Below are 54,808 nucleotides of genomic sequence, written 5' to 3'. Positions count from 1 at the left end.
CTCTCAGCGAGTGGGGTATTTTTTGTTTGATGAAAGACCTGTCCTCCACCACGCTCTCATGCATTTTCTGTGCTCACCTTTTAACATGTCATAAGTGATGATGAGTGGCTGAGGGTGGAATTTAGGAAACCTCATCCCTCGGTGGACTCCAGATTTGCGGCATCTGACTGCAGTCGACTGACAAATTTGTCAGCGTTTTTACGACCTTTGCTCTCGGTAAATGAAAACAAGAACAGATTTATGCCCCCCCCCCCATCCTCATCCCTCATCCCGTCTCATTTTCTGCACAGAAATTTAAAAAGAAAATCTGATCTCCCGCTCATCACACCACTCTACACTTTAATGTCTTAATTCACAGGTGTCTTAATGTTTTCATTTCAAATATTCCCTGTGCCAGCATACGAGGTCCTGCTTTTTATCAAGCCCTTCATGATCTGTGTCACTTGTGTTGAGGAGGGAATACTCTGCACTGTTTGGGATAGCAGTTCCTTAGGCCTTGAGTTGAGAAACCCACTCTTAATAGAACATCTCAGTGGTGCATTGCGACTGCTTGAGTCTCTAATTGCTGCTGCGATGGTGCAGTCAGAATACTCTATCATCTGTCTAGCAGATGATGCGCTTGATCAGTGTTAATTGCACCTGTAAGGTGTCACATAACAAGTAGGTCTCTTTTTTCAGCAGCTTTTAGCGGCTGGGTTTCATCAGGTTGCCTCAGATGCCTTAGCTGCCTGTGCTCTTGCAGAGACGCCAGTCTCCCATAGCCCTGCTGCCACTGGGGCGTGAACAGAGCTGAGTGACAGTTCTGCTGGAGCAAAGGCTGCTGGGAAGGTGTTACTGAGGACTATGATGATCCACTGACACGCTGCTTTTCATCTTCAGGGCCTGTGCTCTGTAAAGCAGCTGCTTACTCATTGAGGTGCCTTGCATACGCAGCTTCCTGAGCCAGATTTGGCAGTGTGTGATTGAAATGGCATGTTAACATTAGCAAAGTGTCAGTAGAACTGAAAATTATCGTAGTAGTTACTGACTGCTGAAGTTATCTATGAAACACTTTACTTGCAATCTGTGACTGTGCTGTACATACTTTTTAACATCATTTTCCAGCAATTCAAGACCTTGACCTATCATAACACAGACTTACATAAAGTCAAACGAACATGTCAAGCTCATGATAATATCTATAAAAAATGCATCCATGCTCCAGTAAATATTTATTATATATTAATTTCTAAAGTCTGCCCCATTAGCTTTTAAATCACATTGTAAATATTGAGCTTAACTGCTAACAGACAGTTTGATTTGAGCTGAAACTTGGCATAAGCACAACAAATTGTATAAAAATATAAACATATGAATGGGGGTCCCTGCTCTAAAGAAGAAAAAAAAACTTCAGTTCCTTAAACCTGGCTTAGATTCTCTAAACCGGTACCTAAATATATGCAGAAGTCCCTGCCACTGTCTCAACTGAGCCTCTTGCCAGTGTCTTAAAATCCCCGCCCCACAAGTTGGTCAACACCCCTCAACCATGGTGTTGACCAGTGTTCAATTTGTTAATGACAACAAAGAATATTTGCTGAAACTAAATATTTGCTAAAAACTAAATGACCATTGTAAAGACTGACCCATTATATCTGATGTGATGATGTGAATTTCTGCTGTCTTGTTTTACTTGTAAGTGGCTTGTAAGTTTAATTCAGGAGCAAGCAAATAAGTATATCAATCAATCTTTTGTTCTATCTGTCTAAAAATCACAAAGAAATATAAACAGGTAAAATGCTCTGTCTGTTTGCTGTTGTCATGACAACAGTGATCGAATAAATACATTTTTGTGAGTTGATTCCACTATCAACATTTACTTTGACTTAGCGGCAGAGACTGTGGCATGTTCTTAGCGCCGTGTGTAGAATGATTTTCAGAGTGTGGTTCAAAGTCATCTGAGCAGCAGCTTGAACTTGTGGATAAAGCTAGAAGTGCTTACTTCAGTCACGATTTGTGCTGCAAATATAGGGGTTTGGAGTATGGTTACGTTTACAGCAGTTGTATATATTTTTCATCTATATAAGAGCTTAATTATAGCTAAACATTGCTTCATACAGTACCCAGTTTTAGAGCACTGACTTTAGTATGGGGGAGGAGACACATTGTTTTACTGCATGGAAGTTTATATGTTCTCTAGTTGCAAAAGTAAAATATTGGGGGTAATCGTAAAGTTCAGGTCCATGGTCCATCCCTGGAACAAAATGGCAAGGCTCCTGTAGGAATGATGAGAGGAAGGGAGAATCTGCTTGTCTCCTTCACCTTTGGGATGGTCAGAGATGTGTTGCTACCTGCCCGCCGCACACCTGTCTGCTCTGTCTTCTCCTCAACAGCACCTTCGTCTTAGATCATCTCCTCTTCCTCCACGCATGAGTGGGTGCCTGGCTAGCGTGGAAAGGGGGAGGGGGGGAGTCGACTGACTCTCGCCTTCCTCTTTCCCTTAGCACTTTGAAGTGTAAAGTGTGATTGCTTTTGGATCGCGAGCGCTTTCCTTGAAGGTTTTGACATGAAAAGCGTCCAGGGCTCTTGAGCTGAGCCCAGTGCCAGTGATCCAGGACTAAACCAATCAGCCCGCTGACTGGGAAGATACAATTACCACAGAGAGAGAGAGAGTGAAGACACAGGGAATCCACCCACACTCGGCCAAGCCAAATCACAAGGCCCACATTGTGTCACAGTCCATTATATGTTGGAGGTAATTGACAAAATGAATCAAGTGCTGACGGACGACTTCGGTGTCATTATGATGTAGTTGGAGATCATTATCACCAGGACTGATGATCACAGACCTCAAAGAATGTTAATACAGAAAGTGATGATTAATATTTTTGTGGTAAACATTCTCATTCCAAATGTAATGCCTGCGAAATAAAATAAGAAATAGGGATAGGAGATTGTTTACCACAGTGTTGCATCACCTTTATTTTGTTACAGTACTGCATAATCATTTGGGGACTGAAGACACCAATGGGAAACTGTGGTAGAGAATAGGCCCAAATGCGTCTGCTATCTGGGTTGGCCTTTACACACAGTTTTTGTGTATCTTCTGATGATGTTATGCACAGAGGGTGAAATACCTCTGTTTTGACAGTCACTAATAATGCCTCAAATATGTTCATAAAAAACCCAGAGGGTTAGTAGTCTTTGCTGAAATTATTAACTATTGATGCAGGTATTATTTTCAGAATAATTTGGTTTTTACAGCTTTCATTAAATGGTAAATGTCATAGGGATTTTAGGAATAACTTATAAAGTATAGAAAAGCTTATATATCTTTTTAAATTGAGATATGTACAAGAATCTGCTTGCGTAAACAGAGAAAGACCAGGATTGTGGTTTAGTGTCTTAGTGCTGGCTCTCCTCTTGGACATACTGATGACAAATTATTACGTCTCACTTACACTTGCACTTCTGAGTTCATCTGAGCTCTCTCTTATCTTCCCCTGCAACATTCAGACACAGTTTCCCATGACTCAACCTATGGTTCGTCATTCCTTTTTTTTCTTCTTCTTCATTTTTGGTCTGGAGGTGTTGTGTTTGCTTAAATGTCACTAATGTGTGATGAGTATTAATGGTATTATGCATTACTAACGCGTTGTGTCATCCCTGTCCTATATGCAGGCGCAACTACCCTGGAATCTGATAGCTGCTTGGCTTGTGAGAGACAACAACTGAAATGCCATTTTAATATAATGCATGGAGTAGAAGGCTGTTGGGATAGTATTTTAAAAATAAAACATGTTTTGTTTGTTTTAGATTAGCCAGAGGAGAGCTGGTTTTCTAGGCTCTTTGGTGTCTGTCGTAGGGGGATTAGCCCTTTCCTTTTGAGTCTTAGCCTTGCTGTTTAAGCCTGCCTGTAACAGTCAGCCGATAATGCATGAATCATTTCCTAGTGCTGCAGAAAGCAATTAGCCCCTCTAAATTATGATCCGGCTTCACAAATAGATCAATCAAGAGAATCCATGCCACACTAAGACACAGCCGCAAGCTCATTCGAGACGGTTAATGGTGCCACGAATGAAAGAGCATAACAAATAGTGTGCTGCGTTTATTGTTTGCCGCTGTCGCCGACCCATTTAGGCAGCCTATTTACCATCTTATATTTCAATGATTTGCTTTAATTGTGATTTTGTATTAAAACAATTGAGATTAGTGTGTTAGCATGATGGGAATTTATATAAGCATGTCTTGTTTCTTCTTCTCTGTTTCAGCAGAACTTCAACCCTTGTTTAGAGCTCTGGGAAAAGAAGCTAAGGCCTTTGCAGAGCTTAAAACTCTCACAGAAAAGCAAAGGCCCTCATCTGTATCGTTTAGTTGTTGATGCTAAGACTTGTTGTAAAGCTCTCCCTTAGAATCTGGCTTTATCAATAAAGATTCATAGAACTCACTGTGAGTGTATAAGGCCACTCTTTCCTAATGTATGTAACATGTTTAGAAATGTATGTCAAGTGGCAGATGTTCTTTTCCAGAGCAACTTATTATTTTAAATATGTTACAGAAGTTAGCAATGTAGTACTAACAGTGTTAACTCTTATGGGTTTAGCATGCATTCCCATCTGAGCAAGGCATTGCACCCACTTCTGCCATTTTGAGGACTAAAGTTACCCACTAACTAGGTTTTCGAGGTGCAGTATGCACACATTTCCCATTATATTGTAGGAAACACTGAAATGTATTTGCACTCATTGCCAGAGAGAGGCAACAGTGGAAACCTTAAAGCATTGTGAGTACCCCAGTGCAACATTGATCCTTATATAATTGTCATAAAAAGGCCAAAGCTGGCATCTGATTGCTATCATAACAAAACTAGGCACTACAAAACTATTGTCCTCCATGCATTTTGAACTCTCCAGGAAGCTTGTACTTTCCTTCACACTATTAGCTTTGTAGCACTGATGGGGGAAAAGTACCAAGTGGGTAGAGTTATATAAATATCCCCCAAAAAGTGTTTTTTTGTGTGTGTGTTTTTATATGCTCTGTGTGATTATGTCAACTTTGATTAAAGGATACTGCTGCTCTGTTGCAAGTCTTAGCATTAGATAAAATGTTTTTTTTTAAGTAATCAGTGGAATTTCCCTCTGGGAAAAGCTGTGGAAGACCATTTGTCTTCTGGACTGCCCCTTCTCACACATTAATTTTGGTGTATTCCCTTATCCTACACTATCACACTCTGCATTCAGTATCTAAATAGCTGTATTTGGGTGGGTTACTGCAGGGTAAATATCAAATCCACAGACAGCAGTACTTAACAGCAAAGTCTGGGAACCACTGAGAGCATCAGTTCATACTCCACAAGAATTAAAATTGCTTGTGTATTAAAAGGATGAAAAAACAGGTTAAGAATTGTTTTCTGGATTTATATCACACTTCCAGAAAATGATATTGAAGAGTCACTGGGGCCTCACCACTTGCATCAATAGAAGGGTATCCTCAAAGACAGATCACTGTAGCTTATAGGAACAGTCAATCATTTATACCACCAAAAAGTTCACATTTTTATAAAAAACAGTATTTATCAGGTCTAAAACATCTAGTTTTTTAGGTGTCAGTGTAATGCTTGTTTCTTAATGTGAAGAAGAATATACACTCTTAGCTTTCTAATTTAAATTTTATATAAATAAACAATATGCAAATATACATTGTTTCTTACCACGACCCTGAACTGGATTAGCGCTTAGAGATAATGAATCAATGAACATTGTTTCTTTAGAAATATATTAGGTGTATGAATGAGTTTTAAAGTGTTTTTGTGGAACATAATTGTAATTCAACATTCTCAAGCTCTCGTCATTTTATGGCATCTTCTGCATAGTATTAAAAAACCACAAAAGTCATTTTATTCAACAAAAAATAAAAACCTTTTAACAATGGCATGTTAGAAGTATTTATTTGTCACTGTGTACATTGAGTTTCATCAAGGAACTCGCACTTCAAAACCATGTGCCCCCTCCAGGGTGTATTCCCACCTTGTGCCTAATGATTCCAGGTAGGCTATGGCCACCGCGAGCCTGAACTGGATATGCGCTTACAGATAATGAATGAATGAATGAACAAAATGCTTTATAACTTATTTGTACACAATAAATGCTGCATTGTGTGTTTAAGTATTGCTGAACTTCTGGTAGCAAAAATGCACCAGTACTGTACTTTTCTTTCTGACAGTGCCTAGTCTTTTGATGTGGGAATTAATGTGGATTCTTCAGTGTTGCAATCTGCATTCTTCAGCAGGGGAATTTGTTTCTCTGCACCACCTGCAATGAAGCTCGGGCTGCTGGGACGAGTGTGGACATTGTACGGAGGATACCTGGTGTTTGGACAGGTGTAGAGAGATTCTCTTGTCCTGGTTGCTGCTTGGTGACTCAGTGTGTTGGGCTGCCGTCTCTGGGGTTGATCAAAGCAGTGGTGTTTAGCAGCTCGGCTGGTGACAGCTCAGTGTGATCTGATCAGGCATCAGGGAGCAAGGAGGGGTGACTGAGAACTAATGCGCTTTCAGTGGATTAATTGACACACCTGGGTTCAGTTCCCAGACACTCGATCACGCCGCACTCATTGCCTGTCTGTCAACGCCTGCAATGCAGCTGCGGCAAATGGATTGCCGTCCTCTTTTGAATGGTGCCCAGATGTACATGCAGATGTGTGAGCAGGTTTCCTGTTTGCAAAGTTTGGCAAATTGTTATGATCCTTTGCAAAGGAATGTACAATCTTAGAAAGGAGGTGTCGTAAAGGTTTCATAGAGGGGGAAAAAAGGGTTTTGAACTTAACTTGTTGGAAATGGGGCCCTTTAGTAGGTCCTGGGGGACCAGCAGTTCTTATGAGGAACTTTACATTGGGAAGTTTCCATAAAATTCACATTCATGATTCCCTTTATTAGAAGAAACAGTTCCTCAAAGAGCCACAAATTCCAACGTTTGCTGAGTTACTTCCTCCATGACCAACACATTTTGGCACTTTCAGCTTTGAGAGTGTAGGACTGTGCTAATTGGATTCAGTCCATAGTTGGAAATCATGTCCTCTGAGCTAATTTTGGAAAATTAAGTCACTCTTTGACAGCAAGGAGGGGCTGAAACTTCCCATGGTCACTCCAGTGTTGGCTGTGAAAGTGATCATTTTTCAAAGGCCTGGGATTGATGACCCACAGCCAACGTTGGTGAACTGTGTCCTTAGCCAAGCCCAGGAACAATTCCTCATGTTTAGACAGGTGATCTTCTTCTCATTGTGAAGGCAGGCTTGTGCGAGATAAACCACTCCGACGCTTCCTGGATCAAAAGGAGTCAGCTTTAATCATTTTCATCTGGTGACAGAATTCCCAGCTGCTCTGACACATTCTGCATTTCAGCTGCAACCGGCTTTGTAAATTTCATTTTTGAGTCACATTTGATTATGGAAACCCATCAGCACCTTCCCAGAGGACAGTTTTTCTCCTCTGTCTGTCTAGCTCTCTCTTTTTTTCCAGACGTGTAGAGGAGCAAATGAGTGTGATGCAAACAGCCATATGCCGTAAATGGGCTAGTAAATGAATGTCAATTATGTGGGCCAATTAGTGGGATGTGTTTACTGTGTAAATAGAGGCTGTTTGTTTGCACTCTCGCCCGAAGATTTGATCTAAATCTCTGTGTGTATTGGGGGGTGGGGGGGTGTCCTTAGCGAAAGCTTCTCAGCTGTGAACCCCTGATCCTTTCCCTCTGATTTAATATCTTTGTGCTTGTTTTTTCGAGGTCTAAGCCTCACAAATGACTGCAGTAAGGACAGCGCATAGACGGACGACTGGGCCGTATCCAGCAACTTGCATACGTGTCTGTGTGAGTGTTCGCATCTCAGGAACAAGGCTTTTACTTTTGCTCCCCCTTCTTTTCTTGTTACACTCCAGTGCCTTGTGTCTGGTTTGTCACATTAATAGAGAGTACAGAAGCTTGAAGAGTGCCTGAACTTGCCTGAGGAACACAGCAGAGCAAACAAAGGCCTCCCCCAAATAGAAACGAAGCAGTACAATTCTGTGTTTGCCTATCAGTCCCACGTTGGGGATATGAAGGAATTAAATGTCACGGAGCGACACTGATGAAGAGTGATTTTCTCAGCGTCTGCCCTTAAATGAAGCGTGGAGTGAATTCCCGTCCCTGTGATTGAATGTGGGGTTTTTTTTGTTGTCAAACCTGGCCCTTCTTGTTGGGATTAGTGGACATGGGTGGGTCATGTGACCAGAAAAGAGGGTGGGGAAATCACACCTGACTCAGGTGAGCTGTTAATCCAGAGCAGAGCTCAGTGTTTTGATTCATTACAAGCCGGAGACATGAGTTTTTGGTGACTGGACTTTACGAATCTACCTATAGATACCTATTACTGAGAGTGATGTCTACAGACTCTGCATCCATTTAACCAAACATCTACAGCACTGGGTCTGCAAGCTTCCACTTCTCCTGGCCTTCTCTGGACGCTCATCAGAGGAGCTTCTTCCCAACTGGTTGATCATGTTTGGTCCAAGTCAACTGTTGTCTTCTCTGGGCCCTGGCATTCTCCACTCCTCTGCTGCTCACTTCTTTCCAGCTTTCCCCAGTAGACTGGGTCCACCTCAGCTCCTGATCCCATCGCCGCTGCTTAGCTATGAGCTCCTGCGTGCCTACCTCCAGCCTGAACCTTGCAAACAAACTCTACTGCTGACATCCCAGACCACTGGAATTGTCCACCTCTCTGACAGTATCGGTAAGAGCCACTTACATACGCATTGTGACAAAATTGTGTATCTTTACAGGTTGGGGGAAAAACACATTTTTTTGATGGAGATTTGATTGGCAAAGAGTTTTGGAGGATTTCTATTGGTCCATACATCATAAACTTTTTAACTCATTGTAAAGAGCAGCTAATGCTATCAGATAAGCAAAAGAAACCCTAGCATCTCCAAAAATACTTTACAGGAGAAGAAAATGAAAAAAAAGGATGAAAAAGAAAAGAATGGGAAAATGGAGATACCGCCAGTACCCCTGCATACACTTGTTATACCGTGTTGTTTCAAGAATAATGACATTTGTATATGTTCAGTACAGACGCAACCAACATAGGCCAAACTACAAAGTACATATGCAATACGCAAGACATAAGGTGAGTCCCCAAAAGTTCTAGAGAGAGAGAGAGAGAGAGAGAGAGAGAGACAGACAAGATTTAATTTAAATTCATGTGGATTCTGTGTAGAACATGGCAAACTGCAAATTAAAATTTACATTTTTGGAACTTATTTTTGAGTCGCAGTTGTTTGAATCCCTAAATGTGGATATGGAGTGCCGACTGTGGAAGGTTTTGTTCCACGAGCAGTGATGTACATTGACGCTTTGGTGTTTACTAATTTTTTGTTACATAAACAAAATTTTGTAATTTCTAACAAAATGTTGTAATTTATAACAAAATTTACGTATCTTGAATATTCAAGAACATCAGTTGCCTTTTACAATGTGAGCTCCACTGCCAAAATCTGAAATGATATCCTTGTTGTCCTCTACACTCATGCTTCATTAATAAGCTAAACTGACCATATCACTATGGATCATTCTAGGCACTGCAGTGAAACTGGGGTAGCGATGCCATGATAATGTGTTGCATGGGTATGAGGGGATCAGGCACTGCAGTGCTTTTAAACATTGTGTCCATTCACTGTCCTCTCAATTAGACACACCTATCCTTGTTGGTCCACCTTGCAAAGGTAAAGTCAGAGAGAGTAGCTCATATGTTGCTGCACAGATTTTGTTAGCCATTCTTTAGATGTGAAATTTGACTGACAATGTATGCAGAGCAACAGATGGACCCCTGTCTGTAACTGTAGAGGTACAAAATTCAACTGTATGGCTGGCTATTGGAGCTCATCAAAAAGACAATGAGTGTAGAAACAAGAATGTTGCTTTAATGTTATGGCTAATCTCTGCGTATATATGATATTTTTTTTCTAATTGACCTTAGGACAGTGCGGCCTATGGGAGAAGTTGATCTGCATGAAGGGAATGCCTTGCATGTGTTAGTGTTGTGCATTGTTTATTAAGGCAATCGATATTTAATAATGTACACTCTATTCGCAGTGTGAGGGTAATTTGAGGATGGTGGTCTGCTCTGTGATAATATCCAGCCTCTGTGTTTTTAATGGGACTCACAGTGTTTACACAGGATCGGCTAACAGCTCGTAACTAACAATCAATTATGCGCCTCTGCTGAAGAGAGTTTAATGAAGGCTGGCGCTAATTAGCCGATCTCGAGCCGCTTGTGTAATTGGCTCGTGATGCGCTTCCAGATGAACCGCGGCCAGTGAAACAGCGGCGAGCGAGGGCCAACTACAGCAGCTGGCAGCTCGAGGAGCTGGAGAAGGCGTTCGAGAGCACGCACTATCCGGATGTCTTCATGCGCGAGGCTCTGGCTCTCAGACTGGACCTGATTGAGGCCAGGGTGCAGGTATGGACTCCTATTCTTAATCTGTTCTTCTATATTCTCTAATTGAAATATTATTGGGTACTTTAAGGGTCACAAAACAATACTCGTACAGTCGAAAGAAAAGAAAGAATAATACAAATAGAAGATACAATTTTTATAAATTTGCTCTGTAACATTCAATGATTTGATCCCATTCAGATAGTAATGACGGTAAATAAATAAATACATTGCCTTTTTTAAAATTTGGCTTAATGTTTAATGATATTTCGTAATTCAGCGGGAAACCTGGGTAAACATTACATTAATATGTAGATATGTTTTCAATGTCCTGTACACATTTATTATCTAAGTATGCGTCTGTTTTTGTTTGACCACAGGTTTAAGCTGTATGAAACATATCTGATTGATCACACTCAATACCGAGGCCACTCTAGCATGCAGGTGTATAATATTTATACCATGCCCTTTGCTTTAGGTAGGGTGACCAGACGTCCTCTTTTTTAGACTTAAAAAATGTGCGGGTGGAATTTCACAAACGTCCGGGATTTTGTTTTTCTACAGTTTACATAGAATTTCGAGAACCGTTTTGTTCAGAAACTAGTCCCGCCCTCCCCTACTACGATTGGTTCACTTGAGTGAGAAGGGGGCGTGGTGAAGTAGCCTAAAATCTTCTGATTGGACGGTCTGACTGTAGAGCTACCGTTATTGGTCGATAACCTTCTCTGTAAACATTTAATTGGTTAGTCTGCACGTCAGTAGTCATTGTTTACGTCAGGCAAAGCTCATGTACCTACCCTCATCTCGAGCAGCTATGCCAAAACGTAAATGTAAGTTCTCGGATGAACTTACATCCGATCCTCCTTTTTTATCAATCATGTGCAAGACACGAGAAGTCTTGGGGTGGGGTGGGGTTAAGTAACAAGCTTTTTTAAATATCTGAGTAGCAGTTGGGAGCTAGGTGCCTTTCTCAGTGTTACCTCAGCTGTGGATGTTGAAGAAGAATATAGCACTATTCATTCCATCTCCCTGCCCTCAATTTCCTTTCAGGTCAAATGGACCGAGCTGGTGACCTTCCAGTCCTAAGCCCACTTTGTTATTCTATAGGCTAAGCTTTATTGTTTTAGGAATATATGCTCATCTATGAATGTACAACTCTTTTTAAAGGATGTGTGTGTGTGTGTGTGTTTGTTTGTGCCTGTGCAGGTGTGGTTCCAGAACCGCAGGGCTAAGATGCGCAGACAACTGAAGCTGCAGGGTCAAGCTGGAGAGCTGTGTGTGGGCAGAGAGCCTGAGCTCAGGCAAACGGTGATGTCCAGTAGGAGCACAAAGCTGGACAGTGTCCAGGGGCCGGTCTGGGAGAGGAAGCAGGAGAGAGGAAGCCCCTCATGGTCCAGACCCTCACCAGCAGCAGGAGTGAGAAGCCCAGGGTCTGGGTCAGAGCTGCCCAGTGCAGAGGATTTCCGCTCCTGTAGCATCGCCAAACTCAGGGCCAAGGCTAGAGATTACGAAGCTGAGATCCACAGCAGTGTGGCCAAGGTCAGCCGTCAGAGAGAGAGACCCCTAAACACACAGCTGTTCACCACAGACTCAGACTAACTGACCAAGACCCTGTCCACAGAGAATCAGCGGAAATATTTGAATTTCAATGAAATACATTTCTATTTATTATCAGGTTAGTCATGCACACCTTGGGGCTGCAAAATGACACCAGATATCTGTAAATCATGACCACTCCCTTCCATCATGGGGGTAAATTTAACTACTGTACTGTATAAATATAGACATTTTTCTTTTAATACATTCCATTTCAGTCATTTTTGTTTGTCATAGATTCTAGGTGTCTGTCTGTATGTCATATGGAGAGGGCACTTACTTACTTACTTACAGTACAGCTAATCACTATTGATTATATTAGTAATCTTATCAATTAAGCTATACAGATTTTGATAGGTAATCAAAAAGACAAAAACTAAAATGTATGATAGAAGAGTATCAAAACATGCACAGCTTTTTAAGATTGCAAATCCCTTCAATGCAAAAAAAAAAGACACATGAATATAGTAAAAAACATTTACATGGGAGAATCAAATGTTTTATTTTTATTATTATTAATATATATATATATATATATATATATTTTTTTTTTTTTTTTTTTTTTTAACTTCATCCTGTTCAGTCACTCTGGGACTGGAGCCTACACCGAATCACTGGGCACCGGACAGAAACACACTCTGGATATGCCACCAGCCCATCACAGGGCACCGCATCCTCACACATTCACTCGCACCTATCGACACTTCTCAATAACCAATCCACTTACCTATTAAACTGCGAGAGAAACCTGGAGCACCCAGACCCACACAGACACAGGAAAAACACACCAAACCCCTCACAGACCGTGAGCCGTAAAGCTCCAGGCCACAAGAGCTGTGTGACGGTGACATTACCTGTTGCACCACGATGCTGCCCAACGTCCATTCGGTGCTGTGGGGTTTGTTTGGATTTATTCAGCCATGGATGCGATAGTGAAGCATACGTCTCTAGCCAGTATTTGGCAGCTGGGCATATGGTGACATTTTACTCATTCCATTTCATACTTTTCTATTGTGATTAAACAAGCAAAGTGGTTGGTATAACTTGGTGAAACAATGTACTAGTCTAATTCTGTAATGTTTGTAGTGTAGACATAATGATAGGGTATGTCATTTGTAAAATCATTTTCTCTTGTTGTTTTTGGGAAGACCACATTAGAGCTAAAACCAGACCCATGTTAAAGCTTTATTTGAAAAGGAAACGAGTGGTGAGCTCATGGATGGACGCCCTTTCCTTCAGTTCTCCTGTTACACTGACACAGGATGTCTGCAAGCTGCCACAAGCTCTGTGTTGAACACAATGGGGTCGGCTGAAATACGACTGGCTTTTCTGACAGAGGTGCTCTTCCATTAGATTACATTAGCAAACACACTTGTCATGTTTTTTCCTTCCACTTATCATACTGTAGATAGGTCAAGGTGTTAACATTTTCAAATAGCTTTGAAAAACAATCACAGGCATCTTTGTTACCATGTGCTTTAGAAGCTTTTATCATGGATTAAGTGAGAATTGTTCACTTAGAAACGTATATTAGAAGCAATTAATCTATTTTTAAAAACATTGGTAGAGGTGCCTGCTAGAGTTTATAAGGCAAACCTATAATGTTTGTTCACAAGCCATATTGTATAGTAAAAAAATGGCCACATTTATTTTGTAGACATTGACCTCTGGTTTCTACAACAACAATTGTAAAGAAATTCAGCAAGTTTCTCTGCAATGCATGTAGTGTTCATATATTTCAGTCCTGTGGAAGTGCAGCATTACTTCTGAGCATCATGGCCTCCTGTGGTCTCCTATACAAACCCCAGCTGTTCCATGTCCAATGAATTTCAGAGCCTCTCAGTAGGGGAATTTCCTGTTGGATCAGCAGAATTACTCCAGCTTTTGAGAGCTTTAAGGGACATTTTTAAGGTCAAGGGCCCTGGACACCCAGATCTTATATGAAAACTCTTTTCTGTTACTTATGGAAGATGTCCAGAGACAGTATTACATTTCAAGGTACACAACCATAGACAGCAAGGACAAATGAAATGAAATGAACATTTTTATCACAGCAGATCCAAGTGTAGCAGATTGCTCTCTGGGTCTGAAAGGCTGTGAGGTAAGGATGCCCCCTGTTGGTCTTTGATGCATCAGCAAAGGCATTTTGTAAGCTATGGCAGGCTTGTTTACATTAGTCCCAGGGCACAGTAAGGGAAAACTGTCTCAATATCACAGTAGACTTAATGGTGATTCTCCTAATATTTCTCAGGAAACTTAGCATCAGATAAAAAAAGAGAGATAAGGGCATTTCAGTGAATCTGACCATAGCATCTGACTTTATTAAGATCTTTATTGACACTGAGGAAAAGACATATAAATTGGATCTTTTTCTCAAAACAAAGGAGATATGAGCTAGAATCTCACTTACATTTCCATCTGATCTTTTTGTATAAGTGAAACTGAACAGATCCAAAAGAAAATTTAGATTTGTTTTATTTCTGTAGGATGTCATGTTACCAAGGGGCAGCATAATGGTTCTACATTTAGTGTTGCTGCCCCCCCAGCTCCAGGGTCCTAGGGTCCTGTATTCAATCCTTGCTCAGTTCCTGTTCCTCGTTCAGTTTCTGTTAAGAATTTGGTGCGTTCTCCTAGTGACTGTGTGGGTTACCTCTGAGTACTTCAGTTCCCTCTCACAGTACAAAGCATGCATTGGTAGGTCATTGGGCTTTGCAAATTTCCGACTAGTGTGAGCGTGTCTGTGCTCGAGCCACTAGGGGGAGCATATTCCCTTGTAGTACCAAGCCCAAGCCCGGATATTTGGGAGAGTTGAAGCATCCGGTATAAAACTTGTTCCGTCTAAATATGCTGATTGCACTGTGGCGACACCAAGCAGAAGCAACCAAATGACCCACGCGCACACACACACACACACACGATCAAAATATTCAGTACTCTTTTAGAGTTTTTGAATATAGTTCAATGACACGTTGAACTAAAGTAAACTGTTTTTATAAGATTATAAGTTTATTATTATTGTTATTATTATTATTATTTAAACATTCTGGTTGTACTTTACATAAGAGGGTTACTACAAAATCATATTATCACATAATATTCTATTTCTTTACCCATACATTTCATTTCAGTCATGTAGTAACTAATGTAACTATTTAAATATTCATTCATTCATTCATTCATTGTCTGTAACCGCGGTGTGTCCGGGGCCTACCTGGAATCACTGGGCACAAGGCAGAAACACACCCTAGAGGGGGCGCCCAGTCCTTCACTCACACATTCACTCGCACTCACACCTATGGACACATTTGAGTCGCCAATCCACCTACCAACGTGTGTTTTTGGGCTGTGGGAGGAAACTGAAGCACCCGGAGGAAACCCATGCGGTCACAGGGAGAACACACTAAACTCCTCACAGACAGTCACCTGGAGCAGTTGCAGTCCCAGTGCTAATAAAGATAGAACTGATGACTAAGGGGTTCATTACCTGCTCAGGTAAAGAACAGATCAGATAGCACTGATGACTGGGGTTTGATAAGTGATTTTGTCAACTGGTGTGAGATTCAGTAACTGTCTTTACATCATACTTTACCTGCTCAGGCGAAACATAAGTCAGAAACAAGTGAGTAGATAATTTAGCTGATACCTTATAATTTCAACAGATCCAGATCTACTGCGTTATTTTCAGTGTAATAAGCATATTATTACAATGACTAGTTACAAGTTGAATGACTTATTAATGTTGTAAAAACTGGGAAACTGTCATTTAATATATGTGTAAATGCAACTTGTTACCATTAAATTATTTTACTATTATTAACTATTATATTACCATAATATACAGTACCAGTCAAATGTTTGGACACGCCCACTATTGTGAATGTACAGTATCAGTCTTCTCTCTCAGTGGTTTTTCTTGTTTTTTTTTTTTTTATTATTATTTTCTACATTGTAAATGAATATGGAAGACATTAAAACTATGAAGGAGCACATATGGAATTATGAATTATGTAGTAAACAAAAACAGAATATGTTTTATACTTTAGATTCTTCAAAGTAGCCCCTTTTTGCTTTGATGACAGCTTTGCAAACTCTTGGCGTTCTCTCCATCAGCTTCAGGAGGTCGTCACCTGGAATGGTTTTCAGTGAATAGCAGTGGCCTCATAAAGAGTTAATTTGTAGAATTTCATGCCTTCTTAATGTATTTGAGACCATAACTTGGGTTGCAAAGGTAGGGCTGGTACACAGTTCTATACAGTGAATAGCCCTGTTCCACCAATGGCTAATGATATGTGTCCAAACTATTGACTGGTACTGTATACCACATTTCAAATCCATAAATTAAAGTGCTACCACATATTTGAAGGACATTAAATACAATGAAAGAAAACATTGTATGGGACAACATGATGGATTATAAATGTAACCCTTTTACAGTCATGTTGTTTTATTTTGGATTGTAAGTAAAATGTCTCTATTTGAGATTTCAGTCATAAAATTAATCACTGGGAGAAGCCCTGGTACTTATGATCACTACTGAAACGAAAGTGTTTATACAGTACACCATTTCACATGAATATGTTTACATGTCACAAATTGGAGTATTATGGAATTGTGAATATTCTGTGGAATTTTAGGTTTGTGGTATTGTCCTTGCCCGTAGCCTACCAGACTATATAGGTCAGGGAACAAGCAGTCTTTGTTTACTCACAGTGGTCTAAAAACAGTATTAGTGTAGGCCAATGCAAATTAGAGCGGAAGTATTTGTTAACGTTCATTATAAACACAGCTGAAGCACTCAGTAATGTATTCAAATTATACCATGTTTCAAACAAAAATCTGTAAACACTTTCCAGTCTCATGAAAGGGACTTATTCCTTAGTAATACTTGTTTATTTTTCTACCAAATATACAATATATGCCCAAGAGTTTGTAGATACACTAGATGTTAGAACATGGCTATGATTATTTGACTGCATTCAGCTACATAAACATTACTAATATCAATGTCTGGTGTTGGATAGTTAGATTAGGACAACAAAAGCCAGTCCATGTGTCCTCCAAAAGGTATGAAATGATCCTCCTTCACACAGAGATCACAAACTATGCAAGACTTCATACTAGGCATGGCGACAATGATGCACCTTAAAATAGCAGAAAACACTCATTAGAAGAGGTTTCTACACACATTTTGACACATGAGGTATCTCTTGGTCTCCTAAGCATATTTTGGTTGAGGGCTGAAATTAGTGGGCAGAAACGACAAGGTTCATGGTATGTTTTAGTGTAGTGCAGTCTAATGAATGAGTTGTTCTTTTGAGCAATTTCTTTTCACATCAGTCAAAAAGATTCACAAGTTGGACTGAATCAAACCTTTTGTAACATCTCCAGTAATGCATTCCCTTCCACAGTACCCCTGTAGACACCAACTAAAGGGGAACCAAAGGAATATTCTTTCTCAGTGTGGTGATTTCCCTGCTCAAAAACATCTAATACAATCATACAACTGTGCAGGATTCAAGCCCCCTGGGAACAGAGTTACACATCCCTGCCTTACACACTTATCAGAGTTTAAGGGACCTTCTGCATAGAATGACCCACTGGTAAACCTTTCCATCAACTTTCAGTTTTTAGATATATTATTCACGTAGTTCAAATGTAGTTTGTACCCTGAACTCTTATTCATTCTGGTTTCAAATTCCCTCTGACTTGCAGGAAACCGTATTTCTATTTGTATTTTGGTTAAAACATCTACTCCTCACTCCTGGATTCTGTTTTTAGCCTACTTATATTTATGACAAATTATTCTTACCCATAAAGCCCATATGTAGAAAGAGAGTTTGCTAAATAAGTTTAGATGCTATACTGTGGCACTAAGGCTCCTTTAAATTTGATGCTTTTCACCTCAAACTTGTTTGGTGTCGTATTTCTTTCTCTGCAGCCACATCCCTCTTTTGACACCATAGTGAATTCACTGAATAACATGCTAACATGCTGATGCCGTGGTTAGTGTTTTAGCTAAACACTTCATTAGAACAAGCATACTGGTCAAAGACTCCACTACATGCTCTACCTAGCAGAGGGGCCGCCACATCATTTTCTGCTCCTTACAGCCCTCTGTCACATGTAGAGCAGGTAAGGTTTTTTTTTTTTTTTTTTTTTATCTGAGCCAGTGTATTTTTTCTCAGCTGCTATTTTAAAATTGTACTCAACAAGCAACTTCTGTGTAAGATGTACTCAGCTATCTAACTCTAATAGTAATAGAACTATAAGATCTCCACTGTTTTCAAAATCCCAACATAATTCAATGGCTGAGTGTATTTTGATGTGAACTTGGTAGAGAAACATATGGCTCAGCTTTCATTGTCAGTGAATAGGAAACACTAATCGAATCATTGAATTGGGCGTTCGGTTCAGTTGAACGGTGAGTTGGAAAGAATCGGTTCAGAAACATGAATCACCCTTCTCATTCCTGTTTAATAATGAAAAAGAGGCCAATTAATGTTCAGCCCATGTCTCGAAGCCACGCCCCCTCCGTACTCGTTTTGCCGTTCAGGTGTCGTTCGGCTGTTAGTCACTCTGAAAATAACTTTTTGAATCTTCAGGAACTTTTCCCCTTACAATCTCGAGGCTCTTGCACATTTGGTGGTACTTCCCAGTGTCTAGCCTAAATACAGGGCTGCGAGGTGGTTTCCCAACTTTGGCTTTATCAGGAGGACGTGCAGCTCCACGGTGCCGCAGCTCCAGAGACTGAGACAGCGAGAGAGGGAGAAAGAGTGCTAGTGGTGAAGAACAATCCTGAGGGAGGATGGCTGCCATCAAGGCTCTGCAGCAGTGGTGCAAAAACCAATGCGAAGGTTACCAAGATGTGGCTATCGTCAACATGACAACTTCTTTCAGGGATGGAATGGCCTTTTGTGCTCTTATCCACAAATTCAGACCCGATCTCATGTAAGAATTGCATTTTAAAATAGATTAATTGTAGCTTGTAATGTGTGTGTGTGTTTTTTAGCTTAATCATTTGACTTACACTTAATTAAAATGAACGTTGCTCATGCTTCATCTGCCCGTTAGAACCGTTAATCAACTCCGAGCCGTTTAGTTTTAATTAAGTGAATTAAACGAATGAAACATGGTATTTAAGCCATATGACACTTTATTAATTATTAAATTAACCAAACGAATTTTATGGACACAATGTATGACGTTTTAGTGCCCGAAGCTTCAAAGTAAATATGCCCTTAAATTACAGGTGCCATGTTTGTCGTTAAGGTAGCTATCAGCTAACGTTACCATATATTAGTTGTAAACATACACTACATTTAATTTTCCTGGGAAAGTGTATTTTTAAAAACATTTTCGTAAAAAAACGCTTAAAAACTTTGAAGAATGTTTAACTTATGTGCACAACAATAGAAAATACGTACTTATTTAACTCATTGCTCACATGTTACCTTTTTTTCATCATCGCATGATGGTATTAGGCATATTTCATTTAATCTTAATTCATTATTGAACACCTCAACTAACTTTAATATTGTATCTTGTTTCTTGGGCCAACTCGAAAATGAATAGGCTATTTTTGTGTGTTTTTTTAAATCTCTTTCCTGAGCTGTCACAGGGAACGGATTGAGTTTCCATGCCTAATGTGACTCATGTCCGTTTGTGTTATTTCAGAAACTTTGAGGCCCTCAGAAAAGACAATGTATATGACAACAACCATTTGGTAAGATTTCCTGACACAGCTTTGATTCCATTTAATGGAAATAACCAGCACATCCCTTTTTATTCTTTGTTACACTCATACCAGTGTAATATTTCTGTTTCTGTGTGTAATATATGAGAGTATACTGCAGATGAGCGTTTGAGGCAGGCTTGACTGAGACGTATTGAATTTAGTCCATGCTTCGAGTTGCTTGCTGAATGTTTGTCTTAACCTCAAGTGCCTCTGTGGTTTGAGACTATTATTGTTTTTATCCAAATGTATGCTGTTCTTTATAGCAACATGTATTCATGTACAGAGCTGTTTCTCAAATAGAATGGCTCTTTGCCTGATCTTGAGCTATTTCAGCCTTTACTTTTATGAAAGGCTGCGGTTCTTCTGAACAATGCTGGGAGGTCCTTAAACACATTATTTATCAACCACAGGCACAAGTAAAGACAGCTGGTGAAATGATGCTATTCAAATCCCAGCACTACAAAGGCACTTGTGTTTAAAAGAGAAAGCATTGTTAAAGGTTACCATTTGTATTTAAAAGTGTCCATAGGTGGGAGAGTGTGAGCGAATGGGTGAGTGTGTGGTGCGCTGTGATGGAGTGCCTGTCCATAGTTTGTTTCTGCCTTGTGCTCAGAGATTCATGGTAGGCTCCGGATCCACAGTGACCCTCCAGTGGATAAATGGTTACAGACAATGAAAGAATGATAACCTATATATATAGGTTACAGACAATACAGAAAATATATATCATATATTTATCTACCCACTCTAATATTTCTGTAAAGATAGATAAACAAAAAGTGTATAAAAGCAGAAAAAAAAATGGCACAAAATCTACATTAAATGTGATCATGGGGAAATGTAACATCTGCAGTACCTCAGTTTAATCTAAACACCTCCCCACATTCAGTGATTTTGTCATTTCATAAATCGCCATTCACTGATAATGAAAAGGTTTTGGTCTTGTCCTGCATCTGTAGCCTGCGTTCGTAAAAATGTAATCATTTATTGTCCATCAATTTTTTTCTAGATGTAGAAATGGCACTGCTTAGAAGCTATGCTCGATTCACTCCAGAATCCTAGTAGTATTTTATTGCCTGTTGAAAATGTAGGCATCTTTGTACAGCACAATGAGGAACAGTATACCAACATCTAACCTCAACTATCCAAAAGAGTATTATTTTAATTAAGAGTAGACAATTGCATTGCAGGGCTGCTGTGGCCCAGTGACCTGTTTATTTCTCATTCCTCCTTCCTGTGATTGTCAGCAAATGTGTAATGAGTGTTTGAGTCTCAACTCACAAACACATCCTACAGCTGGGACTTTTCCATTATGAAGAGCTTTATTTCCCTCCTGTTTCCTCAGAGAGCCCAGATTATGGGCCCCTGCAGTGGGGTGCAGCACTTTACTGATCTGTTCTGAAACACTAGTTGCTGCCTCATGCTGCTGGAGGAACCTGAGCTGTGAGGAGTCACTCCAGTTCATCAATTATGAAACATGGTTCGGTCATCCAAAAGAACACTTGATCCTTCCCGTCTAGATGCGTTTACCTGTGATCTACTACTGTCATGACAAATGTCAATGCATTGGTGCATTTAAATACTAAACAAAGCATGGCTGTTTATTGTTAGGCTTGGATATTTTTGTCTAATGTTAAACTAACACAGTTTTGAAAATAAGCCTAGACAGACATCTGTAACTCCTATTATTTCCAGCTGTTTACTTTTCTTTGAAGCGCTGGAAATGTTGATTTTCCTTCATCTTTGTTCCATCCATTACCCGCATTAGTAGGCTTGTACACTAAAGGGGTGGATATTAGCGGAGTGTGGCATACGTAAGAAAGCCCCTTTGATCTTCCTGCTGTATATCCTCTTTTGTAGCAGCAGCTGCAGTGTGGGAGGATGTGGAGCCTGTCCTCGGTTGTCCTGTAAAATTTAATGAGCGTGTCCAGGTCGAACCCAAACAAAGCCCCCTTATCTCCCCCCACAACCCAAGTCCTGGTTCCCAGGCCCTACAGTGCACACGGGAAACGTGCTATTCATTTTGACCTCCTTGGCTGGCCCCCACACAGTGTGTGGGCCAAAGTTTGCTGCTTAATACACCTTTTTTTCTGTTTCGAGGGACTTTTCTGTTTTTTTTTCTCTTTTCTGGGCTGTTTGTAGTTAATTGGCCAGCTGCTTTGACCCTAAAAACCCATTGCCAAAACACCATGCTGCTGTTTTGAAGCATTAGAAACAGGTCATACAGAGTGAGTATTTTTAGGCGTTCTTGTGTCGAAGTATTTTAGTTGCCTTGCAGATCATGTCGTGTATTGTGTAATATCTTTAAAGTTAATTAATAGCGACTGTCTGCTTTTGGTTTTCACTTTATATTTGTGTACATTGAGCTCTTTCATTATTATCATAAATGTATTAATCTCACATTTGTTATGGTCATAAGATTAGTTTACATTAATTAGGTGTTTTTTTTGTGTGTATTTTAGGCATTTCGTGTGGCAGAGGACCACCTGGGGATTCCAGCCCTCTTGGATGCTGAGGATATGGTGGCGTTGTCGGTCCCAGACAGGCTCAGCATTCTCACTTACGTCTCCCAGTACTACAACTACTTCAATGGTCGCTCACCCAGTAAGGCGATAGTGCTGTTAATAGTGATAAATGATTAAAGATACTCTTTTCATCATTACTATTGCATTCAGGAAACTTGTGACACATGTTGTAGCAGCTTCTGTAATAAGCAGTCTCTGTCATTTCTTGCTCTTCCTCTGTAGAAGGTGTGTGTGTGTGATTTTTGTATAATTTCCAAATTTAAACCACACGTTCACGTTTGCATTTCATATGCAATATGATACAGGGTTAAACAAATGCTCTTCCTTCTTAGCGGGAGGGGTTGGAGGCGTCAAGCGGCCAGCAGAGGGCTCAAAAGAAGAGCCATCAGAGAAGAAGAATATTCCAGTCATGGCCAAAACCTACACTCCAAAACTACTTCCAGAAAAACAGTCACTCTCTCCTGCTCCTGCCAGGGAGAACTGTCCACCACTTGTCATTCAGAATAATAGCTCAGACAAACATGTGTTAAGCCACCCGACGCAGAAACCTGCCAAGGAAAAACACTCCACGGCCACACATGTCCAAAAACACTCTACAGCCAGTGTGTCACCATCCAGAATTAAAGCCTCTCCAATGTCTGACAGAACGTCTGAGAAGGTAAAATTGTAGTACTCAGTTTCTTACACATTCTGAACTATGTTTTCATAACTTACAGTGTCCTGTAAAATCATTGAAAGCTGATGAATCATTGAAAGCTATGAAAAAGGCAGTGTCCTAATTCATTGTGGAGGGCATGAAGTAGCTGCTTTGTGCCCCAGTTTATACTTTTGATTAGATACAGGCCAAGATTTAGTAATAGTGTATAGGATAATGTTCAATACATGCAATATTGTAATTCTCAGTGCTTTGGTAAGCCATGATTTAATTTTAGAATATAATATTTCATAATGTATACTATTCAAAAATGCTATTCAATATAAATACAGTGAAACATGATGTGTTTGCAACTATAAGAGTGCAGTACTGATATTACTATCCAGCAGTAGTAAATAGGTCAACAGTAGATGTCCTAAGCAGCAAAACTAGTACAGCTTAGGTGTGTGTGTGTGTGATACATGGTACGAGAGTACTAGTCTCTGAGAACTGAGGTGTGGTTGTAATTATAGCAGCTGAGACTGTTATAATGAAAACCTTAGATGTGACAATACTAGGTAACAGTTTTTGTCAAGATTAGAGACATATTTACTCAAACAAATTGCAACATTATTATAGAGGTTTTTGATTTAGAGGTTTTAGGGCAGTTTTAATCTCACAAGAAAACACTGCCTTCATCTCGTGTTTTTACAGCTGTTTGTGTGTGTTAATAGCCTGTGTCTTCACAACAACTTCATGGTAAAAATCCTTGGTAACAGTGATAAAGGTGGTTCATAGTAATTATGTGTTTTCTTTTACCTGTGCATCAAATTTGTTTACTTCTTTAGGACTTGCATGATTCATAGTATAACACAGTTGAAGTGCCTGTGTTTTATCAAATATAGACAGTATAGTTTGCTTTGAGCCCCCTCTAGTGTATGAGCGAATGTTCAGATGATTTTTAAAAGGAGACTTTGCTTTGATCCTCAGTCAGTGTACCAAGGATGCAAAGGATTAAGGTTATGTGACATACAGCTCACTTTTTTTTTTTATTGTTTTTTGTTTCTGTTTAACAGAAATCTGTCTTAGTAGAGAGCTCTAATAAAACCAGCACCTTGAACAGTAAATGCACAGTATGTAAGAGCCATGTTCACTTGGTCCAAAGACACCTAGTGGATGGGAAGCTGTATCACAGGAGCTGTTTCAAGTGAGACTTCATTTTCATTCTTTTATACTTGTTTTTTAAAATAGGCCTTGTTTACACTTGGCATCAAAATGTGTTCTGTATCTGGATGGTCCCTGTATACACATTTCAAAACACATAACCCTTTTTACTGGAATGTATCTGAAATGTAATGCGGACAGCTGAAGTGGGTTGATCTGCATGCTTGCAGTATGGGGAGTATTGGCAGTGCTGGACTTACAAGCAACTTTGCATTTAGATTGAAAACACAGCCTGTCTGTTGTTTGTTTTCTGTAACTTCGGAGACTTGGGAAGCTTTACACCACTAGTGTTGGCACATTAGGGGAAAAAACATGGTGTTTAAAGATACATCCTTAATGCACGATAAACAGCACAATAGTAGCACATTTAAAATTACATTTTAATGTGACTAATTTTGAGCTCTTTCTAATGCAACATTCAACAGATCAATGTGCTTTATATACTGACAGTTTATAAGATATGATCCGAAAGTTAATGTAGAAATGGCCTTTGTTATTTTAAATAATACTGTCCACTCCAACATAAAAAACATTGCCATTTGTTTAAACAATCACAACATAGCCTGCATATTCATCTTCCTATGTTAGTTCGTTTTGAATGGTTTAAACATGGCACAGGACGATGTGATCTGCATCAATTCTACATTAATAAGGACTAGTGTAAACATGCTAAGTGATGGTCTGATCGCAATGATTGTCCTATATTATGTCCTATAGATGCTGTAAGTGTTCAACTCTTCTGCAGTCTGGGGCTTATAAAATTGGCCATGAACCTGGAACTTTGCTCTGCTCTTCCCATCACACCACTCAGAATGGTCTTACGTCTTCTTCTAAGCCTTTGGGCTCAGACCTTGCTAAGGTGGGACCCGAATCTGAGAGTGGAAGTGGGTCATCTCCTCCGCGACATGTCTCTGTGCTGTCCAGCCCCATTAGGGCTGTGCCCAGAACAGCCGAACCAAGTCCAGCTCCTCAGCCATGGACTGCTTCTGCACAGAGGACCCAGGCAGCCAGGCAGAGATTCTTCCTGTCTTCTGACCCAGCTCTGAAGCCTTCAGCCAAAGTCTGGCAACCCTCTGAGCCCCATGTTGCCCAGAACAGTGTTGCACTGAAGTCTGAAGAAGAGAAGGACCAGGCCCGGGCATTGATCACTAAGAAACTAACTGAAGGAAACTGCAACAATAACAACAGGGCTTATAGCTGTGGTCTCAGAATAGGCAACAGGTAAGGCTGAGTCAGTGCTACATCACTGAAAAATAAGCTTTTAAAAGTTTCTAGGAATCCTTTAATTTGTGTCAAACTTCCGATTCATTTGGTAAAAGCTTTCAGATTCATAAAGGTTAATGATTCAATATTTTTGTTATTATTTTTTATCAAATTTTGAATAAAGCAATATGGTGAGTATAATCCTATTGTACAGGAGGGAGTTGTTGATTTGATGCTGATTGCTGGCCAGTTTGGCCAGGTGCTCAGACCATGCAGTTACATAACAGCATCAGCATCATTATCAGAATGTCCATTGTCCATAAATGTTTTATACAATTCTACACTGCAGTTTTAAAATGTCAAGCTGTGCTGTTACACCCTGTTCTTTATAGAAGTCCTACAGAATGTGGAGATTTTTTGAATATTAAAAGATCCTGTCAGTTGAAAGGGGGGAACCCATAGAGGTACATGTATGGAATTACTAGAGCAGTGGGCACCAGTCTTATCCATAAAGGGCCGGTGTGGCTACAGAAGCACACACTGTTTAGCTGTTTACAGAGGAGACTACACGTAGAATCAGGTGTGTGCTGCTTAACTGGAATGAAAACCTGCAGCCACACCGGCCCTTTGTGGATGAGATTGGTGACCCATGTACTAGAGTGACGCAGTGTCTGGATTAACATTAAATGAGAAATATTTTGGATTAATGGATAAGCGGTTACAGATAATGAATGAATGAATGAATATTATGGATTAATATGTTTATGGTTAAACACAGTAGTTGTAGGAACACTAGGTGGGTTTTTTTCCTCTAGTGTAATTAATTTTTTACAGCACTGCACTGAAATCAGTAAGGAGTGGCTGTGGTTTCCTTCCCTCTACTAAAAGTTACATAGTGTACTTTCTGCAATGCTGAGCCCAGGGTAGCAACGACAGAGGTTGTATTCTCCCTTTGTACAGGTCAGTGAAGCATCACAGTGATTTTGAAGCTGTAATTTTAAGGTAAAAATGTAGTGCTTCTGTAAGTATTTCAATGAGTTTCTTTTAAGAAGGTAATTTAAATACCAGTCAAATCCAGAAAATGTATCTGACTTTTTCTACTTGATATTTAAGCATCACTAGGTGCTTCTGTTTTAAGCTCATCTGACTCATTACTTGGCATTTATTTGCCAGTATATAGCCATAGTATTTGGTGTATCTGCACTCAAACTGCCTATGTTCATACTGTTGCTATAGATAGCTTGTAAGCCAAAGAAGCTGTCCAGATTGTTTATGTGTATATGATATATGCAGAGTGAAAGTGGGAGTCTTTCAAGCAATTAAATTCTATCAATCTCATGATTATGCAGAGGAGGATTATGTGACTAATTCCACTGTCATGCGTTCAGTTTGCACAGGCAGGCAGCACCATGCAGCGTAATGCAAGTGTAAATAGTGAATAATGCAGAAGACATGGTTTTTCCTCAGACTCGGAAGCAGACGCTCCTCTGATGAAGTCCCCAGCTGGAAGCAGGCGAAGCCTTGTTTTGATGCAGGAGAAGGAAGGAGCAGCCAGCTTCCTCCCTCCCCCACTTCTACCACTACCAGCAGCAAGGAATCCCTCTGGCTGAGTGCCATCAGCAAGGAGCAGACTAGACCTCCCTCTACTCCCCTCTCAATCGCCAGAGGTGCTGTTTGCGTGCACATGACCTTTGCTTATGTAGACCGTGGTCCATTTTTAAATGCTTTCTAAAGGTTGCAGGGGAAGTATTATCATAAACATTGGCTATGAGCAGACAGAGTGAGTGTAAAAGCGAGTGTAACAGTGTATAAAAGCACATGCAATATTCTTAGACTTTGTCTCAACAACAGGACTTTGTTTGGTTTAGTCTATCAAAATAAGCCCGCACACGTAAGTTCTTCTGTTTTTCCATGCTTCTCAGCATAGCTTTAAATAGCACAATTTTATCATGTGTGATTCATGAGCTTGTTTATTGCTTTTCATTTTCTTGTGTTTTATTTCTGTTCTCTTTGCTGCAGCCAAAGACATAGGGAGGTGTGAAGAGCCAGCCGACTGGCAATCAAAGCTGAATGTGACTCCAAATGGACCAGGACTAAAGTAAGTTTGATCTGCCTCGTTTATCCCTAATGCTTTTTAATCCACACAAGGGGGAGAGGCAGGCACAAGTCACCCGGGGTGCAAGCAGTAGTGACACTTCAGAGCAAGAGTGCTGACAGCAGGGCCTTTTCATGTATTCCTTCCCCAGCCTACTGCTCCCTCCAGTGATTGACTGGCTAAGAGTGCAGCAGTACACTCTTTCCCCTGTCCTCGCAAGTCCCAAGGAGTGCTGTGTGCGAATGTGCTTTTACTATCACTCCACCCCTATTTATTTCCCACTGCTGCATTTAAATTATAGACAAATTGTGAATTTGAATTATTTTTGTTGTGAATGTTAATTTGAAAATGTTGTTCTTAATTTGAAAATGTTAATGTTGATTGAGAAATAAACACAGTTTGAGTACTCCTTCTCCTGAATTTGCAGTGTTACCGAGGTTAATGTGACACCCGCGAACACCAAAATCAACACCAACAACCTGCTGAATCACCAGAACACTCCACATGCACCAATCTTCAAGGCTTCAAACACTACTCATCCTCTGGTTGACAGTTCTGTTCACAAATCCCCAGTCATTGAACAACATGGCTCTGCTGGCAGTGGTAGGTCTTGACCTTCAGCCACAATACATTTTTAATGACATTTTATTTATATTTACTTATACTTTTGATCTTACTGGACTAGCAAGTTGTCCACTTTGTCTTTGAAAATACTTATACATAATAAATTCTTCACATCAATTATGGTTTTGCACTTTTTTCATTGGTACAGGCCTAAAGAATGAGATCCGTACAAAGACTGCATCTTCTGGTGATGGAAAATGGTCTATTAACTCCTGCTCCATCAAACCATCCAGCCCTGTATTTCCTCCTCCAAAAGAAACTTGTAGAACATCAGCTGGATCTGGTATTACCAGGATGCATTGCAATACCACAGTAGTTCAGTTTTCTTAGTGCTTATTGTAGTGTTTAATTTTGTGCTCTTTTAAAATTTTTATTATTATTTTATTTTATTTTACTTATTTTTACATGTAATTCTATAAGCTCATTACCCAATTGCAATGCTCTTGAGCAATTAAAAAGTCTGTTGGGTTTACATTATAGATTTATTTTTGTCTTAGGTTATACATGTGGAAATTCAGTCTCAGTAGGATCTACTTCTCCACCCCACCAACAAACAGCGGATGTCAGTCTTTCAATTAGTGAATCGTACAAACCCAAAACACCTTTACCTAAACAGCCGAGATGTGTATCTACAGAGCATGGTGAGGCTTTATGAAAAAAGGAAAGTACAAAAATAACATAATGGCTAACAATAAATGAGCTAATTAGTGGGCCACCTGGAATTATAGGTTTACCTTTTACTTAGCATTTTTTATTGTCTGATTGAGTGACTAAATTCTGCAACTGTTTCACTTCTTTAGGTTCTGAAAATGGAAATGAATCATTTGGAAAAAAATTGATTTCTGAGACCATATCACCCTCAGTAAGTGTTCACGTACAATCATTTATGGTAAAGGTGGAGGTTCTTTTTTAATCTGAGATCTTAGAAAAATCTAATGAGGTTCCAAACTAATCATTCTTGGGCAGGCAGGCCACTCATATTACTGACAAGGAATTTGAAAAGAGCTTGCAGACACTCAAACATGATTCTGAAAATTAAGATGTAGGTACTAAACCAAACATTGACTTAGCTGTGGGAAAATTTATAATGCCATACAGAAATGTGCCAAAATTGAGATGATATTGAACTGTAGACATCTCTGCTAATAAGCTGTTGTTGGCAATAATAGATAGATCGATTGATCGATAGATACTTTATTTGTTCCACAGGGAAACTCGAATATTGCAGCAGCACAGTAAAGAATACAAAGAGCAAAGATACCAAGATAATTACAGATGTATAAATGAAGTAGGACATAATAAATACAATGCTACATGGGACTAATTGCAATAAAGCAGGAGTCATCATTTTGTAAAGGGCCAGTGTGATTGCAGGTTTCCACTCCAACCAAGCAGAAGCACACCCTGTATAACTGTTTAAAGGCAGAGACTAGTTGATTATACAAGTAGCATCAGGCGTGATTTTGTTTAATTGGAATGAAAACCTGCAGCCACACTGGACTATTGTGGATAAGACTATTGACCCCTGCAATTAAGCAAAACAGTAATAGAAAGAAATATTTACAATTAAAATGTATCTACAGTATATAAAGTTACAATAAAAAAAAAAACTAAAAATAAACAAAGACAGTAACTGGTATAGATGTGTGTTTTCAATTATTTTATTAAATTATTGTTTTGTTTTAAATGTTTTTGTTTAATAGTCATACGCTTATACATCTCTGTTCATATTTAAGTCTGAAAACATTGTGTGTAAGTTTAAACTGGATATATGCACCAGAATTATATTAAATAACAAAAACTAAAGTATCTGACTACTTGTTTCCCAAATTCTTTAAGTACTGTATACTTCATTCATTGATAAATCATTAAGTTTTCATTTTTCTGTTCTTTAGCTCTCTATATTGAAACTATAACACACTATGTTCTTTGTGAATCTTTTTGTTCAGATCAAGTGTCACCATATCCCGTTGGAGCAGATCACTAAGGAGCTGCAGGAAATTGAGGAAAGCCTGACTGATTTAGAGAAGGAAGGAGTATATCTGGAGAGGAAACTGCGCAGCTATGAAGAAGGTAGGAGAAGGAAATTTTTATTGCCATTGATATTGTCTGCTGATTCACTAACCTAGGTGGCTATGGGGAAAATGTGTTGCCATATGAGGTTTAATACTATTGAGGCAAGTGTTACATATCAACAGCCAATTGTTAGCTGACCTCACAGGAGGGTGTGGACAAGCAAGTTCTTTCTTCAAGACATGCAGTGCCAACCACCTCCTTTTTTCACACGACAGCTGACTGGCCGCCCAAACTGGTTGGTTCGTGCCACTTGATCAGTGTGAGGTCAGTTTTGTTTTCTTTGGACCCTCTGCCTTGGATGGCTGGGACATCGTTGGGGATCACACCGATGATCTCCTGATGATAGGCTGAGTGCCTACACCGCTTGGCCAAGTGCTGTAGTCTTTATTTGCTACAAATCTAACTATTAGTTAAACAAAAAGTCACACTTTATATATACTTTATTTATGGGCAGTCTGTAACCTCAGACATCAAATGTTTTAACATAAATATGTAATTCTTGACATATCATACAGGTCAGTGAAGCTCAAAAACCATTTCAGTGCTAACAGCTCCCCTTGTGGAGAATCTGTCACCTGCCAAACTCTGTATTATAACAAGTTGCTGAAGCCTTCCTTATTATTCAAATCATAAATTAATTACTAAGTCAGTTTATTGATAATACACATTTTAATCAAGTAATCACAGCCACTGGAAATAAATGGCCTTTTGGGGAGAATGGAAGCTTAGGAAATATTTTTAATCATGAGTAGAAGCTAGCATATTATTTTTTTAATTTTATGGCATATTCAGTAATTTTACTAATTTTACTAGGGTTTATTAAACAATTTCATAATGAGTTCTGGTTTTGTAGCACTAAGTCAGCCAAGGTGAGGCCAAGACAACCTAAATGTGTGATTCTGATATTAGAATGTGCTTTGCTCAAAGTGTAGTAGCTGTGTGTGTAAGTGTGAGTGCTAGCCTCATTCTGAACCTGTTAGCTGAGCGCGTCCACCTGGGAAGAGGAATTCCTTCACAGCCTCGAGGGCTGGGTGGTGCCCAATAAAGGCCGCTCACATCCAGCAGCCAAGGCCAAATGAGGCGAGGTGCACAGGAAGCTTCCTCTACTCCTGCGGGATTCTGGAAAGGAAATGGAAAGAGGCAGCATGTTGCAGTCAGAATGTTGGCTGAGTAGGGACAGGGACACCCGATTGGCTGGTTTCAAGGTCACTGTGGTAATATCGTCTCCACATTTCCAGCCTCACCTGTCCTGCTGCTAGCAGCCAGCGGGATTTGATTGGGCCCTGTTGCCTTTCGGCCCAGGCCAAATCTAGCCCAGTGCTTGATCGAATTACCTGAATGTGTGTCTGTGTGTGCGAGAGCTGTATCCCACCTCAAGGCAATGTCAGTGGCACAACAGATATTTTGGACTGTGTTACAGCACTATATTAAATGTGGAATAAAATCAACTCGTATTTCAAACAGATATACACCAGGCATTTTGCTGCAAAATGGTTGCTTCCTCCAGAGAATTTGTAGCCATGATTTTTAGCTAGGGTTGGCATCTCTGTTCCATCCTCATTCATCAGAGACTTCTGGAGTCTTCTTTTTTATAACAGTGGCTTGTTTTACAGAGGGGAGTGGAGACATTCTGATGGATCCATTGATGGTGGACTGGTTTAACCTGATTCGGAAGAAGCAAAGTTACATACGGAGGGAATCTGAGCTCATGTACATGTATGTGGTACTTTTTGTTGATTGAAAAATAAATATACAGATTTGTATTCCACTCTATCTTTTGATGGGTTTGTGGTATCCAGTATGGAGCTGAACGGATCAGTCAGAACATTTTTATTAAAATTCTATAAAGGTATTATTAATGACCTGTTGATATGGTACTAAAATTTTAGTGTATTCAATTTTGATATCAGTTCTCTGTCCCCAATAGTGCAAAGACTCAAGATTTAGAGGAACAGCAGCCAGGAGTGGAGGGAGAGCTTAGGAGACTGATAAATAAACCAGGCAAGTAATCTTTTTTTTCTTTTCCTATCAGCTTGCAAATATTATTATACTAATGCTGCATATAGTTTTGTTCATCTAGCATCACATCTCATTAGTTATAAACTTTGGACCTGAGCTATATATATTTTGGCTTGTTTCTGTATGTTAGACCATCTAAAGAGCACTGCCGAAAGGAAGAGGGAGACATATCTGATGAACCGACTGGTGGAGATTGTGAATGACAGAAACGCCATTGTGGAGGGACTAGAAGAAGACAGACTAAGGTCTGCAGTCCATAGCTAAACTCTTTACTTTATAGGTTACTCTGACTGTTTACTGTAACAGGGTTAAATTTCTTTGAGATCAGAATTCCTCTTAGTTTAACTGTTCATATACCCATGCTTAGTTTGTCATTAAAGTAATACATAGAATATATATATATCTTCATGGTTCTTTAAATGCAGGGTTACATTTCCTGATTGTGCTTATAAATTAAACAGAACAATTTTTAAATACAGATCAAATACTGATTGAACTATTTTCTTTAATTTAAATAACAGTTGGAGAATTTAATTATTTTTAATCTGTTTTTTTTTTTCTCTAAGGGAGGAAGAAGAGGATCAGCAGCTGAATGAAATGATGCAAAGACTTGGTGAGTGAAGGAGATATTTGACCTCTGTTTATTTCTGATCCTCACCAAAAAATAAACAGGAAAATAAAACAAAAGCATGTATCAGATTTTCTTTTCTTTTCTGCTAGGTCTGAAAAAACTAAAAAACAAGAGAAAGTCATCCTTCTCCAAGTTATTCAGACGCAGAAGTAAAAAGGCTTTTGTGGAAGGTTGAACTGCAGGAGAAAGAAGTTATTTCGAGCCTGCTTCAAGATGGTGACTAGCAGTCACAGCTTTACAGCCACGTCACATGAAAGAGAGGTAGGACGTGCTAAGTCACTGCTCAGGAGCTTGGTGGGTCAGCTTTCTATGGCATTGTGAAATTGCTCATGGAACGGTCAGACAATATCTGACGTCACACCATAAAACACTACATGCATATTTGTTGTCAATGTTGCTGTTTTGTTTTTTCATACACTTTTTGTTTGGTGTGGGTTTGTACACTTTATTCATTTTATAACTGTATTTGCACTCTAGAAATTTTGTCACTTGAATAGTCACTTTAACCCTTGTATTGTCTTCACTTTTGGGATCCTCTGGTATCCCTCGGGTGAAATTGACCCGGGACATACTTGGGGACTTAAAAACAATTCTAATATAAAATGTTACTTCATAAACCATTAACATATAAACAATAGAGATAAAATATATGTTCAATAATTGCAATTATTATCTACTAGAACACAATTAACAATGGACATGAGTCGTTTTTTTGTCATAAGGTTATTATTGATGTTAAAAAGCGACTTCACTCAAGACTTGGGTGTTATAAATCATGTATATCTTGGAAAAAATTAATTGAGACAATGTTTTCATTAGTATTTATTATTTTGAAAATAAAAGTAAATTTAGATGTTGTTTACTCATCGTGTATTCCCGTGTTGTTTTTGTTTTTTGGACTGAACAAGGTCTGCACCCGTTCTCACAGATCAGTTTTCCTTGTCACATGTTCCGCTTTCGCAGGAAGTTTTCATCGGCCTTCGGCCCAAGGAGCACTTAAACCTCTTCAAAACACCTTGAGGTAAAGTTACGGGCTGCCGTTGTGAGTCCGATCAAAATAAACATGAAAGCTGCTGTAAATTTAGAGATTTTACAAGCAGAGCGTTTGTGCTGGATTTGAATGAGCTCTGCATTTCGTGCTGATTGCCATGTGTCTGTGGACAATCGGGGCTCTGCAGGGTTTACACATCACCGTTTAGTACCTACTCAGTTCGGAACTGTAAGCGAGCAGGGACTGAAAATGTACCTGGATCCAGGGACTAGGACAAGATGGAGAAGTGGAGTAGCCAGTGGAGAAGCAAAAAAGCCGATCCGAGTCGTGTAGGTTCCATGCAGTGGAAAAGCGCCATATAATCATTGTACAACCAAACAATGAAATTTAACCTCTGCATTTAACCTGTCTGTTGCAGTGAACACACACACTAGTGATTAGGGGCAGTGAACACACACACCCAGAGCAGCAGGCAGCCATTCTCTGCACCCGGGGACCGGTTAGGTCTTGCTCAAGGGCACTTAAGCCATGGATGTTCCCACCGGTTTTGGAGATCGAACCGGCAAACTTCCGGTACCAAGAACTGTCCTCAGAACTTTAGGCTGCAGTCCCTTTTTTTCAGTCCCTGCAATTAAGTGTGTTGTATTATCCTGTAAGGCTGCAGTTCTGTTGCAGTCCTGAAGGTGGCACTAGAGGATCACGTGCCTCACTTGAAAGGGCGTTGAAAAAAATAAAAAATAAGAAACCCACGATGCATTTTCCCTTTGCACAGGCTACTAATGGTAATGTTTTATTAAATGGTAAATGGAGCTGAAGATTTGGCATCCGTGAAAGCTTGTATGCTCAGGAGATAGATAATTAGCTGTATTTTTATTTTTAAAATACATTAATCACGTTTAATTAAGTTCAGACCATGGTAATGTGTTCCAAAAGTTTTATTTATTTATTTTTTTGGGGTTCCAGAATGACATAAACCTGTATCAGTGTGCAAGTAATATTTTAAAGGAAACATAGTGAAGAAGTCTATTTTCAAGTGTTTCTTTTAGGAGGATGCTTTCAAAAGTGTGAATATGTTTTTATTAATATTATAATCATTTGATTTTTAAATCATTTGATATATAATAAATCTCATATACGTGTGTAAATACTTGTTTATTGATTGTATTATTTATTATAAAACACTTCCTTTTAGATTTCCATTGTGATATGGTGAGAAATTGACATGGTGCTTGAGTTGGGTTTCTGAACCTTTGTAGCCTACTGAGATTTGGATATAGGCAACATATTCTCTGTAGAAGTAAGTGTGTGTGTGTGTGTGTGTGTGTGTGTGTGTGTGTGTGTGTGTGTGTGTGTGTGTGTGTGTGTGTGTGTGTGTGCGCGCGCGTGTGTGTGTGTGTGTGTGTGTGTGTGTGTTGCAGTATGAATGGTAGTCTCTGTCCCCAAAGAGTCTTATTGGAACTGCCAGTGTTCTATTTTCCAACTGAAAATATCACGCAATTTTGGGCAATAAATGTACTCTTTAAAAGCTGCTCCAATCGTATTCAGCATGTTTTTCACAAGTAGAAAAGTATTTAACCATTTGCAAAGAACACTAACTTTTGGGACTAATAATCTTCTTAGATTGGACTTAAAAGCATTCATTTTGGTTCCTACAAATTCTAGTGGTTGTCGTTCGGCTGTGGACATTTTTTCCCTTATGGATTTCAGACAGTTGGTAAACAAACTTCATCATAATATGTGTATGCATTGTGAAATAGTCACAGGTGCACCACTGCCCATTTGCCGCATCCATCCCTAACTTTTCAGAGGATTACATCCCTCCCTCCCTCATTCCAAATTAAAATTGCAGCCACGGCTGTGGGGCCCCTAGCATCCCTCACGCTTTTTAATGCCACCATTCATATAGCCATCATTTAATATGGGTTTTAGTGAAATACATTACGATAATTTACTCACATTTAATATCGCGCCTACTACTTATAGGCCACCCATCCCCAGTTTTTAAGATGCATGAAATTGTGCTCATGAACTTGGAACACCATCTTTCTAGCTGAGAGGAGCCGGGATATGATATTGGGTGCAGAACACCAGGCGTTGATGCGGGTGACAGTCGAGACTGAATACGTGCGATATTAGAGTTAATTAAAGCTTTGCGCCCCATCTCCCGCAAATGCTCACGCTTCTGCAATTAAGAATCAAAGGCGGGGGCTTAGTGTCAGGGGGGTGTCTAATACACGGCTTTAACAGGAAGGGGACCTGATTTGCCAGGCTCCTAGCGACAAGCATTAACAACAGGCTCAAATTAGAGGGGCATTAATATTCATAAGTTAAAAACAATTCGGCCTGCGAATGGCTGGTGAGATGAAAATCCTCTGAGGTGAGCTCCTCGTGCCCCACTCCGCCCGTGCCCATCAAAAGATGCCATTATGGATGGAGTGCTTAATGTATATGGGGGGCTGATAACAGGGTTGACCCGTAATGAAGGAATTAAGCAAACGGCTCGTATGGAACCTGGTGTTATTCTGAAAATGCCTCCGCCAAAATCTGATGATGATGACGTGCTTGATAAACAGAAGTCAAAATGATCTTAATAAATGTAAAAGTGCAAAAGTGATTATAGCACAGTTACGAATAAGGAAAAGTAGCTTTAATCATGTATAAGCTTCATTTCTGAACTTTTCTAGAGTCACTACAGTTCTTTATTTGCTGTGAAGATGCTGAATAGTCATACTTCGTGACGAGGTAGTTATTTGAAATGCACTGGGGTGGTCTAACCCTGCCCACCAGCTTAATACAGGCCCACATGCCATGTGCCGTACTGTTTGTGTGTGTGTGTGTGTGTGTGTGGCGCACAGTGAGTGCCAGTGTCTCTGCCACTAGCCTGTAATTATGATCCTCGAGGTAATTTTATCAGGCTCATTAGCTCTGATGAGTAAACGAGAAGCGTGCCTCTAATTTATTGGCCATCCAGGCTGGAGACTGGGCCCTCATCAGGCCGATCATAATATTTGTACAGAGAGGCTGACATATTCTGTGCATCATAAGCGTCTCAGAGCCAGCATGGGCAGGAGGAAAGACTTTGTTGCTTTAATCATTAATTGCATTCCAAGCGAAAGACTGGCAGAAGGCCTGTTCTGATAATTAAGCATGACTACAGTTACTAGACATGCTGTTTGATCTGCGGCTAAGTGCTGGATCACGGCTCAACACTCGCCTTACATTCCGGCTCTGCGAAATCCACTTCCTTCCCCCTGCCCCCCACCTCACATAGATGGGCTTTTGGGCATTGTTGCAGCTGTACCACTGAGTTTGTTTTAGAGTGTGTAGATGAAATGTGATTCTAATGATGTTGTGTACTGCCATTGTTTTATCCCATGTTGTCACCCATTTGCTCCCCCTTTGCTCACTTTTTCAGCTCTCTGTGGAATTCATTTTCACAGAGAGATTTTCATTTTTTGTCTGTGTGTCAGTCAGTGTGGTTAAAGAGAGATGGTAATGTGCTCACAGATTTCTCTGTTAAAAAAAAAAAGGAAAAAAAAGAGCAAAGAAAAAATTTGCATTGAGGAAAAATATGCGTCCTGGCTAGCGGGGATGAAATGGATAAAGTGCATGACTGGGAGACTTGACAAGTGCAGCTTTTCATCCATCTCAAATGAATAATTTTCCCTTCCCTTAAACATCCATAATCCAGCCACGTTATCAGCGCCATTGCAGGAATCGGCTCCACTCTGCTCAGCCGTGCAGCAACTTTTTCCCCTCTGTTTTCCCTTGTTCACCCAAACGGCCGCTCCCCTTGCTGCTGCGCCTGCTTTTTGTGGATCTGTGCAATGGGCCCTCAACAGCAGGACACTTCGTATATACCACTGTGGCCTTTTTTTTTTTTCTCCCCCACCCACATTCTGGAGTGACTTGCTTAACACTAGCGCCAAACTCACTCTGCAGACGATATCCTCTCTCCACTGAATAGAAGTGTAATTTCATCTCCCTTCTACTGTTAAGATGTTCAACAAATGAACAAATTTCTGCTTTCCAAATTCTGAAATAGGACAGGTTTCAGATTTATATTAGGGATACACAGTTGTATTGGATTCATGTCGGAAACGGACGATATTGCAAACAAATATTTGAAAATGTAGTTATTATAGACTATAAAGGAGAATGTTATATAAATACTCGAAAATATTCCCCTCACACACAAACCTAACCATTTTATTACTACAGCCACCCTTCAATCCATTAACTGCTTAATAATTAATATATATTTAATATATAAGTAATATATTGTGTGTATGGAGAGTATTCTTTGGAGATATATATATGCATGCACAGTTTGTTTATTTGGTGCGTTTGACCTATTAAAAATAATAATAATAATAATTAAAAAAAACTTTATGGCACTTATTCTAGTTTAATTTTGCATTAAAAAAAACGATATTTGCTGTAATATTTGTGGAAGTGTGTTCCATGAGGAGGGTGTACTGATATATACAATAAACAAAGGAAAAAAGCAAGCCAATATATACAATAAACATATAATTGGATTTTGGATAATAATTTACAGATCTTTTTTTCTGAGGTCTGTTTAAGCATGAGACTAAAACCCTGAGCTGCCAGTCAATGAAGTTTAGTTGAAAATCTTTCAGGCATGTCAGCCTTTTTTTTCCTCCCCTGCTACATTTTGCTGTTTTATTGCAGTGTATAAATGCTTTGATGATAAACAATTAAAGGAGTAATTGCCGTTGGCACCTCCAAGCAAGCCGTGTGATGCTGTGTAATGTGAAAGAGCGTAGTGCAGACTACATATTCAATAAGCACCTCTCTCTGCACCTTGCATTTGTGATAAGAATATTAACCTCATCAGTTTCAGGTAGCTCGGATGCTTTAACATCTTGTCTTAAAGACCTACAAGTCGGCGGGAGTTTATGATTTGGCATTTAGTGACATTTTAAGCCTTTTAGACAGAATCCACACTGGGATTTCAAGTTCCCTCCGAAGCAAAATAATTTCTCCCTCTTTATAGAAAAAAAAATGCAGGGAGATTAAGTGGAAGCTCTGTGTGTTAAATAAAACAACCTCCAGATGGATTCGAATAGACACTTTTGCCTTTTGAGTGTAAATTTGATAGATGGTTTCAGGCAGTCCGTGTGGGGCCTCATTTTGTGAAGTGAGCGCTGCATTATTCTACCAAATTCTGGATGGGAAATGACCATTAGTGTCACTGTTGGTGAATAGGAGACTAGATGTTTCTCTGAATGTCTATTACAAGATGAAAATAGTCCTGCTCCCAAAGTCTACTATAAAAATCAATTTAGCATGACGGGTGAACTTCATGCGTTTAGGCTTGAGAGCCACCCTGACTTTATCAGTGCAGAACTGGCTTGTAGTCAGTATTCTCCGCATGACCATTCAGGGCAAAATCGGTTGGTTGGCTGATTCAGTAATAAAAGACACATGGGAGGCCTTGGCTAGCTGGACTGGAGAGGGCCCTTTTGAGTGCCTAGCATGTACTATGTGTGTGTGTGTATGTGTGTGTATGCGCGTGTGGTCGCTTCTGCTTCTGTGTGTTTGATGGCCACTGTGCGGCAGAGGCCCGCTCGCTCTTCTCTCTGTAGGCTGGCCGCTTTGATACTCTACCTCTCTTATCTCAAGCCTGGCAAGGTTAATGAAGTGCTAGCACTCTTGGAGGAAGTAAAAATGGGCTGACTAGCAGAGACCAGAGAAAGCTCGGAGATGAAACGCGCAACTCGGAGCGGCTCTAAGTGGCAATTTTGGTGAATTACTGAGACAATGAGAGGAGGGATGGCATCCTCTTAGACACAACGGCAGCAGGTATCAGGAATGGTCGATTGGATCTCTTTAAACCTGGCTCATGTGGAATTACATTAACATTTCAGCCCTGCTTGTAATATGATCTGTCACACCTCTCCGAACTAGCCCGAGCGGCTGCGGCTGCCTTGTCCTGTGCTTTTTTATTTAAAAAAAAAAAGAAAACAAGAATCTTCCTCAAAGTTTGTGTTCAGTGAAGGATGTTAGCTGGTCGTATTTCAGTTCCTAAAGTATTGTATATGTTTTGTTGATATGGAAAGTAAATGTAATTGTATGCTTGTATTTTTTTTGTTAATTGCTTACGGTCTCTGCACTGCTGACCTCCTTAAATGCTGTTAACGGAACAAACACCAGCTTTTTGGAGCTCTATATGAGCACAGAGAAACATCTGTTCACCTTATGGAAAAGAATTAATTAGGAACCGATATAAATAGTAGACCATTGTACGACTTTACGCCTCACTCTTGGCTTGTGCTTATATAAAAAACAAATGGCTCATAATGTGATATTAATAGCAGAAAATATAGCCCAAATGCTTCTGATGCCCTAAGCTTCCCCTTGCTGTTTTTTTTTTTTTTATTCATTTATTTTTTTGTGTTACACTATTCCAACGTCCCTTCGCATCTATATGTGCTAATAGGTAAACATGACTGTGTGTAAGAAATGAATCTGCAAAGTCTACTTCCCAATGAATTAGCATATAAATGACTTCATCTTATACAAATAGCGCCCTATTGCCCACAACTCCCAGCGCTAAGCAAAAGATTGTGTATGTAAAATATGTCAGGAGAAAAATGTAAATTAATCTGTCCAACTCATCGCTCAGTCTAATGAGAAAATGGTTTTACCTTTAACCCTACTTTTCTATTTCCAACAGCTCCCCGAAATCACTTTCTGAGATATGCGGCATAATTGTTTCAGCCGAGTCCGGAGCACCTTTTTTTACTAGGAGGGAAAACAATTTGGAACCTCACCGCTTCGTTAATGAAATCAAAGCTAAATCAAACAAAATCACCACGCAGATAGCAGAAAGAGATCAATAAATCATTAAATCACCCCTGTTGCTTAAGGCCCATAATCTATTTTATATTTTTGGAGGCCAAATGAGCCCGTCACACGCATGCCATTATTCAGCTCATAAATAAATGGGATTCTAATATTCTCTTTTGCAACAATACTAATGCAGTTGCATTGGTCGTCTCATTTAGTCATTTGGTATTTTACACTCATGATTGTAATTAAACCCATAGTATTTTTCCCCATGAATCCAAGCTATTTGTTACATAGCTAGTGTTAATATGGTAGAAGAGGCTTATCGAATTGGGTCAGCTAATTAAGCAATTAGCTTATTTCAGCTCAGTGCTGACACTGTGCTAATCTAGGCCATTGTGTGCACTGATAGGCCCAACAGTGAGGCAGTGTTCTTCTCCTCCACAGCAGGGCTCTCTTGGCCTCTCTGAGGGAAGGGTTTTGGAGGCTTTTCCCCCCTCCGCCGTGAGTAGAGACACCGCGAGTGACTGCACACATCCCTCCTTCACTAATGCTCGCATTTCCCATGCAAATCCCTGCCATTGAATACGTTGTTTATTGTGCAGTTAATATATTGAGACATTCACGCAGCGTTGTTGGAGTGTTTGCCTTCTTGCATTTTAGCTGTGTTAACACACACAGAATCCTAGACAGATTAAAGACTGTGATAGCTTGAAAGCCATGATGAATGACTGCTTGCCTTCTTTGTGCCCTTTTGAACAAACGTCATACAGGAAGCAAGGCTACTTTAATACAGCCAAGGTTCAGAAGTTTTTTTCTTAAACAAAAGAAATGCTAACCAAGGTACCTGAGTTCAATTTTTTAATATTACACATATTGGACATACTATGGGGGCATGATTGTGCCACAGGTAGTTTCACTCAGTGAGGTCCAGGGTTCTGGGGTTGTGGCTTCAATCCTGGAGTTACACTGACTGTGAGGGGTGTGGTGTGCTCTCCCTGCGTCTGCATGCGTTCCTCTGGGTGCTCCGATTCCTTTACACCGTCCAAAACACACGCTGATAGAGTGTCCAACTTTGCAAGAGTTACTAAGGAAGAACATATTTCCTCTATGTTCTTAAAGTTGTTTAACTTCTTCCAATTATTAGGTACAAAAGGTAAAATTAGGTAAATTGATATATATATGATTTCTATTTGAGTTCTCTTACTATACTCCCATTTATACTTAAAGGTGACATATTATACCTCTTATCAAAGAAGTTAGAATAGGTATATGGGCTATACAAAACATGTTCAAGTTCTTTGCACAAAATCACTCTCACATAAAGAGATATCACCAGCTCTGTTCTTGCCAGTTTCAGTCCCTTTCAGAATTAGACGTTTAAGGGTTCTGTCACTTTTATGCAATTAAGCTGTTGCTGGCCACGCCCCACGCATCCCATGTTTACGCAGGTGAGGGGTGGTACCAGGGTAGTTCTATGCAAATTTCCTTATTGTGACATCACAGTAAGTGAGACATCCAAACGACTCATAGAGGCATATGATCCCTGACACCAAAATCTTTCAACTGGTTCACAGAAAACAGATGTGCTTAGTGTGTTTATAGGAGCAGTAGAGACCCAAGTGGAAATACAAAAACTCACTCAGTCATATTTAGTACAATATGCATTATTCTGTGCTTTGCATCAGTGACACTTTTGAAAATGAGTTTAAAGTTTAAAGACTCCTTATATAAAATGTCTTTTATACTTATTTATATATACCAGTTTACTGTACATTCTATAAAATAATGTATTCACTATCACACTATTTTAAATGTGATTCTTTGAACCAAAAAAAAATATTTCTGAGATATTACTCAACTGATCCATATTTGGCAACTTAATATGTAAACCTGTAAATATGTCGCCTAGGTTCCTTCATGCAGCTGGTTAGTGGTTGTAACCACAAATTTTTCTAGGATATTATTTATAATATATTGTATAAACCTGTGATTTCAACAGCAGATTACATGTCTAAGTAGAGTCTATGGCACCTTGACTGGGTTTTTCTGTCTTTTTGTGTATTAGGTAAGCAAACAAACAGTTGACATGTAGCTTTAAAGCCTTGTAACCTGCCTTCAAGACCTGGACTTGTAGTGGTTTGATTTGAATACACTGCCCAATGCGTTGTACTGATTTTTTGATTCAGTCTAATTGGCTATGGCTGGCTGGTGAATATGCTCTTTTCAGACGCCTATCATGAAGGGAATGCGGTGGAGCGGTGTTTGTTTAATGAATAATGTAGCTTTCAATTGGGGCTTATTGGTTCAATTGTGTTTAAAAATAAAAGCTTGAAGCACCTATTATTTCTGACTAGCTTTTTGCATCAAGTACTGTAACCATTTGCATGTTGTTCGTTATAGTCTTGTTCATGGCAGTATACCAGACCTTACACTGTATTATAGCCTATATTTAAGATGAAAAGCCATTGTGGAAGTCCGTAGGGCAAACATGCAATCCAATAAATGCCCAAGCATGTTTGTATTCAAACAAGTTTACTTTCTGTTATTTCTCAGGCTCTCTCGGGTGCTGGGAGCATCAATTCACATTGTCAGATCATATTTGGGATGCATTTGAAGATTTCTCTATGTGTTTATGATGTTTCCATAAACCAAAGCAGCAGTCTCAATAAATTCTATATTGAAATCTTATTCAGTAAATAGGCAGAACAAATGCCAACATCTCACTTGTGATGACATCCAGAGGTTTTGTTTTACCTATATAAGTTGCATTGCAATGGGCAGCACTGTGGCGCAGCAGGTAGTGTCGCAGTCACACAGCTCTAGGCAGGTTGTGGGTTTGATTCCTGCTCCGGGTGACTGTCTGTGAGTAGTTAGTGTGTTCTCCCAGTGTCTGTGTGGGTTTCCTCCGGGTGCTCCGGTTTCCTCCCACGATCCAAAAACACATTTTGGTAGGTGGATTGGTGACTCAAAAGTGTCCATAGGTGTGAATGTGTGATTGTGTGTGTTGCACTGTGAAGAACTGGCGCCCCCTCCAGGGTGTGTTCATGCCTTGCGTCCAATGATTCCAGTTAGGCTCTGGGCCCACCGTGACCATGAAATGGATAATGAATAATGAGTTACATTATATCATACGCTGCCCAATGAAAAACATGAAACATGTATCTCCACAATAACTACTTTACAGGAGAAGGTGTGTTAAATCCTGCTGCACTTTAATGATCATAATGTAAATATAATACAATTGTTCATGATTGTGTGCTAGGCCTTTCCTATTGTCTATCAAGCCTGCAATTTCACGCAGTTGCTTACAGGCTCCTAGTGCGGCCTGTGTTCATCTTAATATGGAAAGTAGCGAGTTGGAGAGGCGAACACAGCCCTTCTCATCTGCAAAGGTCATTAAAGTCTGGCATACATTAGAGAGTCCACTAATTACAAAAGGGCTTAAACTATTTATTCAGAAGGATTATATTTGCTGGGCTAGAGTATGTATATCACATGACTTGTCCGTCAAAGGTTGCAGTAGCCATCACCTCATGAATGCTGATGTTGTGCTGAACACTCCTGGCAGTTCTGAGTCTTGGCCCCTGTCATCCACACCAAGTCTGGTCCAGCGGCTTGTCCTCATGAAAAGAACAAACCCAGACATCTAGTGGCCAAAGCAAATACACACCCCACCGCTCACCCCCTCAATATTATTACACGCTCCCTCATTTTCTGTCGTCGGCAACTAAGCTGGAATAATTCTCTCCGTTTGAGTCACAGAGTAAGAGGACTGTGCGAGGACTGACCACAGCTGATGGCAGAGGTGAGGGAGGAAGCCACAGGCTCCTGTGGAAAAGCTAATGCATAATGTGGATCATTGCTCTGAGGTGACATTTCTCACACGCTGCGCAATAATCTCCTTTTAGAATATGAGCGAAAGAGAGAGAGAGGGGGCAAGGGGGGACACAGCCATGCAAGTATGGTAATGCGTCCAATATGATCCACTTATTCCCCCAATGCAGAACCGAATCCAACATGGCTGCCGTGTGCTTGCCTCAAAAGCATTGATTTGACATGGAAGGAAAGGGTGTTGCTACCCGTGCCTCCTAGCCTACTGTACTCAACCTGGGGGGTTGCACTTTCATTTTTTTCTTTCTTTCTGTTCCATATATTGAGATTTCCCTGTTAAGCAGCAGTGATGTGTGAGGGTTTACAAACCAGTTATGAAGGATAGAAAGTGGATTACATTAGAAGGGACTGACAGCCTTTCGCTATGCTGTAGTAGGCAATGCGTGATGGTCGTAGCAGCGATTAGCATTTGGCCGAGATATGTGAAAGTGAAAGTACTGTGGTGTAGAAGAAACACTGGAATGGATTAAATTAAAAATCATTAAAATTATACTAAAGTTATAGTTATATGTCATTAACATAGTTGTTGCATACAAATTACAAGCTAATTTACCATTAAATATTTTGTTGTTTATTTTTCTAAAAGGGTAAATGTTTATATAAGGCACATCTGACCATACAAGAGGTGTTCAATAAGTTCCTAGTATCAACTAATCCTACAGGAAATAATGGTTCTAGGAAGTAACACTTTCTGTGGCTACATAAAGAAAACAACAGCTTATTTTGATCATTAATATTGTTGAAGTCGCTATTGTTATATTATTATTGTTATATTTTATCATTAATATTGTTGAAGCCGCTATTGTTATATTATTATTGTTATATTATATCATTAATATTGTTGAAGTCGCTATTGTTATATTATTATTGTTATATTATATCATTAATATTGTTGAATTCCCGGAAAGTTTTTTCTGGGAATTAATAAGTTAATTGCTAGGTCTAGCAAATGTATAGACGTTAAGGGTTATTATATAGCAAAATAAAACTATAATACATTTTCTAATAATAAGTCTGTTTTAATCCATACCTATACCCAGAACTTATTAAACGGCCTTCATACAACTTGGGAGCATTTTCATGGATCCAAACATAATAACATAATACACACAACAAAAAAAAATAAAACTCTATATTGACCTAGCTATACAATGTGGGGCTTTTTTAAGTAGTAAAACGTTTTTTACCGCCTGCCTCTCCGGCTTAGATGAGGCATATGCCCTTACTGACTGACTGACACCTAATGTTGAAACGCGCATGCGCGAGTAGGAACTGTTAATTCAGCCGTATTCACAGAGAGAACTTAAGTAGGCGCCACTAAACCGTCTGTTGTTAGTTCAGCCATATTTCACATTCCAGTTCGTGAACTAAATTTGGAGCCGTTCGACAGTGACCAGAGGTCTTCTTTTCCCTGGACAAGTACTCTTTTTAGGACCTAGAGAGTTCAGAGCTGAATTTGGACACACTCGCGCCGCTTCATTGCTCCGCCGTTCACCGCGGTGAGCAGCTCAGTGTTTTACTGGAGCCTCGAACAGAACTGTGCTGAACGTTGTTGAGGTAATATTTATCACAGTCTCTTCTTTATGTTTGGAAAAACGTTGAGTAACGGACACATCTCACCATTACTGACTTACTGACGAGTACATTACATCTGCACAGCTTTTTGTTTAACTTTACTCAAAGACGGACAAAATCTCTAGTGTTACTCCAAATAAACACTGAAGTCAAGCCAGCCTCCACTTGGAAAAGCTTGGTCAAGCCAGCCCCCACTTAGATTTGGTGGAACGTCGTATTCTGAACATTACGGTAATAGCGTGCAGAGGAACAAATTTCTAAATAAAAGCCAAAAGTCAATGACAGGAAATGTATGTAATAATAAATAATTTTCTAAACAAATAATAAATGGATAAACAACAAATATTTGCTATTTTGTGGAAATGATGAAGATTTTAGGACATGACTCTCAAGTCACTCTGATGTGCCATTTAAAAAAAGGCCCTTTGTGTAGTCCTATGTCTGTAAATTTATTTCCAAATTTAAATAATTATTAAAAAGAAACCTTTAGTTTGCACAGAACAATTTCACTTCATAATCATAGTACCACACCTGATTATGTCACTCACTTCATATGAAGTCATTCTGATGTGTCATTTCAAAATAAAAGCTCTTTGAATTGTCCCATTTCTGTAAATTTAATTCCAAAATTTAGATCATTATTAAAAAGAAACCTTTAGTTTGCACAGAACAACTTCACTTCATAATCATAGTACCACACCTGATTATGTCACTTACTTCATATGAAGTCATTCTGATGTGTCATTTCAAAATAAAAGCCCATTGAATTGTCCCATATCTGTAAATTTAATTCCACATTTAAATAATTATTAAAAGGAAACCTTTAGTTTGCACAGAACAATTTCACTTCATAATCATAGTACCACACCTGATTATGTCACTCACTTCATATGAAGTCATTCTGATGTGTCATTTCAAAATAAAAGCTCTTTGAATTGTCCCATTTCTGTAAATTTAATTCCAAAATTTAGATCATTATTAAAAAGAAACCTTTAGATTGCACAGAACAATTTCACTTCATAGTCATAGTACCACACCTGATTATGTCACTCATGTAATATGAAGTCATTCTGATGTGTCATTTCAAAATAAAGGCCCTTTGAATTGTCCCATTTCTGTAAATTTATTTCCAAATTTAAATAATTATTAAAAAGAAACCTTTAGTTTGCACAGAACAATTTCACTTCATAGTCATAGTACAACACCTGATTATGTCACTCATGTAATATGAAGTCATTCTGATGTGTCATTTCAAAATAAAGGCCCTTTGAATTGTCCCATTTCTGTAAATTAATTTCCAAATTTAGATAATTATTAAAAAGAAACCTTTAGTTTGCACAGAACAATTTCACTTCATAATCATAGTACCACACCTGATTATGTCACTCATGTAATATGAAGTCATTCTGATGTGTCATTTCAAAATAAAGGCCCTTTGAATTGTCCCATTTCTGTAAATTTATTTCCAAATTTAAATAATTATTAAAAGGAAACCTTTAGTTTGCACAGATTAATTTCACTTCATAATCATAGTACCACACCTGATTATGTCACTCATTAAATATCAAGTCATTCTGATGTGTCATTTTAAAATAAAAGCTCTTTGAATTGTCCCATTTCTGTAAATTTATTTCCAAATTTAAATAATTATTAAAAGGAAACCTTTAGTTTGCACAGAACAATTTCACTTCATAATCATAGTACCACACCTGATTATATCACTCACTTCATATGAAGTCATTCTGATGTGTCATTTCAAAATAAAAGCTCTTTGAATTGTCCCATTTCTGTAAATTTAATTCCAAAATTTAGATCATTATTAAAAAGAAACCTTTAGATTGCACAGAACAATTTCACTTCATAATCATAGTACCACACCTGATTATGTCACTCATTAAATATAAAGTCATTCTGATGTGTCATTTCAAAATAAAAGCTCTTTGAATTGTCCCATTTCTGTAAATTTAATTTCAAATGTAAATAATTATTAAAAAGAAACCTTTAGTTTGCACAGAACAACTTCACTTCATAATCATAGTACCACACCTGATTATGTCACTCACTTCATATGAAGTCATTCTGATGTGTCATTTCAAAATAAAAGCCCATTGAATTGTCCCATATCTGTAAATTTACTTCCACATTTAAATAATTATTAAAAGGAAACCTTTAGTTTGCACAGAACAATTTCACTTCATAATCATAGTACCACACCTGATTATGTCACTCACTTAATATGAAGTCATTCTGATGTATCATTCCAAAATAAAGGCCCTTTGAATTGTCCCATGTCTGTAAAATTAATTTCAAATTTAAATAATTATTAAAAGGAAACCTTTAGTTTGCACAGAACAATTTCACTTCATAATCATAGTACAACACCTGATTATGTCACTCATGTAATATGAAGTCATTCTGATGTGTCATTTCAAAATAAAGGCCATTTGAATTGTCCCATTTCTGTAAATTTAATTCCAAATTTAAATAATTATTAAAAAGAAACCTTTAGTTTGCACCGAACAATTTCACTTCATAATCATAGTACCACACCTGATTATGTCATTCATGTAATATGAAGTCATTCTGATGTGTCATTTCAAAATAAAGGCCCTTTGAATTGTCCCATTTCTGTAAATTTATTTCCAAATTTAAATAATTATTAAAAGGAAACCTTTAGTTTGCACAGATTAATTTCACTTCATAATCATAGTACCACACCTGATTATGTCACTCATTAAATATCAAGTCATTCTGATGTGTCATTTTAAAATAAAAGCTCTTTGAATTGTCCCATTTCTGTAAATTTATTTCCAAATTTAAATAATTATTAAAAGGAAACCTTTAGTTTGCACAGAACAATTTCACTTCATAATCATAGTACCACACCTGATTATGTCACTCACTTCATATGAAGTCATTCTGATGTGTCATTTCAAAATAAAAGCCCATTGAATTGTCCCATTTCTGTAAATTTAATTTCAAATGTAAATAATTATTAAAAAGAAACCTTTAGATTGCACAGAACAATTTCACTTCATAATCATAGTACCACACCTGATTATGTCACTCATTAAATATAAAGTCATTCTGATGTGTCATTTCAAAATAAAAGCCCATTGAATTGTCCCATTTCTGTAAATTTAATTTCAAATGTAAATAATTATTAAAAGGAAACCTTTAGTTTGCACAGAACAATTTCACTTCATAATCATAGTACCACACCTGATTATGTCACTCATGTAATATGAAGTCATTCTGATGTGTCATTTCAAAATAAAGGCCATTTGAATTGTCCCATTTCTGTAAATTTAATTCCAAATTTATATCATTATTAAATGTGAACCATTAGTTTGCACAGAACAATTTCACTTCATAATCATAGTACCACACCTGATTATGTCACTCACTGAATATGAAGTCATTCTGGTGTGCCATTTTAAAAAAGAACTATTGTAAATGATCACATTTCAGCTATATTCACTCCGGATGTTGGAATTGTTATTAAAAGGAATCCTCCAGTTTGCACACACCACTTTCACTTTATAATGAAAGTACACCCCCTAAATATATGTCTCTCACTTAATATCAAGTCATTCTTGTGTGCCATTTCAGATTAGGACCACTGTAATCAATCAGATTTAAATTATATTCACTGTAGATGTTGAGATTGTTAATAAAAGGAATCCTCCAGTTTGTAAACACTACTTTCACTTCATAATGATAGTACAGCACATGCAAGCATCAATCATTTAATGTCATACTATTGTAGTGTGTCTAATTTGTTCATCCACTCATTACATCCAGATCACATTACTGATATAATGCACGACGCGGTTCCTCAGCGCCTTCAAGAGTAGTCGACTCATGTACCGAGTGATTACTCCAGTGTGAATCGAAGGAACTGGCGTTAGAAGCGTGCTGGAGTCACTCCCTCGCTGGTGGATTACCCCTTCAGGTCCGGGGAATTTTTTTGGGGGGGGTTAAGGGTGGGGGCTGTTAGCCTCCGACTTCAGGACAAGGGAAGTGAGGCTAACAGGGGCGCACCTCTGGGGGATCCATGGTTAAAGAAATCCCTCAAGAGTTCGCCCATCAGACCCCCTAAACCCTTAACAGTTCCAGTACAGGACGTCGTTGCAGGGCCCCCTGCCTCCGTGGACGTTGTCGCAGGGCCCCCTGCCTCCGTGGCGTCGTCGCAGGGCCCCCTGCCTCCGTGGACGTCGTCGCAGGGCCTCTCGTCTCCGTGGACGTCGTCGCAGGGCCCTCTGCTCCCAAGGATGTCGCTGCACTCCCTCCTGATCTCCAGGAGAAGCTTGCAAGCCTCTTGGCACGTCTGGAGGTCTCCGTGAAGGCGGCACCCGCCGCTCCTGTCTCCGTGAAGGCGGCACCAGCCGCTCCTGTCTCTGTGACCCGTGACTGTGGCACCAGCCGCTTCTGCACCCGTGACTGTGGCTCCGGCCGCTTCTCCACCCGTGACTGTGGCTTTTTTACACATTTAAAATATTCCGAAAGATGGTTCTTCATGGAACCAATAGTACTTCTCCTATGGCGTCACTCAGTGAATGTCACGATTAGCGGGGCAGACTGACGGAGGCGGACGCACTTGCTAAAACACAGTAATTTTAATGAAACAAAAGATACAACAAAACAAAGACTGGCAACTACGGAAACAACTAGACATATGAAATGAATTGAGGAAAACAACAGAGACAGACCAAACTAAGAAACAAGACACAGATACACTGGAGGCGAAACAACGATACTTAGAGGAAAGAAATGACAAGGCTTGGGGAGAAAAACAAAATGACATGACTACAAATGAGAATTACACAAACCGACATGACTTTGGAATCAAAATGAAACGACTAGGAAACAAAAACAACCTGACTTGAAGTGGGAGAGAAACAACACCATATGACTATGAAAAAGGAAGAAACAACATGACTGGGAAACTAAACGAAACGTCTTGACTAGGAAGTTAACAACACAAAACGAAACGACATGACTTGACTGGGAAAGAGCAAAACAAATGACCGATAACAGGAAGTGACACAAGGGAACTTAAATACTACATACAAACGAGACACTCCTGAGACAGATAACGAGGACAGCGGACAAGGAGGCGGAACAAAGGCGGGACATGGGCGGAGACAAGGACAACAGACACAACAGAACAGACACAGGAGCTGGGGACATGACCGGACCGGATATAGGAGACTGGACACAGGACAGGACAGGAGGCTGACAAAGGGAGGCTACAGGAGAAGAGACTTGGGACAAGACAGAGGACAGAAACGGGACAAGACAGAACTAGAGACGGGTGATGAAATACTGGAATGAAGAGGGGGACGGACTGGAGACAAAACTGGAGAGCAGACGGGACTGAACGGGTGACTGAAAAAAGGGAAAAGGAGACAGGACTTGAGACTGGAAAGGACTAGACAGGACACATGAGACTGGACCGGAGCAGGAAACTGGACAGGGTGCTTGACATTGGATAGGACAATGGATGGGAACGGGGATTGGACGAGACTAGGAACTGGAGACAGAAGCAGGTGACTGAACAGGTTTAGGGACAGAAGACTGGACATGGGCAGGTGACAGGACAGGGGACTGGAATGGAGACAGAACATGTGGCAGAACTGGGTAATGGGACTGGACAGGAGCAGAGACTGGTGACGAGACAAGGGACATAACTGAGGACAGGACAGAACCAGAGACAGAAGATTGGACAGGAGCAGGGGACAGGACAGTGGACTGGAAGGGAGACAAGACAAGTGACTGAACAGGGGACAGGACATTTGATTGAACACTTGATGTATACGGGGACTGGACATGAGGCAGGACAGGTGACGGGACTGGGTGTTGGGAATGGACAGGAGACTGGACTTGAGACAGGACAGAGGGTTGAAATGGAGACTGGACTGAAGACAAGACAGGTGAAGAGACAGGTGATAAGACATAAGACTGAAATGTGGACTGGACTGGATTAACAGGGGACTGGATAAGACTTGGCAGGGGAACAGGGACCAGGACGTTTACCGGGACTGACACAAACACAGTGACAGGGACGGGAACAGAGACAAAGGCAGACACAGGTACAGGGACGAGGACTAAGACAAGAACCAGGACAGGAACAGACATGGGAATCAAAACAACTGGGGGATGCCCAGGACTTGCAAATGTCTGAGGGGAAGTCTGAGGAACCAGCCTGGGCACAGTTATGGGGACACGACCTGAAGCGACCAGAGCCACAGTCACGGGTGCAGAAGCGGCCGGAGCCACAGTCACGGGTCCAGGAGCGGCTGGTGCCACCTTCACGGAGACAGGAGCGGCTGGTGCCGCCTTCACAGAGACAGGAGCGGCTGGTGCCGCCTTCACGGAGACAGGAGCGGCGGGTGCCGCCTTCACGGAGACCTCCAGACGTGCCAAGAGGCTTGCAAGCTTCTCCTGGAGATCAGGAGGGAGTGCAGCGACATCCTTGGGAGCAGAGGGCCCTGCGACGACGTCCACGGAGACGAGAGGCCCTGCGACGACGTCCACGGAGGCAGGGGGCCCTGCGACGACGCCACGGAGGCAGGGGGCCCTGCGACAACGTCCACGGAGGCAGGGGGCCCTGCAACGACGTCCTGTACTGGAACTGTTAAGGGTTTAGGGGGTCTGATGGGCGAACTCTTGAGGGATTTCTTTAACCATGGATCCCCCAGAGGTGCGCCCCTGTTAGCCTCACTTCCCTTGTCCTGAAGTCGGAGGCTAACAGCCCCCACCCTTAACCCCCCCCAAAAAAATTCCCCGGACCTGAAGGGGTAATCCACCAGCGAGGGAGTGACTCCAGCACGCTTCTAACGCCAGTTCCTTCGATTCACACTGGAGTAATCACTCGGTACATGAGTCGACTACTCTTGAAGGCGCTGAGGAACCGCGTCGTGCATTATATCAGTAATGTGATCTGGATGTAATGAGTGGATGAACAAATTAGACACACTACAATAGTATGACATTAAATGATTGATGCTTGCATGTGCTGTACTATCATTATGAAGTGAAAGTAGTGTTTACAAACTGGAGGATTCCTTTTATTAACAATCTCAACATCTACAGTGAATATAATTTAAATCTGATTGATTACAGTGGTCCTAATCTGAAATGGCACACAAGAATGACTTGATATTAAGTGAGAGACATATATTTAGGGGGTGTACTTTCATTATAAAGTGAAAGTGGTGTGTGCAAACTGGAGGATTCCTTTTAATAACAATTCCAACATCCGGAGTGAATATAGCTGAAATGTGATCATTTACAATAGTTCTTTTTTAAAATGGCACACCAGAATGACTTCATATTCAGTGAGTGACATAATCAGGTGTGGTACTATGATTATGAAGTGAAATTGTTCTGTGCAAACTAATGGTTCACATTTAATAATGATATAAATTTGGAATTAAATTTACAGAAATGGGACAATTCAAATGGCCTTTATTTTGAAATGACACATCAGAATGACTTCATATTACATGAGTGACATAATCAGGTGTGGTACTATGATTATGAAGTGAAATTGTTCTGTGCAAACTAAAGGTTTCCTTTTAATAATTATTTACATTTGAAATTAAATTTACAGAAATGGGACAATTCAATGGGCTTTTATTTTGAAATGACACATCAGAATGACTTCATATGAAGTGAGTGATATAATCAGGTGTGGTACTATGATTATGAAGTGAAATTGTTCTGTGCAAACTAAAGGTTTCCTTTTAATAATTATTTAAATTTGGAAATAAATTTACAGAAATGGGACAATTCAAAGAGCTTTTATTTTAAAATGACACATCAGAATGACTTGATATTTAATGAGTGACATAATCAGGTGTGGTACTATGATTATGAAGTGAAATTAATCTGTGCAAACTAAAGGTTTCCTTTTAATAATTATTTAAATTTGGAAATAAATTTACAGAAATGGGACAATTCAAATGGCCTTTATTTTGAAATGACACATCAGAATGACTTCATATTACATGAGTGACATATTCAGGTGTGGTACTATGATTATGAAGTGAAATTGTTCTGTGCAAACTAAAGGTTTCCTTTTAATAATTATTTAAATTTGGAAATAAATTTACAGAAATGGGACAATTCAAAGGGCCTTTATTTTGAAATGACACATCAGAATGACTTCATATTACATGAGTGACATAATCAGGTGTGGTACTATGATTATGAAGTGAAATTGTTCTGTGCAAACTAAAGGTTTCTTTTTAATAATTATTTAAATTTGGAAATTAATTTACAGAAATGGGACAATTCAAAGGGCCTTTATTTTGAAATGACACATCAGAATGACTTCATATTACATGAGTGACATAATCAGGTGTTGTACTATGACTATGAAGTGAAATTGTTCTGTGCAAACTAAAGGTTTCTTTTTAATAATTATCTAAATTTGGAAATTAATTTACAGAAATGGGACAATTCAAAGGGCCTTTATTTTGAAATGACACATCAGAATGACTTCATATTACATGAGTGACATAATCAGGTGTTGTACTATGACTATGAAGTGAAATTGTTCTGTGCAATCTAAAGGTTTCTTTTTAATAATGATCTAAATTTTGGAATTAAATTTACAGAAATAGGACAATTCAAAGAGCTTTTATTTTGAAATGACACATCAGAATGACTTCATATGAAGTGAGTGACATAATCAGGTGTGGTACTATGATTATGAAGTGAAAT

General features: G+C 39.5%; 2 protein-coding genes across 2 annotated transcripts; both read left to right on the top strand.

The window, feature by feature from the left end:
* Nucleotides 1-6,292: 6,292 nt before the first annotated feature.
* si:dkey-43p13.5 (visual system homeobox 2) lies at nt 6,293-12,430 on the top strand. Its single transcript, XM_066675481.1, has 4 exons — nt 6,293-6,355; nt 8,364-8,733; nt 10,304-10,461; nt 11,644-12,430. The coding sequence occupies exons 1-4, from the start codon at nt 6,293-6,295 to the stop codon at nt 12,034-12,036; spliced, it is 984 nt and encodes a 327-aa protein (XP_066531578.1). The 3' UTR covers nt 12,037-12,430.
* A 5,719-nt stretch (nt 12,431-18,149) lies between these two features.
* micall2a (mical-like 2a) lies at nt 18,150-33,598 on the top strand. Its single transcript, XM_066674778.1, has 19 exons — nt 18,150-18,165; nt 18,636-18,981; nt 19,708-19,756; nt 22,231-22,372; nt 22,626-22,951; nt 24,004-24,134; nt 24,869-25,372; nt 26,822-27,021; nt 27,374-27,452; nt 27,877-28,052; nt 28,222-28,356; nt 28,571-28,714; nt 28,874-28,935; nt 30,023-30,146; nt 31,763-31,865; nt 32,077-32,150; nt 32,299-32,413; nt 32,735-32,781; nt 32,889-33,598. The coding sequence occupies exons 2-19, from the start codon at nt 18,839-18,841 to the stop codon at nt 32,972-32,974; spliced, it is 2,640 nt and encodes an 879-aa protein (XP_066530875.1). The 5' UTR covers nt 18,150-18,165; nt 18,636-18,838; the 3' UTR covers nt 32,975-33,598.
* The last annotated feature ends 21,210 nt before the right edge of the window (nt 33,599-54,808 follow it).

Source organism: Hoplias malabaricus, chromosome 6 (assembly GCF_029633855.1).
Source record: "Hoplias malabaricus isolate fHopMal1 chromosome 6, fHopMal1.hap1, whole genome shotgun sequence".
NCBI lineage: Eukaryota > Metazoa > Chordata > Actinopteri > Characiformes > Erythrinidae > Hoplias > Hoplias malabaricus.
This window is presented reverse-complemented; position numbering and strand designations above follow the sequence as displayed.

Coding starts and splice junctions, on each gene's coding strand:
- micall2a (XM_066674778.1), top strand. CDS start 18,839: ATGGCTGCCATCAAGGCTCTGCAGCAGTGGTGCAAAAACCAATGCGAA. Junction 22,373..22,625: donor CTTCAATGGTCGCTCACCCA/GTAAGGCGATAG, acceptor CTTCCTTCTTAG/CGGGAGGGGTTGGAGGCGTC. Junction 25,373..26,821: donor GGTCTCAGAATAGGCAACAG/GTAAGGCTGAGT, acceptor GTTTTTCCTCAG/ACTCGGAAGCAGACGCTCCT.
- si:dkey-43p13.5 (XM_066675481.1), top strand. CDS start 6,293: ATGAAGCTCGGGCTGCTGGGACGAGTGTGGACATTGTACGGAGGATAC. Junction 6,356..8,363: donor GATACCTGGTGTTTGGACAG/GTGTAGAGAGAT, acceptor ATCTACCTATAG/ATACCTATTACTGAGAGTGA. Junction 10,462..11,643: donor TGATTGAGGCCAGGGTGCAG/GTATGGACTCCT, acceptor GTGCCTGTGCAG/GTGTGGTTCCAGAACCGCAG.